Source organism: Haemaphysalis longicornis, unplaced genomic scaffold, assembly GCF_048455015.1.
Source record: "Haemaphysalis longicornis isolate Haplotype H1 unplaced genomic scaffold, Haemaphysalis longicornis Haplotype H1 scaffold_7, whole genome shotgun sequence".
Classification (NCBI taxonomy): domain Eukaryota; kingdom Metazoa; phylum Arthropoda; class Arachnida; order Ixodida; family Ixodidae; genus Haemaphysalis; species Haemaphysalis longicornis.
The window spans coordinates 147,282,634-147,354,722 of record NW_027526422.1 but is presented as its reverse complement, the minus strand read 5'-3'; the positions used below and the strand labels follow the sequence as shown (position 1 = coordinate 147,354,722).

The 72,089-nt window shown below is 46.7% G+C and overlaps 1 protein-coding gene across 1 annotated transcript; it reads left to right on the top strand.

Moving 5' to 3' along the window:
- Positions 1-14,201: 14,201 nt before the first annotated feature.
- LOC144147106 (uncharacterized) lies at positions 14,202-57,027 on the top strand. Its single transcript, XM_077679173.1, has 4 exons — positions 14,202-14,344; positions 14,792-15,009; positions 25,153-25,296; positions 56,328-57,027. Exons 1-4 carry the CDS (start codon positions 14,334-14,336, stop codon positions 56,486-56,488), a joined length of 534 nt encoding a protein of 177 aa, XP_077535299.1. The 5' UTR covers positions 14,202-14,333; the 3' UTR covers positions 56,489-57,027.
- Positions 57,028-72,089: the final 15,062 nt, after the last annotated feature.

Below are 72,089 nucleotides of genomic sequence, written 5' to 3'. Positions count from 1 at the left end.
CCGTTGGCTGGCAGAGGTAGAAAGCTTTGCTTTAAAAATAGAAGTTTTCATCCCAATGAACCTGCCCGTCGCCGTCTGCATTATTGGCTGGGTGCTGCAACAGAACGCAGCGAAGGGCGCACAGACACCGCCGCCACCACGTATACATTCAACGCGGATCAGAAAATCTAAGCATTGTTATTAGGCACGTTGAAAGTTTCAAAAAAAAATTTTGGAGACTATGTGTTTAGCGGACATCCGCTGAAAACCGTTAATCCACCCTATTGCGCAAAAGTACAGCTTCGGTCACATATTTCCAGAAATGAAAACCTAATTGCTCGATATTGCGATATTTTACCACTGTAAGTGCCATCCCCCCCCCCCCCAATACCACTCCATGACGTCATCGATTTGGAAAGAGATTTACACTGCAACACCGATTAATTGCATTAGCCAAACGACTCGTATTGTAAAAAGGAGGCTCACTGGACACCACGCAAGGGCTTTTGTTGAAGAGTGCATCTGCGTTTTTAGATGCATTGCTTCGCCTTCGCACCCCTTCACCATTCAGCACGGACAGGCACCTCGTGGAGTTGCCTGTACCTAGCATCCGATATCATTCGCCACATCTGGATATCCATCTATAGAAGGGTGGACACTTGGTATACGGCCCGGACGGCGCACGAACGCTACACTTTGACGTGCTTTTAACGCACGTAAAAGCCTGTGAGCGCATATCGAAATTTAACCCTAATCGCGGTACGATGTGCGTATTGTTTACATCCCAATGAGAGTTTCAGAGCCTAATGCAATTATGAACGACAAGAACTACTAGAGTTTGAGTTGTGAAGGTTCCAAGAGGCCTGGTTATCATGGTTGTTCTGTTGTCGAGAGAATTAAAAACAGAAGTAGGCAAGATAACAATCTCTTATTCTGGAATCAGTAAAAGAGATTGCGGTGGAATACGATTTTGAAACAAATAAAACACGGAATTTGGCGACTGGGGGACGGATGCAAGGGGCTTATGGTTTGCACAGAGAGATGGCTCAGGTGAATAGCTACCCGCTTCGGTGGCTAAGTGGCTAAGTGGTTGTGCTGCTGAGCCGAAGGACCAGAGTTCAAGTTGCTGATTGATTGATTGTGGGGTTTAACGCGCCGTCGCAACGCAGGCGATGAGGCGCGCCGTAGTGGAGGGCTCCGGATTAATTTTGACCACCTGGGGATCTTTAACGTGCGCCGAAATCTCGTACGCACGGGCGTTTTTGCTTTTCGCCTCCATCAGAAAAGCGGCCGCCGCGGCCGGGAATCGAACCCGCGACCTCGTGCTCAGCAGCGCAACGCCTTAGCCACTGAGCCACCGCGGTGGGTTTTTCAATTTGCTGCCGTGGCAAACGCTCAATTAAATTTTATTTGCACTGTGACGCGTTTACTTTCTTGTATAATTACAATAAATGTATCTTTGATTTCAACGTATAGGAAACAGGGCTAACTTAACAGATGATAAGAAGGAGCGGCTTGTCTACGAATCACGTACTAAGTCTGGCAGACCCTTACTACTCGTCGGCATACTTCGGATGCATTTCGTGTGTAGTGAGAAGTGCACGAAACGAATTGAAACCTTGCAAAGACATTACACGTTCAAAACCACTGCAACGTTTCCTACTGCACCGAGGAGTAATGAAGGAACTTAGGGCGTTTTCAATATATTCGCAAGCACAAAACGACTAACAACGTAACCAAAGCGTGTCACTTACAGCATCCATAAATGGTCGCTGCTTATCGTTGGCATCAACAAAACAAAAAAGACGATATACTCCTCTTCAGATACCGCGGAACAAAAGGCCCCGGGCACGGGAATCTTAGTCGAGACGCTGCAAAGGTGTTTGCTGCTATCTGTGCCATCACTTTTACCACGTGTCGGGAAATATGGTCGGGTCAACGGTACATAAAGTTAGAGGCATAAATGGGCCGTCGACGCCGACCTGCACTGGTCTGCGGTGTGCTCCTTTAGGTTGCCACCGACTCGACTATCTGAGACTGCTAAAACCACTGCTCTCGTCACTCGTGTTCCCATTTCATCGTGCATTTTCGCCTTTCTCAATAGGTAAGTGCGGTGCTTAGTAGAGAATGCTCGCGAGAGAAAGCCTTTCCAATAAGAAGGCTGGCATTATGCCTTTCGGCCAGAGCGAGCCGAAACATCCATCTCGCTACGCCCGAAGTATCGCCCGAGCAAGCAGTAATCAAACGCATCCTTGCTTACATCCGCACATTAAACCTTCCATCGTACTGGAAGGTTTATCCACACCGTTCTCTCCGTGCTCATCCGGTAACAATGTATTTACTGCGTACTCACAGATGAAATTTTTATTATGCGTGTGAGGTGTGCTCCGAAAGATGATCTTTGGGATGGATGGTGTAGGGAGTCTTTGCGGGGAGGGCAGCTACAAGTTTACGCTACTATCCACAGCACATTGTGTTTTTTTTTTCTGTAGTTGTTACACGCAACACACAGTGAATAATCCTAGTCATTTCTAGGCGTTTCACGGTAGGGTATGTTTTTCGCTGTATGAGACGTGTGGTACCTGTCATTTTCCCGCAAGGACTTTGCTTTCAAGCCAGGCGCAGATGTTGTCGCCGACTTAGCCATACCATACCGCATAGCAACGGCGTAATAATAGCCGAAGCGTGCTTGTACCACAAAGTAAGAACAGCCTGACTGAATCTGTTAAAAGTCAGGAATGTCAAATCTGCTTCCTGATTGTGACACCCTGGGCTTGATTCCAGCTGACAGAACCCTGATCCCATAAGTTTCTTCTAGATTACCTAAGGCTGAGTCCTACAGGCTACAGAGGGGCATCTTGAACTTACAGTTTCTGGGTCACTGGATTCGCAGTTTGTGAGTCACTGAAAGGAACACGTTTTTTCGCTATTTCTACCGAATACACAGCTGTGACAACTGGTAATGTCTGTTTCTAATGTTCGACTCCGCAGTGCTTTCCAACATATTCTGATTATTTTAGATACATAATGTGCGCAAATAGCAACGCAGTAGGGCCAGGAACGCATTATTTTATGTTGGATGCAACTTTGCTTTACATTTTGTGAATGTCTATGGTAGCGTTTAAGCCTATTTGAGTGCGTATAGTGCTCACATCTACAAATCTGTGCGTTTTAGTGTACTCACCGATATTTCGTTTATCTTAGGCGGTTTTTCGTACTTCCCTAGTATCATTCTCGAATTTTTGTAACATTCAGCTAGGCTTGCGGAAAACCAGCAGAACCGTTTTAAAAAGGCGACATTTATCACACTCCTGCTATCTTAGTACTATCTGTGCAACGGGATCTTGTGTTGGTTTCTTGCATAATTACTAGAGCAAAATGGTTTCCCATAGACTTACGCCTTACTTTCGACCCTCCTCTCAAACATGGTAGAAATGCGGGTAGAAATAGAAATAGAAAAGCACAAAACAACAACATTCTTGGGACCTTTAACGCCGCCCTAAGTTGAGGGGAGCTCATGCACTTGTAAATACGTGTAATCAGCGCAAACGAAGACTGCTTTCTGGCACTGCAAGGGGAAGAAAATTGCCCGCCCATGATCGAAATACAGGGAGCAATGAATCAGCCTATGTCTGCATCAGGGTCAGTCTTTGGGCGCCCTTAATTAGCCTAACTTCACCCGCAAGATTCGGTGTTTCCCACCGGGAACCTCGGGGAGGTTAAGAGGCCACCCGGGGAGCAGTTCTGCAGAACTCCCCATGACTCTACACCTTAGCCACCGGGTGATTCGGTTAACGGGGCTCATTACCTTACCCAGCCGCAAACCAGAATACACAATGGGCCCCTTCCCCGCTTCGGTTACAGGGGCTGGCGACGATCCCCGGCCCCGGTGTGCGCCTGTGCTGCGTGGGTGTAGTAGCCGGTTGGGGAGCCAGTTCTGCGGAACTCCCCGTAACTGTGCACCCTAGCCCTGAAGTAATTGGGTTACAAAGGCTCATCACTTCCCTCGGCTAGTCGATCAGCTCGCATTCTGGGCCTCTTCCTGGCTTCGGTTACAGGGGTTCGCCACTCCCAGGGCCCCATGATTCCATAAAACGAACTGTAAGACATGGGTGCAGTAGTTCCTGCGCAACATTCACACTCCGGCCTCTGGATTACAGGAGCGCGTTACTGCTCCCAGCCGTTGGTCGATTCCCATTTTCGATGCTCCCGCGTTGGAAACAAGAGAGTCATAGTTACTCTCGCATGAAAACATAGTTACTATGTCTGCATGAACGAACCCCTGTCCTTGACGTGGCTCCATGAGCATTGCAGTGTTTCAAGTTGGCTTATCGTGAAGAACGCATTTTTTGCCGACCCAACCGTGAAATCAGTGCGTAGATTTGGATACGCCGCTAATGAACGCCAAATCTTAGTGCACTAATCCTCGACGTCTTCGCGTCAGGCCCTAGCTTTTATCGTTGTTTCTAAATGTCACAGATGGTAATGGCTGTCGGATTAGTCAATAAAATTGCGTATCTCTCACGTGCGTAAACCAGGATGAGATGCGCAGATTTTGCCTTAATTTGCTGTCTGACACAAAATGTTGAAATGCAGAGAAAAGTGCGACGCAGTGGCCCGCGCATTGTTGTTTGGTATAATCCGCCGAACCATATGCATGTATCACCCTGCGCTGCGGCCTTGCCAGTCGGGATATAATTGTAAAATAATTATGCACTTTAAAGTAAAAATACGGGCGCCAATCCGCCTTGTGAAAGTGGTTGGAAAGCGAAGCTGTAAACGACCACCACAACAATTACCAATGCGGTGTCACTTCAACTCACACACGTGGATCTACAAAGAGTGAAACCAGAGACAAGTGGAAATCCTAACCACACTCTTTATTACTTCAAAGAAATATTCTTTGCTAAGGTTAAATTAATGCATAATCCATGAAGGGTGGTTGTTTGAGGTGTATTGGTGAAGCACATGAGTGGAGCCATTTTTTTAAAATAGAGGAATCTTAAACACGGTGTTATACGATTTCACTTCTCAGTCTCTGCCGCCTATCTCGTCGCCTCCGTCGGCAGCGGCAGATACAGAGGAAAAGTGATATGCCATGTGCTGGTGGAAGCTTCCTTTAATTTTAGTAACTCCCAGCGCATGCGCAAGGCGCGCGCTACCTGAACTACACGTGCCGTGGGCGGAGCTCTCAGCGGCGCGAGAGGTCGCTTGACGCCATCACGTGGAATTCAGCGAGATCGCACGGGGTAAACCCGCAGATGTGCTTGGTGACTGCACCATCTCAATCCCCCCTCTCCGCGTGGGCTCGTAGCTCAATCGTTAATACAACGGGCTCCCGCTCTGTTTCTTTATCCGTTGTAGGTTTGATTCCTGGTGGTGCCAGTAACTTTTTTTATTTCTTCGCGGGAGTTTTCTGTTAACACGAACGGTCGCGAAGTACCCTTGGGTGATAGTGGTAAAAAATTAAATCCGTTCCACTCAATGTGAATGCTGTCAGAAGTGCAGAGCAGCGATTCGCCGTAATGGGCCGTAGCGCTGTTATCCGCTGACTGCTACCACCCAACGCATTTCGAATTTCCCGCATTCGCAGTGCTCGCGCGCCCACGCCTGAGACTGCGCCAGCGGGAGTTCTGTTCTCTTTGTGCTATTCTCCCCGCACGTGTCGGCGTTGCACTGCCACATTTTGCGTTTAATATTGTAAAAACCAACCCAACGGGCGTTCTTAAATAAAAGAACGCGGGCGCTCCCGGTTAATTACGTATATTTGTCCTAAAATGTACCTATAGTTTCTTTGCGCTAAACAGAGGGAAGAAGTATGACAAGCGCCAGCGTTTCACGAGTTTCTAACGCTTATGACTATATAAACCACTTGGCTTCCGAAGCCTCTGGGGTACGCCGCGAACCACAGCATTACCCCTGGACGCCGTCTTTGCGCTCTATATACTTGGCTCGAGCGAGCGAGCTAGGACGACAAGGCGAGCGCCTAAAGTGCTCTGCACTTAGAAGCTTCGTTTTAAAAAAAGCCAGTGCCATACATCTGCGTCGGTCCTTACTCTTTAAGACGCGGGTGACGTGTCGTTGCCCCTTGATTAAACGGGTTGTTTTCCTCCTCTCAAGACGACAAGACGAATGAAGTTACTGAGAAGCGAAACGACTATCTAAGGGTGCTGGTCCAGACGATGTGCCTCAATGTTGCAGGTTAGAAAAGCAGTGCGCCCATTGGCGGTGGCGCGCTTCATTGCCGTAGATAATTTAGATCCGTTGTGGTGCGGGTAGAGGCTATGCAGCAGCGGAGCATTAATAACCCCCGCCCCCTCCTTTCTACGCTGTGGAGCATATATCTTCAGATGTGTATCTTGTTTGGAAAGCCTAAATCTCCAATTGAGCAAGGAAACCCGCGTGTGGATTCCGGTGTCTGCAGCATAAAAACTGTTAGTCGGGAACGGCATGACAGTCTTTGAGTGCAAGTCCAGACTTTCTGCACAAAATACGACAGATTGGGTTATGAATGTGCATAGTGGTGCAGGAACGTAGAGTGCCTGCGGGTAAAACGATTTCACTTTCGCAATCAGTTCACTGTGCTTTCCCGTGGCAGAGCACCTTGATGCGTTCAAATTAGGCAATTAGCCGGGTCCAGTTGGACATTATTGCTTTCCTTCCCATTCACACCTCATAAGAAACGCTTTTGGGTACTAGACATATTTCTACAGACTATGGACGTGTCAAACTGGCTGTTTTATCCATGCATCGTCCCTTTTATGAGCTTATTCACAGACGTTTTTAATAAGCATTTGCTATTTTTGAACTTGATCATGTGCTATACACCACTGGTATTGCGCAGCCAACGTATTGATCCGCATGCATCTTTGCGTCCTTCGCCAGCACGTGGAATATTCTTGTTGACTGCGGTGGAGCCTGCGTCGATGCAAAGCACAGTCGTAGGTGTGACACCCAAAGGTGTTCCACAAAGTGCTGTCGGAGTAGAGTTATGGAATATATTCATGGGGGAGAAAAGTTCAAAAGCAAACATTTGAACCTCGGTAAGCACTAAACCCGTGTGTCTGCTTCAGAACGCCCGCATGGAAAGACTGGTAACATGCAGCATCCCTTCTGTCATCGTCTTCTGACCACACAGCCGCGTAGGAGAGATCCTCGGTAGACCTCCACTTCTTTGTCAGATGGCCCGGTGGTCGTCTCAACATGGGGATGGTGACGACGACGACGACAAAGGCTAAAGCTCTTCATGTGGCACAAGCCCATGCGCAAACTGAGACGACGCCGGGCGGTCACCACGAGGCACGCGCTGACGTGCGTTCGGTATATCTTTGCTAAGACCACACCGCGAAGGTTCTGCCGGGCGCCTCGCGCCGGATACGCCGGGCGGTCGCCGCGAAGCACGCGCTCACGTGCCTTCAAGGTTTTTGTAGGTTTTCTGTCTAGGTTGGACGGATTTGTGTCAGACCAAATAGCTCTGCTGTTAAAAATCACTCGATAGTGGCGCTTTATGTAGTCTTCGGTTTCTTGTCTGGACCCCGCTGGGCGTTCGCGCTTTCCACAACCATTATAGGGACCGGGCAGCTAGACGAGTGGCGCCACCACTCGGCACTCCCATCGTTACTGGAATGGACAGACGCATCGTGCTACGCAGCATTCCGTTGGTTTTGTCGTGTTTGCTTCGTTCCTTTTAATGTTGTTTAAGTGCGGATATATGCGGTGAAACGAAGTCTAGGCAGATTTGTCGAGTTCTGAGATGCACTAAAGGCTACTTAAACTCGTCGGACGCTTCTAAAATTGGGTGGGGGCTTCGCTGGCATGAGCGCATGAAGCAGCGCTGTACGTGAAACTCCACCGGTTTTGAGCACGAAGAAAACTATTAATATCAGTATTCATGTCTACCAGTTCAAATTATTTTCACACGTTTCAATGACCACGGTTCCCACTTTAGGCTTAGTGGTGAGATACATCGGTACGTGTGCTTTGAAAAAAAAATCAATTACGTACGAGTTCGATAACCGTGTGGCCATAAAAACGTCGCGGCAGCTTACACTCTCTTTCTATAACCGTGAGCTTTGTACCTCCCGTTTCCATGAGTGACAGCCTGTGAGCCAGAGAGCTAAAGCTGAAATTCCGGGTATGTAGTGGCCATTTTATCGTGAGCCAAAGTAATTTTACCACCCAACAGACCACGCCACAAACTATGCCTTTTCCTGTCATCATTTTACCACCTGTGTGAAACAAAGGCTCGCACCTATAGACGGCCAACGCGCTGAAAAATGTGGCAGTGTGTTAGCGTCAATGCGTGAGCATTCCTTGCCGAGTAACTCAACCTCAACGGTGTAATGCATTGCAAAAAAAACCGAAAACGCGCGACTGGTTGCCTGAAATAGGGGTGCATCAGCTCGAGTCCTTCGGCACAGACGCATTTCTCAGAGGCTAAAAGCAGTTTGGATTTGGAAAGCTTTCCATCGGCGGGCAAAATTGAACAGAAAAATCATCCAGTTCTCCGTCTAACGACGACTGTGGTTGAATTTGAAACTTTATTCTTGCGAAATAAAATGGGGTAGGGTCAAAGTGAACGCCGCTACTATCAAACGACCAAACAGTGTGCGCGTCAAATTCAAAGCTCAACTAGTCAAAGTCTAGAAAAGTTAAAAAACCCATACGGCAACCAAGGAAACCCTCACAAAAAAGCTTCGCCTTAAACCATCGCGTCGTTAGACGAAAAAGGGCATGGTATTTCAAGCGTATGTGGTAGATCAGGGGTAAAACGCGACGCAGCATTCATTCGTGGAACTGAGGGCAGTATTTTGGCACCCTGCTGTCTCTCGTCCTTCAGCCACGCTGTAATTGTTTTTTGAAAAACCATTAACCAGGTAGCTGGAAACCATTGCAATTCTTATTACACGCATAAAGCAATGATTTTCCCCGACAAGCAATCCCATTGTACTGTCTGGTATTTACTCTGTATTTACAGGTATTTACTCTGGAAAGGGTTCCAGATGGCTGTTGTAAAAGTATTTATGTGAAATTAAACACGTTTCTACCGTAGGTAATGAAGTTACGTAGCGTCATCCCTGAGCCTCCTTGTCTTGGGGTAAATCTTAGCAGGTACCCGCAAACTTTGCCTGTTGCTAGTGCACGACACCGCTTCGCCCTCAACTGCCAAAGGCCGGTGCCGCAACATACTTGGATCAGCTGATCACGCCGGCTTTTCAGGAGCATTGAGCTGGAATGTACTCCTCGATACGCGAAGATGCACGCAGGCAACAATACTGCATGAAACATTTGCACGAAGGAACGGACTAGCACTTCCAGCTCGACTTCCAGCTTGGGGAATTGAGCGTCGTCTGCTATTTGCAATGACTGAGTATGGGCGTAAATCATTCACAAGGCATGCCTCGTAAATGTCGCCCCTACTTGCAAGATTTACTGATCTCAAAAAAACGTTATTGACGTTCTATCTCTTCGCTTTGCAAGCCGCACTGCAGCAGAACGACAAAGACCCATGTAAAAGTACGCCGCGCTAACCACCACCAGCATTTCACTGACGGGCGGTTCGCCTCGGGTGGAGCTGTTCGCTAAAGCGACGGTGGTGCCATACAACGGCCGCCCGGTCCCTATAGTACATTACCAACTGGCCGAAGCTTACGCTCTTGAAAGCCATACCATCATCATTAACGATCAGCGCACGAAAAGTATACGCTAAAGGAATTAACCAAGAGGACGCCAATGGACTCTCGAATATTCTTTCATAAAAAAACGCCGATGATATGCATATTTTAGTCCCTCAAGAGGAGCAAAACTGTAACAAGAATAAATTACTGGCACGTCTATGCAGTCGTAGTCTATATATCGGGTTGACTAAACAAGGTTGTCGATTAAATACACAATTTTTTGTTCGTGCAACTTTATGGAGGGAATGCTGATAGAGCAGTGCAGATCTCTATATGGTATGCATCGATTATGTCTATATGCTTCGGCCCCGTGTTTTTTAACCACTGTGTATACTTCTAATACCTTTCCTTATATATTCTTTTGAGTTTTGTATTCGCGGCAGGTCTCGTCACGGCTGGATCTCCGGGTCACAGACTGGACTTACGGGGAGGGGAGCATCAGCGTTTGTACACTTTTCCTGGGCACTCTTTTGCCTTTGACCTTTCTGTGTCGCCACCCCAGTCAAGCTCTGATAGACGTCGCCCCATACAGGCGTGGCAGCACACGTGGCAAGTCGAAAGTTCACTGACCAAACTGGTCCAGGCCTGGATATATCCAGCCTGGCATCACCGCCTCTTCCGCCACCAAAGGCCCCAAGCCTAGCTTGTTTATTCAAAGCTAACGAGCGCCTACGGCGGCTCACTCAGGGTCTGCCTACCCTTTAGCCGTCAGCGGCTCTGAGTTAGCCTAATTTATACCGTAGTCCTTTTGCAGCTATTGCGGGATCCTCGTTATCCAGAATCACTGCATGTAGTCATGCCTCCCGGACCCACCCCCTCCTTTCATTGAAGGCGAGAAATAGGTGAGGTCATTGTGCAGCTCGAATCGCGAGGTCCAGACTGCCATTCTCCAGTGAACTGCAGTGTTCATTGGCTGGCTAGGACCACTTGCCAGTCGCCACTCTAAATCATTGGCTGGCTGATTCATACAGGGAAAAAATAGTTTTTTCACTCTTTCCCTATCTCTCTCTTCGCAAGAGCACCTATGCATCAGACTTTGCTGCGCGTTAAATATCGCCTTATTTCTGAGTTGATGGCAGTCGTCATTGTTTGGCATGCCTCACAGATAAGGTGTAGGTTGCATATGTAAGTAGAGTTTCAAACTTTGATTCACAGGAGCAGCAAATCACAGTGAAGGCCTCAGTTTCCACTCATTCAAAGCACGTAAACAAAACAGATGGGTTTTTTTCTCTTCAAATTACGCGCGTTCTTTCCAACCCTCCACAGCTTGCATCTAATATTTCTTCTTTTTTGCCTTTCAAATGGTTTAACAAGCTGCTTTCTATTCGTTGTTGTACGTTCGTGCATGCGCAGTCTGTGACCTTCCCTACCGCTGAAACTACGAGGGCGAAAAGCTGGCATGTTGTACGCAAAGCACCTGCCGACCGTCGTTCCGGCAACATTGGAGAGATTTGCGACTCCCGCCTACGAATAAGGCCTTACGTCAGTGGCTGAACGTGTAAGCAGTTTTGTTTTGTACGCGCCTCGTATTTTAGTCACCTAAAACCCAGCAAAAGTTTGTAGCACAGTATAATATTTGGACATGTATTATAATTTTGAGAGCTGTCCCAGGGCGCACATCCTAGAAATCACGAACATACCCAGGCGCGAAGATATCAGTGACTTAGTCACTGGCGTGAAGTAATTCGTATCCGTATAAATGAATCAATCGTTCCCCATTGGAACAAGCACCTCTACTTTGTTCTAAATATAACCCACAAAAACGGTGCCAAAACTACGCAGTTTTCCTCAAATAGCAAATACCAGAGCCTACAATCCCCACACGTACCAAGTTTCGCAGCGATGGTGCAATATTTCTATGGCTGAATGTATAACCTTTTCCTCTGAGGATGGAAGCGGCTATAAAACCCTCTTCAATATAAATGGCCCACGAATCTTCTTCCTTGATTTGCAAATGTTGTGCAAAGACACTAGTCTTCTTCCGCCTCTACATATACCATCGCCTCTTTTCTCAAACTTCCCCCAATGAAGCTCCTTCCATGATGAATACATTCGAGGTTTGCTCTGTTCGGTTTACGTTCTCTGCGCTCGCACTGCTTCCCCGAAATCTGTCGGGACATTCTGTTTTTGCTGATCTTAAAACAGCTCCAGCAGCCGACTTTCTTTGTTTTAGTGTTTCCATTTGTCTCGTCTTTCCTCGACACTGTTTTTAGCGCTCAATTTTGTTTCATTAGACACCCGGAAAACAAAACGGACTAGATTTTTTTACTTAAATAACGGTGCTATTGTCGGTTATGCACCTGTATTTTGACCTAAATGCGCCTGAAGTACACCTCGCGATTAACATTGGGGACATGTATAAGCCATGGCTGCCTGTTCAAGTAGTTCGGAACGGTCTTGCCTATGCATACTTTCTTTGGAAGCATTCAATCCTTCACGTCTTTCTTGCTCGGTGGTTTGAGCAGAGCTCGGGGTTTTGGACAGACAGACAGACAGACAGACAGACAGACAGACAGACAGACAGACAGACAGACAGACAGACAGACAGACAGACAGACAGACAGACAGACAGACAGTGCAAATATTCCCAGCAGGCACGGGAATTGGCTAATAGCGGCATTAACGAAAGCATCAGTAAATTGTGTTCGTCAAAATTACGGCGTCCGTGGCATACAAAATAGCCTCACCTGTGTAAACAAATACCGAACGAGGGAAATATAAAAGAACCCACTGCTCAAAAGACAACAAAACAAATGAATGCTTGGAACGAAGAACAATTACGTAGGGAAGCCCGTCTTATAACACTAACGGGGATGATAATGACATTTGGAAAATTTTCCACCGGGTAGGATTCGAACCAGCCTTTTCCTAAATGTATGTCGAGCCTGGAACATCCGAAATACCAAAGCTCAAACAATCCAAAGGAGTAGAAATGAACCTATTAAACTTGTTCCGTCCTCGACTGAGAAACCTGTGTTAGAGACACGTGCACAGTACACCGAAAAAAAATTAGGCATTGTAATTACCCAAGTGGCAATTAAGTTAGTAGGAAATCACATTGCTGCTGGTATATTACAGGTACGGTAACAAGAACCATTGGCCAAGCCTCTGAATCAAAGTGACCGAAAGATAAAGAACATAGAAATGAGACAGTAATATCTGTACTCATCAGTAATACTGGACACGTGCCACTCTAGGCACCGCACCCTTATTGTGCATGTAATGAACACGCTGCCTTTCACGCGACAATCGTTCTGGCAGTTTCCTCGAAGCCGTATGTGCGGCGAATGTCTATTAACCGCTTAAATGAACTGCGCCCGTGAAACGTGACGGTTCGCATTATACCGCCGTGTCGATTTGCCAAATCAACACTAATGATTTCGCATGCACAACGTCATAAGGAGTACTTGGGTGTCACAAATTTTTTGTCTTGTCTCCACTATTCTGGGCATCCGCTGAAAATAATTATGATTAGTAGGTAGTTAATTACAACACATCTCAACGCATTGAAAAAGCATCTCATTCGGAAGGAGGTCCACAACGGACGAATTTCTAGTGCCTGGTTTTAAAAAACTAGAGGAGGATGCCTCCTTGTCGAACGAAATACTCTTAGTTAAGGCAGCAGGTGGTACAGGGCATATTGCAAAAGAATTGGATTAGAAATTATTTCCAGTGGGGTCGATTCTCTAGTATCAAACTTTAACAACTATGTGAGGAGCCGTGCCTAGAATGGCAAGATATTTTCAGTTAAAGCAGCCGGTTTCCGTAACCTTGCCATTTTGGTTGTTGTCTTCGTCGTCGTCGCTGAATATTAGGCAAAAAATGCCTGACAATTACGATACTCACTAATGGGAACTTTGAGTACACCGCGAACTGCATTCTTCTCGATCAAAGCGCATATCTGCTGCGCCTCTGGAAATGATCGCGTGATCAGCGAACACACGGTGGCGCATGCTGCCCTGCCGTTATCTCGCAGCGCATTGGCGCAACCGAGCATTTTGTTGTAAATCGTGTTTTAACCTCTCGCGCAAATATCCCGTGGTTCGGATGAGCCACCCAGCGACGACGCCGACGAAGGACCCGAAGGACCGATGAACGTACAGCACGCAGAACTTGAAAGAACAAGACGCCTGCTTTCACGGATGCCTAGTTTCCCGTTTCCGATTTCGGCTGCCACTAGAGGCCGAGGGTGGTTTTTGTAGCGTACGCTACACTGGCCGAGGTTGAGCAGTTTCGCTTGGGCCTTGAAGGGCCTTGCTGCGCAAGCGCGAGGAGCATTGGATTCGATTGTATTGGGAATGATTGCATTTCGATTGGATTGACTTGGATTGTATTGGATTAAATTGGATTGTACTGTATTGGATTGTAAATCCAATCCAGTTGGAGTACGGGTGTGTAGAGAATTGGGTCTGCACATTCGCCCGTCTGCGCTTTGCAGAGGAGTGACGTCATAGCCGCGGCAGACGCACTGGCGTCAGCGCGTGCACAGCTGTGCACCTCTGCTGCGCAGTAGCGAAGTCTGACGCTGCGCCGGAGCCGCTTGATAGCCGTTTCGCGTGGTTCCTGGAGAGCCATGCATCGTATGCGCGGGGAGCTGTGACTGGACTGGACTGGACTGGACTGGACCGGACTGGACTGGATTGGATTGGATTGGAAGTCGTTTTAGCAGCAGTAAGCATGATAATCAGGTAATCATAGACAACCAGGAAACCTAAGTATAACCAGATGAACCTTAGCTCCCGCTACGTATATCCTGGCATAGTCGAGCTAAGGGAATCCTAATTTTTCACACGTGTTCGGCGTGGCGTCGGCAAGTGCCCTCCGCCTCACACTTTCGGGGGAGCGTCTCGCGCCGCCTAGGCAAACGGGCACCTTCCTCAAAATTTCGGTACAGTATCTTCCTCCATTTTCACTCAGTCTTCGGTCTTCCCATCGTTCGCTAGGTTACAACGCCTAGGCCATCACCGCAGCCAAGCCACAGCAACAGCAGACTACTTGCTGCGCTCTAAAATTATTTTTCAAGAATCCTGCAATCGCCCCTTTGTATAGTTTCCGAAAATTGGCATACATAACATGACCTCTTTGTACTGTAAATAGTTGGTTTAGTGTTGTACTCATGCTCTTCCCTTTTATAGAGTCACCAACATGGAAAAAGAGCGTCCAAGACACCACCCCGTCATCGTAGATCGCTGCTGGAGCCTGCTTCCGCTGTCCCTCATCTCGGCACTGGTCGTGTGCATTTTCTTCAAGAGTGCCGCCCTCTTTTACGTTGCCTTCATGGAGGAGTTCGGCATCAGCCACCAGAGCGCCAGCTGGCCGCTTAACCTGACAGGAATGATGCAACATTTGGCCGGTACGTTCAAACGTTATTTGAGCATCCTTAAAAAATCCTTAAAAGGAGTGTTTACTGTAACAGTTCTTTGTGCTTTAAAATACTTGCCACAATTTTCTGATCTTTCCCGATCTCATTTTTCTGCTTATTATGCTCTAAGACCCTTTAACAACGGAATGTTTCTTTGTGATGGGTGGTGAGAAACTCCGACTTCCTCCTACCACGTCGTTAGCCCGGAATTCATAAACAGAATTCTCTTTGATATTTCATGTTGCTCTCAGAATGTCAGAAAGCGTATGATGATAAGGAAAGTCTAAGTGCTTCCAGGCAGAAAAAGTTTCGAAATATCCTTTTTTAAACATGTACAAAGAACAATGCATGGTTGCACAGCAATTGTATAATAGCTTGTAAGCGCTGATAAATCCATTTCAGAAAAATAATTGCAAGAAATCATGTGTAAGAGCTTTATTCTAATAATTCTTATAACTCTATAACATTGCGAAGACTCCAGCAGTTGAGGCCGGAGAATTAGGTTTACGTACACTGTTAAAATTTGCACTGCACAACACACAAAACCTATTCTTCAAACCTAAAAAAAGAGAAAGGGGACGTAAGTTTCAAGACAGAGAAATATTTTCGAGGTTTCAATGTTCACCCAAGAGCAGCATAGCCTTTTTGTACGTATTGGAGTCGGAATAAGTCTGGAGCACATTTGCCTCATTTTTAGGGAGGAAATCGAGTTATGACGACGGTGGCAACTGCTCTTCTGGACAACGAGGTATACCCGAAATTCAACTGTGGTCGGCGACGTAGGCTGGGAGTAATGGTAATTTCGGGCCCCTTGGATGAAGGAAGCTCCTTGTGTCTAGAAAACTACATTGCCCCTTGTGTCATAGTCTTGCGAGTGGGCAAGCCATAGCACATTAACGAGGCCCCCTTTGGGTTGGAGAGCGAGAAGTGAATACGAGAGATGGCGGTATACAACCTTTTAAAGGGACACTGAAGTGAATTTGTCAAGCTCCCGTATTTGCTTGCACTGTGTAGACTGGCTCTAATTAACACACTTTTCATCGTTTACACGGTTCACAAGTCGGTAATTATTTTATAAAGCTCGAAAGAATAAAAAGTACCATGCGCGGTCTGCGGCGGCCGCACCAACTAAACGCTGTGACGACGGGAGGAGGTGCACCGTGATTGGACGATGCCCACGATTAGCATTCACAGAAGTTTCGGTTTAGGTTCTGTAAAACAACATGATTGACATCCGACGTTACCTCATGGGCATTCTCGATATCGATATCTCAGTAATAGTCATACCGCGCTTCTGCCATGTGGCCGGCTGTAAAATGCCTAAGATAAGCCTCCCAGGATGGCTTGGAAAATCACTAGCCGAGGCCTACGCAGTGGATGAACGCCCCGCATCACCACAAATGGTCAAATGCATTGCGCTTTTCCGCCATATTTGGATCTTGCCTCATGCCTGTATCGTAAAAAGCGTGTTCGCACCAGGCCAAGCGTCTGTTGATTCTGGTCTATGCCCGCTGCCCGCAAGTAATCGGTGCTTATGGCAACAGCACGCCAACGAGAACTCGCTAACGCGTCAGTGTCAGCCTGCGCGCGTTCTGTGAAATATTTCGTGGAGCAGTGAACGCTACGGCCCAAAAATGGTGAACTCAGTATAGAAAACATCTGCCGAAAACGAAAAGGTCAACTTATAAAAAAAAATTACACCAACTTCCCGAGGGGAACCCTGAGGTGATGCGAAGCATCGCAGTGTTCCCCTTATTTTCACTTGCGTTGGTTACCCACCTCGCGTGAACGTTGTTGGAAACTCTGCGATGCTTCGCATCATCTCCGGGTTCCCCTCTGACAAACGGCTCTGTTAACTGGTTGGCTTATGCTGGCTGAACTTGTGTCAGCCAATCCGCTAGCAGGACTGTCAGTACTCATCAAACGCCAGAGCGAGATTCATCCGATGAAGCAACTGAGGCAGCGGCGCGTGCACGCGGTTATATATAGCGCTGGCGTGGAGAGGAGGACAGAGGGAGAAGCGCATTATCGCACAGCTGGCGTGGAAAGGGGGATTAGCAGGAGAGGTGCGGACGCCAACGGACTACGGACATAGCCCCGAGCAAAAGATGCTTTGCATCTAAAAAGAATGTACCCTCGGGGATTTGAACTGGTGAATTCCAAAATAGCATACCCAGCGCTCAGACCACTCGGCAACGGGCTTTTTTTTAGCCTTTCCAGCGTTGGAAATATAAGTTATATAATGTATAAACAGTTTAAACTTTCTTTTAGTTTTAGCATTTCAAGCAGCTTAAGTGTATATTTGTTGTATAGCGCCTATGCAGTAAGCGTCCCCCAAATTTGCGCAATATCTCACGTCTAGCAATTGCATTTCTTAGATGGAAGAGCGTTCGCGGAGGTGTGGTCATGCTGCTGACCGCTGTGCTTGTTCACCTAGCGCAAAAAAAGTTCTTCCTGCACACGATTTTTACGCTGTACGGTAAAAGTTTCGGTTGATTTTATTTCCTTAGTGCCTATATTGACTTCGCTGACTCTTCCCCTGCCTTCAAGTGGCCTTAGATTTTCTACTAGCGTACCAGTAAGCGAAGCGTCGCATGTGCGCTTGTGCAGCGCTTGTTTGGAGCGACCTGGAATTGAAGCTTGATAGAGTGCACAAACTAACAAAGTAAAGAAAGCCACATTCTTCCAGTTACAAACGTGTCATGGCTTAGTTTCAACTGAGTGAACGAATTGCGACGACCTGTCGGCGGCCGGCAGATAAACGCTGGGCCGACTGACTGTCGGAAGTTCGGCGAGCCATGCAGTAGGGCAGTCAAGCCAAGTCATCTACTCCTGACGTCACTGACGTCACACGAAAACACCACAGAAAATGGGCGAGGATGCAGAGAGGAGTAGACCATTTTCGAATTGATTTTTCCACTACATAAATTCGCGTAAACGCACTCAGAGGGGTCGAAACATGCCCTGTGGACTCCGGACTACAATTTGCGCTAGTAATCCCGCAATGTTTACAAATCACTTCAGTGTCCCTTTAATAGGGATAGAGTACCCCTGCTCACCCCCGCGCACTGCAGCTCCCGTCGGTGACGCAGGCACCTCACGCAGGATGAGTTTCTGAGTGGACGTAGCTTTCGTTGTCCCGAAAGGAAACATGCGTCGCTCTTGCCTCGTCCGGTGTCGACGCCTGAGCTCTTCACATTCGCTCACATTTTTTTTTTCGAAAATGGTACCTTTTCGTAGAACGCTGGGAGTATGCGTTACTTCTCTTTTTCTTCTTTCGTCGTCGTTTTCCCACACTTTGGGCTACACAACACAACACCGCGCAACACAGCACCGCGAAAGTTCTGTTCGTGTTAAGCGTTCTTAATATGCGGGCAACATTGGCGGAGAAATATCTTTTTCGGTGTCCCGCATTCAGGACAATAACCATAATCTTAATCTTTGACGGAAAGAAGACTATGTTGTTTTATCTCAAACAAAACGCTAAAAGAAATGCGTTGCATTTCAAAAAACATAGCGTCTTTTTTCAACATAAATTCTATATACTACGCCGCCCCGCACCGCCCCCCACCACCCCCTTTCCGAACTCCTCCACCACCCCCCCCCCCCCCCCCAAAAAAAACGGACACTTTTTTTGCTGGGAAATGCGGCAACCCTAATTAGACTGTTTGCGTATAAAGGAAGTCAGAAAGCACAATAGTAACGAAGCTGGTCACAACAATTATTTATTTGCCACGGATTGACAATAAATTTGTTACTTTACACAAAGTATTCATTCAGTATGAATGATAATACAAATTTCGTTCGTTGCAGACTGTTTTCACCTCTTTCACTGCCTCCCGTGCTTATTACAAATCGTCTTCAAGCTCACCCCTCTCCCCACACGGCATCTGAAGCGCTCGTGAACTGCCTAAACATCACACTTCAAACTGACGGCATTGCTTGAAGTCTTTGACGCGGTTCTTAAGGCAGGTGATTGCTATTAAAGGAAAAACAACAGAATGTGTTTCGCATAGCGCCGGTAAGTAGCAGTGCACGTTGGTATGTTTTCGGTGAAACCAACTACTTCGGCCCGATTCTCCACTTTGCCATATCGTTGCCATTTTATTTTTCCGAACGGCTTTTAGTTTCATCTTGATTACTGAAAAGCACTGAACGACCAACAAAGGTCTTTTTTCTCGAACGTAAGGTGTCAGAAGAGCATAAAAATACATAATCATCTGCGCTCACAGGAGACAGAAAGTATCTAAGTTTCCACACTAAAATTTCTGTCGCCACGAGCGTCTAAAAGTCGCCAGGTTGGCGCGAAACCGCCAAACCTGGCAACCCGGGCCTCCATTCGTCTTCTGCACATCGCTTGGCGCTCGGGAATAAACGGAGGCGCGACGTCTTCTGACGCCCTCTTCAAGATAATAGTTCTGACCTAAAGGTTTAGAATCGTCGCGTGTACCGCATCCAGGCCAGGTTCCCCGGTGCTGCATCTACAAGATGAACGAGAACTAACCATTCCAACTATACAGTCTGTTGCAAGTATCATTACAAGTATTCTCCCATGCTTTCCACGCGTGATATCCAACACTGGGATTTTAGTGCTCCTAGTGCAGCATGATTGATTCCTGTTGCTTGTTTTGCTCTGTCAAGTTGCTCGTTTTGCCCTGTTGCGGGAGTGCACAAAAGGTCATGTAGCGCAATTACAATCGCAAGCTGAAATTGCCCTTGGAGGGCGCAGAAGTATGCAGCCATTTTGTTTACGTGGCCGTAAACTTGAACATGCATCAGCCGGGCAATTTTTGGCCATTCTTTTGACGCAAGCAAGCAGTCCCTGACACCCCCTAGAATCGGCCTGCACAGGTTTCGTGCATTCTCTGTATATATTGTTTCCCTGGCTAGCATTGCGTCGCTGGGATGGCCGAGAAACCAGCGCTGAATAGCGGGGTCTAGACGATTCCCTCCATTCGTAGATTCCTGTGAGGTTTGTCCTGTGTACAGATACAGACGAAACGGCAGTCCCGGCGATTTAGTTTCGGACTGCCTGTGACTGTATGCGACAACTCATCAGTTTCCCTTTTCTCCGTATTCAATGCTTTGATTTATTTTAGCACTAGCTTATCTGTTTTGCTTGGCCTTATGGCCTGAGTAACCAACTTTCCGAACTGTCATTACTTGCTGTAATGAAAGCCATAGACAGTCTGTTATCGGGACATTTTGCTGTTGTAAAAGGTATAAGTACGGCTTTTTAAATGAGCTTACTTTTCACATCTTTGGTGTAGTCCTTGCTTTATATTTTATTTGTCCGGCTGATTATTATGTTACCTTCTGCAAGCTGGCTTTTTAAAATATCTGTTGTTATTGAATACTGTATGTCACCCTTCTTATATGGTGGCGTTCGGCCAGTTAAAATAAATAAATAAATAAATAAATAAATAAATAAATAAATAAATAAATAATACCCTCATTGAAAGATTCCTACATTTGAGCTTGGTTTTAGTGAAACGGACTGTCACATCTCACGCGAGCATTTTGCATCAGGAAAGAAGCGGCGCACCATAACTCAATGTGTTATGTTATCCACGGGCCACTGATTTAATACCTAGGAGCGGCTGCATAGTGTATAACAGTTGTGTAAGGTTAAAAGTCCTACAATACCCAGGCAGAAGAGCCAACTATAAAAACAGTATCTTCCAAGAACTAAACTAGAGGTGGCTACATACATACGTCGAGGATGGACAGACCCACGCCTTAAGAAGCTTCGCCCCTAAAAGGGTTGTCTTAACTTTTCCTCCTGATGGATCCACTAAGAGGGTGGGAAAGGGTGGTGGGAAAGCACACTGCGGCGCTTGCTTGCTCGTTGTTCGCCTGCTACTGTTAACGGCTTGATATACTAGGGGTAACAAAGGAAGAGGTGAGAGCCGGGGGGAAAAGGGGGCGGGGGCTGTCCCTTCTGCTGTTTCAAATGAATTAGCTGAACTGACTGGGCAACGCCCCTTTATACAGACTAATGACCAAACCAATGACCAATGACCAATGAAATGTCAATGAAAAAATAATGACAAATGAAATGTCAAACTGATGACGCTAAGGCGTGTAAGGTATCAAATGAAAGGTCCCGATAAAGGGAATCACGCGGGGTAAATAAAAAAATGCTTCCTGATTGTAGTCATGGGGCAGTCATAATGAGTGATAGATTTAGTTAAAATTCAAAATGACGCTGCGAGGGCATATGGGGAATCAAATTCAAGGTCTCGATGTGGGGAATCATTTGGGACAAAATGAGTTATGGTTATATCATGACGTAGTATTGGTTAGTCATAGATTCGGTTAAAATTAACTTCATTGCGCTAGGGCGTGAGGCGTATCAAATTAAAGGTCCTGATGAGGGTTCTCACGTGCTTCTTGATTATTATCATGACATACTCAAGGTGGGTCATAAATTAGGTTAAAATTCACAATGACACCACTGGGTGTGCAGGGCATCAAATTGAAGTTTCCGATGAGGAAATCACGTGGGACAAAAATGCGGTATGGCTATATCATGAGATAGTCATGGTTAACACAATTGGAAGTTGGGCGAGTTGGTGATACATATTGAGAAAAAACCGCGAAACACGACTACCGTCCTGTGTTCTTTTCTACGTGTAGTCGTTTTTCGCGCTTTTTCTCAAGTCATGGTTAGTCATTGATTGGTTTAACATTCAAATTGATTCCGATAGGATGTGATGGGTATAAAATTAATGGTCTTGATGAGCGGAATCACGTGGGAGAAATACAAAAATGCTTCCTGGTTATAACCATGGTTATAACCATGGTTATAACCATGGCGAGTCTTATATTGGGTAAAATCCGAACTGACCCGGCTAGGGCGTATAGGGTATCAAATTTACGGTTTTGACGAGGGGAATCACGTGGTACAAATAAAAAAAGGCTTCGTGGTTCTAATTATGAGATAGTCATTATGAGTCATAGATTGGGTTAAATTCAAGGTGAGGCCGCTAAAGCATGTGGGGTGTCAAATTGGTTTCTGTTAGGGAAATCACGTCGGACATTTAAATAATGCGTCCTGGTTACAGTCATGAGAGTCATGGTTAGTTTGACTGGTATGAATTCCATCTGATCCTGCTAGGGTGTGTGGGGTATCAAATTAAAGGTCTCGTCAAGGGTGATCACGTGGGACAAGTATAAAAATGCTTTCTGATTATAGTTATGAGGATATAGCAAATGGTATTTTTCTTTAATTGCTGGGTCGGGTTTAACCGAAATTCCCTGCCAACCCGTAAGGCAGTCGTGCTATATACATGCGAAGGCTTGTCCAGAGATGTCCATCAATGCAGTATATAGTAATAAAAATATTGGCGTCTAATTGCTGAATCATCGAGGCAGGATGGCATGGGGTAAGAACAAAATGGGGTAAGAACAAATGGGGTAAGCTCTCGAACTTAAATCACCAGACTCAAAAACTATCTGCTAATAGCTGCCACTCAAACGTTACTTCCTTCATTTACCCGTGTCCCAACAAACAAGCAAATCCTTCGACACATATGGTGTCGTAAAAATTGTGGACAATCATAGGTAACAGGGGGCATCAGACCTTATCAGAAAGGCGAATTTCACATTTGTTTATGAATAAGCCTTGCGGCCGCGTTTCTTGTCCGTAATTTCCTTCCCACAGTGTACCAACGTGCACTCAAATCCAGAATTGGCCAATTCCATGTGAGACATTAACTCGTTGTTAGAGTGTAGGAGATATAGAGGCAACAGAGCGACCGAGACATAAACACACATTTCGACAGAAGGAAAACATTTCACAACAATAAGCAAGCGCAGTTTGTGTGTGCGTTCGAACTGATTTTATTACAATGAGAAATCAGCGCAAGATATCAAAACTAGCACATGATGACAATGTAAAGGAAAAGAATGAACTCGGGCACTGTATTTCTCCAACGACTACATGTTAAACACAATAAAAGAACAGATGACTGACGCAACACACACACACACACACACATACACACACACACACACACACGCACACACACAGACACACACACACACACACACACACACACACACACACACACACACACACACACACACACACACACACACACACGCAAACGCACGCGCACACGCACTCGCACTCGATTTCGCACACGCACACGCGTGCATGCTGGAAGTTAACAGCTGGGTACGGTGGCGGTAATTGCTTACAACGATAGCGTGGTGCTTGTCGGAGCCGCGCTACGAGAGCTCATCCCACCTAGCAAATGCTAATAAAAACTAATACAAGTGCCTCAGCAAACAAAGAGGCACTTTTCTGTTTGTCCCAGGTGATTTCCCTCCTCGAGACCCTCAATTTGATACCCCACATTCTTTAGCGCCGCACTCTCTGTATTTTAACCCAATCTGAGACTATCCATGACTCCCGTGTTACACGGTTAGCCATTTTCGATATTTTTTCTTCCTAATATTTTTTAGTTTTTTAACATTTAGTTTGAACAATTGTCTACATTTGCGCTTTTATAATTATTACAGGTTTAACTTCCGTGATATCTGCATTTTTCTGTAAATGCAGGGCGTTACCCGATCCTGGTGGGGGTAGGGAGAGGGGGGTACTCGGCAAAGAATGCAACGCATTAAAAAGCAAAGGCATATCCATGAACGCCTCGCGCTTCAGAGATTCGCGGGGATAGTTCGCTTTGACGCAAGGCGTTTTTTTTCAGGATGCAGAGCAAGAATGCACGGAACCGTAACCCTAAACAGCTTCGACGTAAATGAACGGAGCAGTGAGCGCACATCCCCTCGCCCAATCTTGCTTGTTTCGACCCAGGGACCCAGCACACCATCGAGTCTGGACCGCCTCTGTCATAAACACGAACACGGAGCCTACATCAAGAGTTTGGTATCCAATATATACGTACAATTGCTTGCAACCAGCGCTAGTCATCATGGGCAGCAGGTGTAGCTGTATTAAATCTGCAACGAAAATTGTTTCCGACCTCACAGGAGCTACGGTGTCATGTTGTGCTGAATGCAACAGTTTGAGCTCACGGATTTGCACCCGTAATATTTTTACCACGCGTGAATTTGAAAACACTGAATGCTAATGAAATCAGAGTGCATCTGAGCCCCAGTAAATTCCTAGCACGAGAGAGTTGTAAGGCCATTTGAGTTCGGAATTCATTTTCAGTTTTGAGTACATTTTGAGTTTGAGTAAATTTTTAGTTTGAGTCCATTTTAAGTTCTGAGTGCATTTTGAGTTTGAGTCCATTTTGAGTTCTGAGTACATGTTGAGTTTGAGTCCATTTGGAGTTCTGAGTAGATTTTGTGTTTGAGTCCATTTTGAGTTCTGAGTACATTTTGAGTTTGAGTCCATTTTGAGTTCTGAGTACATGTTGAGTTTGAGTCCATTTGGAGTTCTAAGTAGATTTTGTGTTTGAGTCCATTTTGAGTTCTGAGTACATTTTGAGTTTGAGTCCATTTTGAGTTCTGAGTACATTTTGAGTTTGAGTCCATTTGGAGTTCTGAGTAGATTTTGTGTTTGAGTCCATTTTGAGTTCTGAGTACATTTTGAGTTTCGAGTACATTTTGAGTTTGAGTACATTATGAGTTCTGAGCACATTTTGAGTTTTGAGTCCGAGTGAGTTCTGAGTTTTGCGCTCAATGTGAGTTTGAGTTTGAGTGAGCGCAGATGTGCTGCTCAGCATTGAGACTGAGTTGAGTGAGTGGTGATTCGAAAAGAAAAATTGTGAGTGAGTTTGAGTGAGCCGCTCGAACTTTGCCGAGGTGTGGTCGTATTTGAGGAATCCTACACAAGATTCCCAAATCCCAGTGAGAACATACACCGACAACAAGTATAGTTTAGAAGTTCTCGGGTGCACAGAAAAACAGTAAGCTGAGTGAACACACGTGGTGTGCAATAACGTTATGTTGAGCAGACGAAGCAGTTTTTTTGCATTTTTGTTTCTTTTGAACGGCGCGTGTAACATACCTCGTAGCGGTTACCGCTGCAGAGCTGCAGACAAATTATCTTCGATAAGGCTCCGTTTTTGGGAAGCTTGTACGTACGCGAAAAGGTCTTAAAAGGGATGCGGTGTTAAAAAAACTTCTTCCTAATGTCTCATCTATTCCCACATGCAGGTCTGCTCGTGTGGTTTCTGCAAGACAAAATGTCGCTCTACCACATCACTCTCTTGGGGTGTGTACTCAACTCCGCCTCTCTTATTGCCTCCGCTGTGGTACCTGACATCGTATGGATGAGCATTACAGCAGGCATTCTCAACGGTCAGTACCCCTTGCTTACACTTTATATAACGAATAACCAGCTTTCACAACGCTGAACATGGATTTCAACGTCGATTCGAGTGTTGTTTTATGCAGGCACCATGTATTGCGTTGCCGCCCCCTCTAGACGATGGCACTTACATGAAGAAAACGCGCTGTGAATCTTGTAATGACGAAAATGCGACAATATTTCTCTGCATGGGTCCAAACCTCCGTATTTTGTTTGTATATTCCTGCCCACACGGCTTATTTCTTTTTTCTCTTGTGTGTGTGGCAGGCGCTACGGATGCAAAAAAAGTACGGTTGGTAAGCTCGCCTGACTGGACGAAAAATTTAAACGATGTTGTAAAATTTCATCAAATATCAATTAGAAGCTATCCGCCCGAACGACAGCCCCAGAGCGCCAAAACGCTTTGGGGAAACGTCTTTTTTTTTTTACGGTGGCCGTTTCAAGCGACAGTTACATGGAGCCCTGCGTGATGTTGGCGTGACGCTCAAAAAGCAATCACAACTCTTCAAGCATTGTTCTGCAAGGAACGACAGGACAGCAGTAACGGAGCAAACTTCGCAAATCTTGATTGTGCATGCTGCCTTCCTGTGGTTTTGAAACTTATCGTCTCTGTAAGCGTCTGCAACACCCGTATAAACTAGTGCGTTCTGAAAAAATATGTTACCCTTGCCTTAATTTTTGTTCTAATGTAATTTTCCTACTTATGCTCCTTCTTTAAAGGGACACTGAAGTGATGTGTAAACATTGCGTGATTACTAGCGCAAATTGTAGTCCGGAGTCCCCAGGCCATGTTTCGACCACTCTAGGCGCGTTTACGCGATTTTATTTAGTAGAAAAACTAATTCGAAAACGCTGTCCTCCTCTCTTTACGCTCGCCCATTTTCTGTGGCGTTTTCGTGTGACGTCAGGAGGGGATGAGCTGGCAATTGGCTGCGCCACGGCTGCGCTACTGCACGGCTCCCCGGCCGACAGAGTCAGTCGGCCCAGCGTTTCGTCCGCCGGCCGCCGGCGGGTCGTCGCAATCAAGGAGGTTAAAAAAAAATTGCTTGGTCGCAATTCGTTCGCTTAGTTGAAACGAAGCCAGGACACGTTTGTGAATGGAAGAATGTGCCTTTCTTTACTTGGTTTGTTTGTACACTGTATCTAGCTCCAAGTCAAGGTCGCTTCACACAAGCGCTGCACATGCGACGCTTCGCTGACTGGTACGCCAGTAGGAAAATAAAAGGCCTCTTGAAGGCGGGAGAAGAGTCAGCAAAGTCAATATAGGTACTAAGCAAATAAAATCAACTGATATTTTTACCGTACAGCGTAAAACTAGGGCGCGGGAAGCACTTTTTTGCGCTGGGCGAACAAGCACAGCGGTCAGCAGCACGACTACGCATCTGCGAACGCTTTTCCGTCTACGAAATGCAATTGCTAGACGTGAGCTACTGTGGAAACTCGGGCGACGCTTACTGCACGATCGCAGTACAACAAATAGTCACCTAAGCGGCTTGAAATGCCAAAACTAAATAAAAGTGTAAACCGGTTGTACAATATATACCCTATATTAGAAGGCGTTCGCGTCCCGCTCCGTGGCCTAGCAGTCTGGGGCGCTAGGACTTCACCGTAAATGTTTTGCGAGTCACGAGTTCGAATCCCCGCGGGTACGTGCTTTTTTTTTGTAAGTTAACTTTTTTGTTTTCCGCCGATGTTTTCTATATTGAGTTCACCTTTTTTGGGGCCGCAACGTTCATGGCTACATGAACTAGTTCACAAAACGCGCGCAGGCTGGCACTGGCGCGCTAGCGAGTTCTCGTTGGCGTGCTGTTGCCATAAGCACCGACTGCTTGCAGGCAGTGGGCACAGGCCAGAATGAACAGACCCTTGGCCTGGTGCGAGCACGCTTTTTACGATACAGTCATGAGGGAGGCAAGCTCCAAATATGGGGGAAAAGCGCATGACATTTGGGCGTCTGCGGGTACGCGGAGGGCGTTCATGCACTGCGTAGGTCTCGGCTAGTGAATGCTACGACTACAAGCCGTCCTGGGAGGCTTATCTTGTGCATTTTACAGCCGACAACATGGCAGAAGCGCGGTACGATGATTACTGAGATATTGAGAATGCCCATCCAACAAAGCCATTGGTTATGTTTTACAGAACCGAAACCGAAACCGAAACTTGTGTGATTGCTAACCTTGGGCATCGTCCAATCACGGCGCCCCTCCTCTCAACGTCACAGCCTTAGTTGGTGCGGCCGCCGCAAACCGCGCATGGTAGTTTTTCTTCTTTCGCGCTTTGTAAAATAATTACCGATTTGTCAACCGGATAAACGATGAAAAGTGTGCTAATTTGAGCCAGTCTACGCAGTGCAAGCAAAAACGGGAGCTTGACAAATTCACTTCAGTGTCCCTTTAAGCCTGCGTAAGCGGTTAACCCACGACTCGCAGAAAATCGGCTGAACTGAAACTGTGAATCTGTGAACAGTTTATTTTCCACAAATGGGTTTCAGTTCTTCATCCGACCTTACACATTCACGTTCTGCCCTTCAGGTGAAGTGTGAATTCAAATTGTTTTTAGAATTGATACTATGAGATGTCGTAGCTCTATTTTTTATTAATACGCATTGTTTGAGGAATGTACTCGTACTTGTATTAATAACAAGGATAAAAGCAATAAAGGAAGATTGATTTGCAAGCAACAAAATTGCTGTCTTCTATATACGCAGCTTTTCTATGGTCACTGGTTTCCTCAGATGCGCTGCGTATAGTTTCATGCGAATGTTATGTGCACTTATGTACCTTTTTTCGAATACTCTGACGATGTCATTTACTTGAATTGGCCTAACTTTTTTCTGTCTACATCAGGTCGCTCTTCCATGTCTTCGAACTTTCATTTTTTACTTTGTAGCGGCTCCTTACAATTATAGTTATGCATACGGACCCCTGTGACAGGCTTTGCGCACACTCTCCAATTACACCTTGAATAAACCCATTCTTAAATGTGTAATGGTGTTCATAAATAAAAGAGTCCTAACATTGTGTCAAACGGGTATTGTGGCTGTTCCCACGAAATTCCTAGAACTGGAACTAACCCTCCAGAAACTGTCCTATAGGTTCTAAAATGAGTTCCTTTACCCAGCAGCTCTTAAAATATTTGTAAAAATATTACTGGAGAGTTAAACAAGAAACGTATACCGCATGGCCGTACCTAGTAACAAATGATTCCCGTAAACGTGAAAATTATGTGTTTTTTGTCGGTTTTCTATGAAAAATACCTCCTTTTTCACGGCCGTACAGTTAAGCTTTCCAACCCATAACTTTAGCCCCAAAATCTACCGAGTGGCTGGAACTGGGATGGCAGTACTCAGCGGCCTGAAAAAACATACATTGGAAACAACAAAATGCTTCCGAGTTCTTGCTGGTTGCCACCAAAGAAACGGTATAGCACAAATGTACGAGCCATTTATACTTTGTGCACTGTGATTCCACCGAGAAGCAGACGGGAGCCTTTAAGTAAAAAGAGAAAAAACTATTCTGTTTTATATTCGGGCCTATTGAAGTGTTTAACATCTTTGGGAATAATACACTTCGCGGTTGCAGTTTGATGTGGTGCACAGAAAAGTCCGGTGATGAGGTATTCCCTTGAAGGGGGCTATATTTGGGCGCCTTGGCAGGGTGCACGTAGCTCTTACTTCTCGAGGGCAACATTAATTGTTCTTCACGAGTTACTCGATTTAAGGGACTTACATTACGTCTTGGTGTGGGTCTACATCTCGAAATTTGGCTTTTTTGGTGGAAACAAGTTCCTGCATGGCGGGACCCATGTGGCCTCAAAATCACAGGCCAGGCACCATGACCGAAGCAATCCTTAATTCATCAAGTAACATTATTACGAATTCGGAATTTACTCTAGCATTGTGATTCCCTAACGATTATTCCTTCGAAATATGACTCTCGAATTTGTGAACGGCTTCGCAATGTTCGAGTTGTCAATGGCAGTTTTCCTGTTTCTACACTGCGTATTGATTAAACGACCCAGTTTCATAAATCGGGAACCCAGTTCTCGTCCGCATTTACAGTTCGGCCTACCTCACACCCGTTTCGGTATTGCTAGCCTCATTTTGTGGATGTGGACAGCTTTGCCAAAAAAAAAGAATAGCAGCTGTGAGTCAGTCAAGTGTAGCCCGGACCTCTCTTTAAATGGAAGATTTTTACAACTGGTTGTCCAACGGGCTACTCAAACGCAGCAACTATAGTAGATTCTTCCCGTGCGTACTACTACTGCCCTGGTAAAAGCTTTCTGGCTGTGGTCGTATGAGCGTCATTTGTGTGAAAGCACTTCTACTTTATAGCGCGTGTAGATATATGATATATTTCTACTCTAGCTTTGACGGGTGTAGAACTAAATACCGACAAGGCATCACCTTTTTCAAGTAGCGAACAAAACACTTGGTGACACAGCGGAGTGGGAGGCACGGCAAGGCACCGCCCGAAAGTTAGGCCTAACCTTAAGCTTTGAACTCTAATGCCGTTGAACATTACCTTCAGATTGACGTAATGAGTTAGCTTTACTTGGCAGTTCATTCAGCATTAGGTTTAGACTGCCAAAAACTGGTCCAGAACAGAAGCCTGCTCGCTATTTCGCGGGTAAGTTTCTTTACGTCACTAAACAGAGTTTTTCAACCCCGTGTGAAAAAATGATACAGCCGCGTTGATATCATTTGCGCCCGCTACGCACGGAAATCCAATATTTGATGAAATCTTGTCTGGTCGGGTAAGGCGTTCATAGATAAAAACTTGTGGTCACCGACCAACGGCTCATTAAAAAGGCAAGAAAGACATTTCGCCTTCGTACGGAAGCCTTGTTCACTGTTCCAAGAAATTAAAGAAGGAAAAAAAGAACGAAAAGGAAGAACGAAAGGCAAAAAAGACGTTTGAACAAGTGAGAACAGTGAACAAGGCTCCGTACGGGAGCCAAAACGTTTTTCTTGCCCTTTTAAAAAACCTTTGGTTGCTGACCACAAGTTTTTTAACCATGGGCGACGCTCACACTTCTCTTCCGCAACAATATTTTTCTAGAGCCGTTCTCCGGCTCTTTTAAATGCGGCTGCACCTGTTGTCGCCTGGATGTTATTTCCTCCTTTTTTCTAGTATGTAGTTGAACAGCTGGTAACAGAAGCCCCGGACAAAGCCTGCAAAAGCTTCTCTTCAAGCGGGAACAAAACAAAAATGTAGCCTCCTGTTTAATGTGTTCCTGAAAAGGTTTATATTCACCTCCAGCAAAATTTCAAAAGTAGAGTGCGGGTTTATGCCACAGGGAACGAAAAAAAAGCATATTTAGCCGGCACTGCAGTGACGAATACCTATTAAAAAGGGCTGTTCAAAAAATCTACAAGTAAATATAGCCTAAATATTGCACGGTTGGGTGCAGGAAGACACCGAAGTGCACCCGGTTGTGAACTTTCCCATAATTACCCCGATAGTGCGTCATCCCGAAGTGAGGCTAAGTCGCTGCCCTAAGGGACATTGAAGTGAATAGTAAATATTGCCTGATTACTTCTGCAGACTAAATTGCGGAGTTCCTAGGAGATTCCTCGAACACTGTGGATGCATTAATGCGAATTGATTTAGTAGAAAAAAATCCTCTAAAAGTCAGTTTCCCCTTCTTCGTCGTCCTTGGCTATTCGGTAACGTTTCATGTGACCCCCAAAGCTCTTACGGGTTAGCTGGACTGCAGCAGCTGCGCGGCTCACCCAATCATCCCCGCTGAAATCAGTTGGCTGAATTGTCCCTAGCTGTTGGTCCGATATATGAGGCGTAGTCAAAGCTAAGGCCCGAAAATATTTGCGCCCTGAAGAATCTGGCTGCATTTTGTTCAGAAGAACTGCGAGTTGGGCTTGTTGGTAAAGGTTCATGATGGGAAACAGCGCAAAACAAGACTTGGACAAGAAAGACTATGGGACGAAGCGCTACTAGCAAGTGAAACGTTCAATTGTCAAATCACACAAATATATACACACAATCTAAGCCGCCGCCATCAACAAAATGTACAATACAATCTACAATCTTGCACAGTCGCGGGAAAATAACCACCGAAACACTGCATACAACCAAACCGCACTCGTGCAACCCCCGAAATTTTGTTTTTTACACTCTATTTCGAGGGCATTTTTGTATACTATATAAGGCTTATTAAATAAAGCCCGCGTAGTCAATAAAACTATACACTAGCACACATGCGGTCCGTAAGTTGGCTCACAACGCTTGGCTGGATCCGCTTGTCTGGAGTTCGAAGCTACATATGCGTGTCCGATTGGTGCACTTGCAAACTTAAGGTCCCTGAAGGACAGCAGAAGAGTTACCAAAGCTAATCGAATTAATAAAAAAATAAAATGAGACAAGTCTTTTATTATGAAGTGTAAAACCAAGGAACGTGAAGCCCTTTTTACTTAGAGTAAACTGGCAGCCTATAGGACGACCGCATAATAGCGTTCGCTTTTCGTGTCCTAAGCAAATAGTCACTGGTGTGAGCTATTTCTGGGAGCTAGGGTAAAGTTGTCTGTAAAAGCGTAATTGAAAAAACGCCTAGCTAAGGATCAAAATGCTGCAACCCGATATGTAAACCGCCACGCTAGACCTGAACGCTAGCATGGTATGCGTAATTTTTCTGCGCCGACCTGTTCATTTTTGTGACCTAGTGATAAAAGCAACGCGAAGGCCACATCTCAATATGCCGGTTCGAATACTAGGAGTGTTGATTTTTTCGTGGTTGATTTTTGGCTTAAGCATTGCAACATTCACGATTTTCGCGTCGTAACCTTCGCAACCATCATGAAAAGAGGAAAAGCCGCAGGTGACGACGGCATAACCGTAGATCTTTTGAAGGAGGGAGGATATATTGTTCTGGAAAAACTCGTTGTACTATTTTCGGAATGCTTTAAGACTCAAACAGGGCCCATTGCCTGGGAAAACGTCAACGGTATTCTGATTCATAAGAAGGGAGATCCCACGGACCTCAAGAATTACAGACTTATCAGCCTACTCTCCGTTGTTTACAAGCTGTTTACCAAAGTTATAGTTAGGCGCATAGGTGACACCCTGGATTACCATCAACCCAGAGAGCAGGCTGGGTTTAGGAAATGGTACTAAACCATGGATCATATCCATGTCGTCAACCAAGTGATAACAAATTCCGCCGAGTACACTAAACCCTTTTACGTGGCATTCATAGATTAATAAAAAGCGTTGGACTCCATACTTGCCGCAGCCGTTTTATAAGCTCGAAAAGGTGAGTAAATACAGGAAACCTACATAAGACTTCTATAAGACATATATAAGGGATGCACGGGCAGGATAACTCTCCACAAGCAAAGCGATACATTTTCGATCCGTAAGGGAGTAAGACAGGGAAATACCACCTAGCCAAAACTATTCACAGCATGTCTTGAGGGGGTGTTTAGAAAGCTTGACTGGGAAAACATAGGATTAAGGATAAACGGGGAACACTTGAGCCATTGGAGGTTTGCGGACGTCAAAGACTTGCTGGGTGAGACTGCAGAACACATGGAAACAATGCTTGAGGAACTACAATCAAAAATCACGGGCGTGGGGCTCAAAATAAATATGAATAAATCTAACGTAATGAGGAATAAGCATGCCGAGAACGTCTTTTTGAGCTTAGGAAACGAAATGCTAGATCAAGTAACAGAACACAACTACCTCGGACAGATGGCTAGTGCTAACCCCAGTCATGAGAGAGAAATCCGGCGCAGAATGGCTATGCGCGGGGGATCTCTCGGCAAGCGCTCCGGAATCATGAAAAGTAAGCTATCTGTGTTACTCAAAAGGAAAATCTACAACCAGTGCATACTGCCGGTAATGACATGCGGAGCTGAAACTTCGCGCCTTACTAAACAATTAGAAAGCAAACATAGGTCGGCCCAACGGGCGCTGGAGTGAATAATGTTAGGAATAACACTCAGGGATAAGAAACGAAATACCTGGATCAGAGAACAAACTAGAGATGACGATATCATAATTCAAATAAAGAAAAAGAAATGGACTTGGGCTGGCCATGGAGTGAGATGAACCAACAACAGGTGGAAAATTAGGGTAACAGAGTGAATACCAAAAGATGGGTCTAGAAGAAGGGGAAGGTGACAGCACGAAGGAGGGATGATATACGAAATGTCGTGGGTAAACAGTGAACTCGATTAGCAGGGGACAGGAGCGGTTAGAGGTCAATGGGAGAGGCCTTCGTCCTGCAGTGTACCTGAACAGGCTGATGATGATGATGATGAGCCTTTATTTCTGTACGGGAGAGTCGGCAGCCTGCTTTCAGACGCCAAAGGGCCGGCGGTATTTTCTGTCGCCGAAAGTTGGCCAACGGCAGGCGTTGTGTAACATGGACAGTGACAGCTTGTAGACAATGTGCAGAATCGGCCGACTGCCGTCATGGCGTGAATGCACCTTTACAACACAAAGACGAGCCAGTCGAACTCGGAAGTTGCAGGGACAAAACGCCTTGCAGGTGATCGTCCGCAATGGCCCAAAAGCAGCACAGCCACTGCGGCATACGCCTTCGTGCATCATTCGTCACTAAATGGTACAATATTCGTTCGCCTTTAACAACGCCCGAAGGCTTCAGTAAAACGTAAAAGTCAAAATATTTATTTGACCCGACCTCTGGAATACGTACACATAGCAGAACTTCGGGGAATTCGTTACGAAGTCTTTCAAAGGGAACAGCAGAAGGCATAAAGAGCACTTCATTAATTCCTTTCAACATCGGTTTATTCATTTAAACATCGTCCTTCCTGGTCGAATTCTCGAGCCCATTGGTGCCATTTCGTTGCAGATGTGTTTTGAAATTTTAGCACATACATGACGACTGGGCCATAAACGAAACCAGCGACAGATACTGAATCAGATCTAACTAAAAGGATTGGCGATTTACCAGCTCAAGCAGCCGCACTTTGCTGAGAGTGTGTCACCGTACTCTGCTCTGCAATTTACTCTGATTGGGTGCTCTAAATGACCTCCATAAAACATTTGGTACCCCATTCACAAATATGACAAGCATACAAGACGTACAATTTTTTCTCGCCATTTCCAATGCGAAGTATTGCCGGAGTCGAAATTTTCCTTTCAAGTCCATTGAATTTTTTGCTGATTATTTGTGTTAACGGTAGTCATCTTTCAAAATGGATTAGAAAGGAAAGAAACAGTCTTAAACAAAGTATTCTTTGATGCACTCCTTTCCAGTCACAATAAGTTCACTAGGTGCAACTCACTTAAGGTTGCTCAACTGCTCCTTTGCTTCACTAAAAATGCAGCAGTTTGCCCAACCCGGACGCAGTAAATTAATTTTTAAGTAAATTCAAATCGCTACCCATGTATTTCTGCACCTTGAACGTCGTTGCTTGTCCAAAGTTCAAGAGAAATACCTACAAACTGGTGGTTTTTTATAATGCGACCAAGAGAAATAACCGCAAACGAAAGACGTTGCCCGGTTCTAACCAACAATTTGCAAAGGATGCATACCACCGTACCACAATTGGAGCAACTTTTCACGTCTGAAGACCTGTAAAATTTTAAAAATACAAACAATATCAATCACCTGCTCTTATCAAAAACGTAAAAAGGGAGTGCTAAATAAAAGGCGTTTTATGCCCGGGCCATTTACAACCAAAAGCAATAACTGATCATGTGATTATCTTGACGCGGTACTCTTATTCACCGCTTACTTGTCTTTTAAAGTCTGCCGTGTGTGGCATCTCTTTCACAACCTATCTTAAATCATTGCCTGACTGCAATAAAGAGGTACGAAGACTATCAGCCACAGTGTAATTTTTTTCCTTGGTGCAAGCTTCAATGGTCTCACTGCAGAGCAGCATGAATTTATTTCCGGTTCATTCCCATTTAAAGTCAACTGCTCTGACGACGATGGTAGCCCGGCTTAACATTGTCGTAGTGGACATCTCACATAAAACCGCCAACACTGTAAATGTTATAGGCCCCACGTTTTCAAAAACAGGGTTACGCCCAGATAGTGTGGCTAGAAATACACCGCGAGTACTTCAAAGGAAAGAAAAATCATAGGATCTCTGTAAATGACAAGCAACCGTTCTAAGGCTGCATTGGACCGAAACATCACAAGACTACCTTTAAAGCAACGGTTGGTGTTCTTTTCTCTTTGGAAGCGGTGGAGGTACAAACATGTGCGCGGTTTCGCCGACGTCAACTGCTGTGAAAGACCATGACGTACATGGTCTCTGAACGCTATATTGCCAAGCCCCTGTGCACAGCTGTCGACAGAAGACTTGAGGTTATTGTGAAAGCGTGCTGTTTTTATCACCCCCATCCCGGAAATTCCGTCCGGTTTACCGCAAAAATGCACTGCGCTGTTTCCAGTTTCCGTTAAATGCAACACTTTTTTGTTGTTCTGCAATAACTTCACATGTGGAGTGCTGCGTATTAAGGGAATACAAGAAAACTGTGTTCGAATACATGCGTTCCACTGCCTATATAGCGTGTTAAGCTAAAACCGAACTTCTTTTATTTTAGTAATTACAGTCACGCTTTTTACTAACATAAGGAAGTTAGGGTGGTCTGCGTTGTCTTGGCAAACAAGTTTTCTTTTTACATCGTAAGCCACCACACAACTATTGTCGCCGACTTCGCCGAGTTTGTCAGAATAAAACAGATCTTCACTCGGCGATTTTATCTGGTGCATAAAAATTATACATTTAGTAGGTAAAACATAGTGCCCTAGGGCAAAATACCACATGGTGTTGAGAGAGAACAAAAAAATTACCATCCCTTCATAAGAAAGTCGAAAGAAGCGCGGAAACTTTATGACATCAAAAGTGCATCTAAAGGGCCTCAAAACCTTCACTAAAAGTGCGTACAATTTTTCTTGAAAGTTTGTCGAATCGTTCGTAAATCCTTCAAAGACCGAACTCACAAAAAAAGAATGAACTAATGTGACGATCTTTCGTGCACTGAGTAAATGCATCTACGATCAATGAGGTACGGGAATACTATTTGTCACCTTCATCATGACCGATGCGTGTGTTGTTCATCTTGACGAGTACTTTTTCTTGAATATTAAGTAACTGTTTTGACACAATGAAAGCTCGGTTCCACGCATGTGCCATGTGTCCACAGATCTTATCAGAGCTTTTCCATCCACCAATGGGTCTGTGGGGAAATGCAGTAGTTTTTTGGCAGGGAACCATCGGTCCCACTGATAACACTTTCGTTTTAACAAACGTTTATTGGAGCAAACAATGGTCATTAAGCTGCAGCCAAGGCTTAAGGGTACCTTCCTTGTGGTGATCTCAGCCCACCGGAGATAATTTCTGGCTTTGAACTATGAAGAAACCACCGCAACACGAAACACCCGCACGCGAGACCAACCCTCGCACACACCAACATTACACCTACCGTCGCGCACCAAAATTCTCCGCCACACAACTTCACTAAATCACATGACTTCTGCTAGCAGCGCAGAAGCAGCACATGTTTGCGAGGCACGAACGAAAATAGCAGGGATGTCACAACCGTGCAGAATCAACATGCAAGGGGAAGCCGCACAGGCGGAGGCGAACACAAAACAGAACACGGAGCAAGAATATATAGGAGAGGAAACGCCCATCGCGGCCGGTGCGATCGAGCGACCAGATAGTGAACTACGGAGCTCCGCAGCTGCGGCGGCGAACAAATTGACAGCGGCACCTGATTGATTGTATTAAAAGCAATACTGTTGTTTGCAGCATTCGCCACAAGGCGTGAATCGCTATGCGCTCGAGCTGCTGTGCGACGCGGGTACGGAACGCGCGGTTATCCCGGACGTAGCGCGCGCGCGTCATAAATTGGCCGCTGCAATCAACTCGCTTCGAGCGCATCGCACGCGAGATAAGGCCGCGCGTTTACAGGATTTACTTTTTTTGCGTTTACAGGTTTGTAGTCTGGGCCTGGTGCTCGCGCAAGATTGCCTACGCATTAAAAGAAAATGCCCCTTTTATTCGCTCGGACCGGCCGGCATAAATTTGACAGAAAGTTAAGCGCGAAGGCGGGCTGGGCTCTTCAGCCAACGGAAGCGCAGAAGAGCGCACACACTCTCGCTTCGGCCAGGGAATGTTTCGGCGGCCCGGAGAAATGCCGACGCGATGCCGCGGCCGGGTTGGACTAGGCGAGCGCGAACAGAACGCGCCCCGGCCATGGCGATGACCGCGCACTTCCTTCGCTTGCCGCCAGATGCAGGAAACTTGACGTTCGCCATGTGCTTGTGACGTTATGAGGCTGCCCCAGGAAGCTCAGTTTCCCCTCCCATTTTATTCTTGCTCCGTGACCCAGAGGCAGGAAAACAAAGTGAGGAACAAAACATGTGTGGACCATGGCCAGAGAGGACGCTCCTGAGAAAAAATCAAAACAAAACGCACAGCAACGTGCAATCTTTCCGCTCCCCCGGGTGAAGACCACGTGAAAATTGTAAATACAAAGGCTTCAAAGGGACCCTCCAAAACTTTTAAGTTCAAGTCTAAAGGCTTTCACACAGTACTGAACAAGCACATCCAATACTAAGAAAAGTGCGTCACTGGTACCTCAGGCATAAACTACTGATCAATGCCCATCATGTACCTTGGAAACCTGCTCAAAAGGTTTTCCTCTCTTTTCCGGTATTGGTGTTTCGAGCGTTTTAATTGCGTCATTAGAGCGATTTCGCCGCTATTGGCCGGCTTAACTTTTTGTGGCAGCAATGAACACATTCGGTAGCTGCTCTTAAAAAAAATCGCCACAGAATAAAAGCGGAAACGGAAGGCAGATCTGCTACGCCGAAGAAATCACACAGTTTGGCTCCATGCTGACGATAAGTGCATCTTTCACAGTGCTTTCGGACCCGAAGCAACGAGTGAAAGCGTTAATCGGAAGTGTTACAGAGTCTTTTAAAGTAGCCATGAAGACAAAGTACACGTTAGTGTTATTCGAAAGATTTCGTGTTTTATAGTGCCCCCGGCGCTTTTCCGAATGCAAACGATGCTTTATTCACTGAAACATTAATCATTTGAAGCAAAAATTTTGATTTTCCCGCTAAATCGTGTGTTGTCGTTGTCTGCAATGACATCACAGTAACCGACCGCTCTGCAGCCTAGGGTCCCTTCATTCACGCATCCGCCGTACAGGGTGGAGACACGTATGCGCTGGCGCCGCCATATTGGTTCACTCGCTCGCTGCCGAAGCAAGTCATTGTATCGAAACCGCGCTAAAATGAACGCCGCAGCGGTGTTAACTGGCGTAGTTTGAATCATCTTATCTGTTTCGCGTTGCTGGGTCTAGTGGGCAACGAAAGGAACAACGCGTTGAGCACGTTGACCCAATTTCAGCGTCACGGCACCGTTCAAAGGGCGTCTCCACGCTGTACGGTGGCGCTGGCATTGATGTACTCGCGCGTTTATTTACGTTACTGAACCTAGATGGCGCCACCATACCGTGGCGTGCCGTTTTCTGCCTTTTTTTTGTTCTGGGAGAAAATCGTTTCGTGAAACATAGTGCTCGCTCGACAAGTATGTTCACGTAAGACACCATCGCGTCAATCAATCGGCCAGTGTGGTCTGAGACAACCCCAAAGCCCCGCGGTTCTGTGCAGCTAAACAAGCATAGTGCGCGCAGTACCAACAGCAGTACGCATCGGTACTTCTGTGTTTACATGTGCTTTCGTAACTTACACTGATTGTCCCGCAATTCTTACGGCTTTAAAAAGAATGTGCCCTCAATTTAAGCGCAAATAGCTCGTTCAGCAAGCTTGTAAGCTCTTTCTAATTTGCCTCTGCTTTCGCCGGCGTCCGCCAATCACAGAGCTGGCTCGAATGACACCATAGGTTCGGTTGCGGGAAATGAGCTAGTGGATCGCATGGTCATTCCCTATCATATACTGTCCCTTGTTTCTTTTTTCTATGCCCAAATGTGTGCACCTCATTACTATACTGCTGCTGCACAAATCTGTATCGGGGGGCGCGGGCTTTGTCAAGCTGCTAGTGCGCAGCTTATTTCCGCAGTCCTCCCTTTCTTCCTCTCGAAGAACAAAATAAAGATTGATTGATTGATTGATTGATTGATTGATTGATTGATTGATTGATTGATTGATTGATTGATTGATTGATTGAATTATGCAGCTTATTTGAGCGAAGTTTACGTTAAAAGTGGTGTCAGTATGATTCTAACGAGGCAATCTTTTAAATGAACCAAACTTGTGTTTTCTCTTCATGGCACCTTTAAGGTCATGTCAATAATACGAGGGCAGCTGGCCGCCAATCACTTGCGTACCGTCGTTCGGGGGTAAGACTCCGTACATGCAGAACTAATAACGAGCAGGTGACAAGCGCTATATTGTCACGCAGTAAAGAAGAGAGCGAGATTCGTGCAGATGTGAACGTTTATTCGAGAGAAGAATGTGTTAATCAATCTCATTTTATTTCTCTCTGCAAATACCAGCAGTGTATCACCTCGATAGTTGTGATTGTCTATTCCAATGTTTCCCACTGACCATTCTCTCATTTGCTTCTTACTGACCTTGGCGACAACAAATGAGGAAGTGCAGGGAGACACGGGATGACCTTCTTTGAAGTTACCGAAGCACACAGGAATTATGTTTTGAAGAACTGCATGGAAATATTGATGACCAGAGATGAACAGCCAGAGTGTTACGGTATGTTTACATGAAAAGCGTGGACAGAGTGGACGAAAAGAACCATAAGGCTCAGGACAGAGTACATGGAACCTGGAAGCGCAGGGAAAACGACAAAGGCAATAAAAAATATAGAAAAAGAATCAGACACAACGACCTGGAAAAAGAAGATGGATGCAAAGAAATCCTTAGATATCTACAGAATCCAGAAGCGGGAGATCACGAGGGAAAAGTTCTTCGATAATACTAAAGGGAGTGCAGTGCTTTTCGAAGCCTGGGCGGGTTGCTTGCGGGCAAAAACGCTTATCCGTGAGCCGGTACAGGAAGAAGTGTGCGCAGGTTGCGGCAGGTAGCCGGAAACCATGCTACGTATTGTAACAGAGTGCAAAGGTATCCGTCCAGTCCTCAGTGAGGAAGACATCTAATTTCCGGAAGCCGTTCGCTTTAAGGTTAACGGAAAAGTGAATTGGACAGGCGCAAAGGTTAGTAAAACATGGTCAGAATGTTGGTGGGAAAGAGCAGGGAATAAGCTGATAAGACATGCAAACAAAGAAGTCGAACTATCACAAAAATTGCGTGCAGTTTTCTATTTTTATTTTTTGTCGAGGTGATTATACAGTGCCGTTACGTCTTAGGTCGCTGGGAAACACCACCCCGTCATAAAGGGAAAACCGCTTAGCATTATCATCATCATCGATTAGATCGATGATCTGATTTCCACGAGCCGCCCGTGAGCAGTTTCCATCGTTACAGGAAGTCCCGCTTTCAGTGCTCGCATCGACCTCGTTCTCCACTTGTGCGCAGTCCATTTGCTGCGGCATCGGCTTCGCAGCGGCTTGCGCTTCCGGCAGCGCACGCGCGCGCCGACTTTCCTTCAATGCTGTAGCGGCTCCTACATGCCTGACGGGTGGCTTTCCCGCACGACTTCTGAACTCAAGATGGCGGATGAACCTGCGAATCTGTGTCCCTTGGGGAGCTATAGAGCGTTTACAGCATGAAGTTGGGCTGACCTTCAACAAATGACTCTAGCACCGCACTCTCCATGACTGGCCTTTAGCGCTGGAGTGGTTTCCGCGGCAGGCTGCCATAGTGCTCAGTGAAGTGCGCAGTTGGAAAATGTGCTAGCCACGGGGGAAATTTTGCGCCGTAGTCGGATTTACCAGCTGCTATTCGGACCTCAAGGCGTGAAAGGAATCGCAATGCGAGTCTCACTGGCGGCAACTTCACAAAGAGCGTCCGTGTGGGTGGATATTTGCGCAATGCACCACTTTCCGCACTGTGAGCGCGACACGAAGACCAGGCTGCGTTGGATCGCCATTGTCTAACGGAAGAATTTGTTGCAAAAACATCGGCACGGGTGAATTTTTCACAGCCTAACAGAAGACTGCCCGCAAGCGTAGTGTAGGGCACACTAATATGCCTCGGCACGCTTGTTCTAATGCATGCCTCCTTTTTTGTTTAAGCGTTGTGTGCGTGTCGTCACGAAGACACGAGTCAGCTAGGCTGCTCAAGCCTATCGGAGCGGGGACTCCAAGGTTCTCTTCTAGTTTTCGCTAGCATGTATTAGCTTTTTCACGGAGTAGAATTTATAACATCGGGTTATTTAAAGTGCACCATACACCTTTCATCCCACCGCCGGCATCCCGGGAGCACCGCAGTTCATCATTGCCGCTAACCGAACCTTCCTACTCGTGACGAGTACAGAAACCTGGTTTCGGTAGCATTCCATGGGTTTTATCGCACTTGAGGCCTGTATTATGCACATTGTCGCCACCAGAGCCAAGCCGCCGCAGTAGTTGCCTTGCGCCGGAGGCTGCAGCTTCAACGTTATTTCCAACTGCGCCACTAATCCATGCGCGAACGAATCATTACATGCTCACGTGATACAAAACCCAACCAGCGGCTCAAGACCTTTTTATTTACAAGTTATACATGGTTGTTGTGTAGGCATAAATAGAAACAAAATCCCGCCAAACAGCTGTGAAGCGCGTGCACATGAAATAGGTGATGGGTGCGAGACTGGACAGCACGTTAAGAATCTTTACGGGCCATTTTTCGGGAGTAGGTAGTGCTACAAAGTGTGGCACACAATATCTAGTCGTCCGATAAGTGCCCACGCACTGCGAGACTCGAAACTAATTGCATAATTCACAAATAAACCCGCTCCGGCGCTTACCGATGCGCCGCGTCTGCATAATACGCCACGGTGAGAAACGCTTTCTTGAAGGCCAGCAATGGCGACTGACGTCACACCGTCCACCACGGCTGCGCCCAGGCCGCCACTCTGTAAACGGTCTATAGACAGGAAGTGTAACCGGGAAGTTAAGGGATCGATCAGAGGGCGCGCCCATGGGAGCAGGGTATTATCGCTAGTGCGCTTCCTTTCCTACCATGAACTCCTCACGACGCCGGCGGCAACAGGAGCTCACCGCGAACGGCAAGGTCGACGAGGCACAAGTCAGCCATTTAAAAGCGGAAAGCCGAGGCCAAGCGCCAAAACTGAGTCGCATCGACAAAATTTAATCTTGGGGCAAAGACAGCTTTCTGGTAAATGCCCAGTGCATCTCAATGTAATGCCTGTATTTTGAAAAACATACTGAAATTACCCGCTAGGACGGCTCTATCATCGCACCGAGTTTCTACTATGTGTTTGTTTTGTGAACTTCTTTGTCTGCGCACAGCTCCTGGTTCGGTCGTCCTTCTTTACACAATGCAAGTTGCAGAAGGATGGCAAGTTGGGCTAGTTGGTTCATAGTTACCATAATGAAATGCAGCGCGAAAAAGGACGGGACAAACGAACGGAACAAAAGACGGGACAAAACAGCGCCGTGTCGTCGTTAATTCTTCTTTTGTCCCGTCCTTTTTCGCGCTGCATTTCATTATGGTAACAATGCAAGTTCACTGAATTATTTAGCTCCCGCTCTCTTGCCACAGCCTTTACGAACTTCGATATGTAATATAGACAAGGCATCCGGCTAGTTTTCAGAAATATTATTTGCATGTTATTTATTCGCTGTTTGGTTGAAAATATCATCGATGATGAATGCTTCACACCGGTTCACAATAAAGCATTCACCATTTTTGTTGTGATTACTTGTACTGTAATGTGCACGTCGCAAAGACACCTTATTGCGGACAACTCTTGTCACTTCGGTCACGATTTCCTTCCCGCACAGGGACGATCAAACGTATTACCGCTTTTTGATTCCGCTTCCTGGAGGCATTCACGAAATGCGTATGGCGCGTTCGGGAAGGAAAACTAGCTTTTTACTTGGTCGAATTGGCCAGCCCGGTTGACTTCACAAACGTGGATCATATTTAGTCACTGCCAACGCTAGCCATGAAACCGACTAGAATCGTTCGTCACCCCTACCCTGCGAAAGTGCATGTCCAACGAAGTTGCTGCAAAACCAATAGGCTTTGTGCCAGAAGTATGGGATGCATTATTAAGAAGAAAGCTGTAAATTTCCCATTGACAAAAAATTATCCCGGCTTTACTGATTTAATGTAGCAAACGCTCAGCAACGCTGCCTGGCGTTCCCTCTTCGCACTAAGCTTCATATAACTTCTCAAAGCCAGCAGATCGCGTCCCGTTCACGCGTATTAGATTTTGCCGTGTGTCGCAGCTGCGCCATCTAGCGGGACCTTTTGTTACTTTTGAACTTCAAGCATGGTCAAAAGGGGGAACCGCGAGCGCTTCTTTTCAATGTGTTTCTTAGTGCCCATTATTTAGGCGCCCGTTCCTGCGGTTCCGCGGCGTCTTCGTCCGGCGTTGTATCCGAGCGAACGAAGGGGACACCGAAGACATGCGAGATACAACTAGGAAAAAAATGACCCGCCGTGGTTGTTCAGTGAATAAGAAGACGTTGTGCTGCTGAGCACGGGGACGCGGGCTCAATTCCCGACTGCGGCGGCCGCTTTTCTCATGGAACAGCACCAGCCGCTCAGCTGATAAGCAGCCGACTCTCCTTCGCCAGTTTTTGTCCGCGCCGCTCCCTCCTCGCCACTCCTGCTCGCCGCTACCGCTGGCACAGCGGTAACGGCGAGAAGTGGAACTTGGAACTTAAGATGGCAGATGGACGCGCAACTCCTCTCCCCTAGGGGAGCTATATACAGGAACTCTAGTTGAGATCGGTCTTGGCGCGCCGTCTGCTGCACCTTCCTTGCTACTCTAGTCGCTTTCTACACCACCCATACCATAGGTCACGCCAGTTTTTCCACAGCTTGAAGTGTCTAGGGACTTGCCAGACACTACAAGCTTTGGAGAAGCCGTCGCCGCGATGGACCTCCTTCGCAGATACGTCGCACCTCAAAGTGACGCTGAAAACAATGCGGCCTTTCAGATTATGGAGAAGCGAGTGGTGCTTACGAGCGGGCAAAAGAAACGGCAAGCTTCTATTCTCGATTTTTAAAGCCTTAGGCTCACATTACAGAAATCAATCATTTTAAAGCAAAGCTTTTTACCTCTACCCCCCAAGGGTTCTTTCGCGACCGTTTGTGTCAACAGAAAACTTCCGCGAACAAATAAAAGAATATACTGGAACCGCCAGGAATCGAACCAGGAACTAATAGAGTAACAAAGCTAGAGCTCATTGTCGTACCACCGATTTAGCTACGAGCGCACGTGGAGACGGGGAAGACAGGTGGTGGACTCACCAAGCCCATCTACGAATTTAACCCCTGCATCTCGCTGAATGCCATGTGATAGCGATTAAAGGACGCTCACACCAATCCATGGTATCTCACTTCTAGTACGCCAATATGCTAAAGCCTGTGGCTTCCAGTATTCATGTAAAAAAAATCTCAGCTCCTTGTCGTCCACCAGACGCCATACGACACCTCAAGGAACAAATTCAAATACTCCTTGATGGCCAAGCAATCACTCCAAGCCCCAGCATCATGACCCTGGGCGTGCATATTCAGGCCAACACCAAGCGTGACGTATCCTTGCAGCGCCTCAAACACAGCATGAATAAAATCATACACGTGATCAGGCGTGTTGCCACCAAGAAGAGAGGCCTCAAGGGATCCGATACCATTCCATTAATTGAATATTTTGTCCGCTCGAGAATCTCTTATGTCAACCTCCGGCAAGGCGGACATAAAGATGCTTTGTATAATGCTTAAAAAGGCAGTTGAATAGGCCATCGGTCTTCCCATGAGTGTGTCCACAGAGAGGCTGCTGATCACAGGGTCTTACAACAAGGTCGAAGAGCTGATAGCGGGCCATCTTTATAACCAGAAGCGCCGAATGAGCAGAAGAACTGAGGTGGGTCGCCGCATCCTTCACCAGATTGGCTGGACAGCGCAGAATGTCACTCCGCTTGATGTACTCCCGCACTCTTGGAGACAAGAACTAAAGATGCTCCCTCTGCTTAGAAGTATGAACCCCTCACACGACGAGGGTGGCCGACAAGCACGGGCTCAAGCGCTCAACACCACCCTCTGTGGAGATTATGCTGTTATCTACACTGACGCCTTCCAAGATCGAGGGCATCAGTACGCCATCAACGTGGTTACCTCCAGAACCAACCTCCTTGCTTGTGCCTCACTCAAGACCGAAGACATGAGGGCGGCAGAACAGGCAGCCATCGCCTTGACTCTCACTCAACCAGGGGTTCGTAAAGTTGTCAGCGATCCCCAACAAGTCTACCGGAATTACCAGTCGGGTTTGGTATCCCTAACTGCACTGCGTGGGCTAAAAAACCACTCCCCAAATGGTTCCATTCAGCTCATCTGGATACCCGCTCATGCTTCAATGGAGGGCAACGAATATATACGCTCACCAATCCTGCACTTTTAACTCCCGTGCTATGGAGCTGCACGAGGACAGTCACCCGCTTGTCTCGTTCAGGGACATAACCCAGCATTATTGCCTTCTGAGACAGACCCTACCTTCGGCTTACCCTGACCTTTCCAGAGAACAACAAACTACCCTATGGCTCATACAATCCGGCTGCTTCCCACACCCGACGCGTCTTCACTTAATACACCCGAATCGCCACGACGCTCAATGTAAATTTTGCTCAGAAGCAGGAACACTCTGCAACATAATCGGGGTTTGCGACTTTAGCCCTGAGCACCCTCCTCTCTTTCCGTCAACTACCCAAAAATAGAAATGGGAGATGATGCTGCCCAGCCCCTTCTCTGCCTACCCAGCTTCAGCTGGTGGAAAAAGCACAGGTGGCGCGGACTGCATATGGGCTACTGTGAAGAAGGACCCACTCCCCTGGGCCACTCTGGGCCGTTCAGAAATCTGAATAGAAGTATTTCCTCCTCCTCCTTCTCCGTCTCTGCCGCAGATCTCATCGCCTCCGTCCACGACGGCAGAGACGGAGCTAACACCGGGTCTGAGCTTTAGTTTTATAAAAAACGGTTTCCACTCATGTGCTACACCAATACAACTCAACCAACCACGGTTCATGCATCCTGCATTAATTTAACCTTACCAAGCATATCTCTTTGAAGTAATAGAGGGTGTGGTTAAGTGCAGTTCACTGCTCTCCGGTTTCACTATTTGTAGAGTGACGTGAGTGAATTTAAGTGACGTCGCATGGGTAATCGTTGTGGGTGCCGCTTACAGCTTTGCTTTCCAACCATACTAACAGGGTGGATTGGCGCTAATTGTTTTGTCAGAGGGGCGCTGTTTTCGTTCATTTTGCGTATCACGACGACCGTTATCGCGCCGCCAGGCGGTCGGAACGGCGAGCGAGTGGTACGGTTATTTCACGACGCCCGATTTTGCTGTCGACCTTCACGAGTGGGGTGACGGTGAGCAAGTAGTTCAGTGATTTTACGATGACTAACACGACTTGACGCCAGTCATAATTGCTCTTGGCAGCACTAAATGCGCCCATAAAAATGTAAAAAAGACCGCTACATTTGGAGGAACGGGCAGAAAACAAGTTTGCAACAAGGAAGCCCTAGACAGGGGGCGATTTAACGACGCCAGTTAGACGCGCGCCAGTTTTCGTGCCTTTCCTCACTCTTACGTTTTCCCGGCTGTTACGTTTCTTTTCCGCGGTCCGGTGAAAAACGTAATAACGGGGTTCCACTGTAATAAATTTACCCACCCTATCCACTGCTGCGCTCGTTATTGTATCAGCCATGTAAAGTGCCCTTATAATAATGAACCGATATATCTTTTGGACTTTCCAGCGGGTGATGTGGAGTATGAAGGTTACCATTTCGTCACTGGCGTTTACACCACAGAAATACGCGCAGTCGGTGGCATTCATCTCTGGCTGCATCATCAGCGAGTATAGGCGCTTGTTTTCTCGCCTAATTATTGTTTTGGGACTCGCACAAAACAGATGATTCCGGGGAAAGCGTTGGATAATAGGTCAACGCACATGTGCGGTGCTCTATGTGTACGTAACACTGTGAGTATCAGCGCTGACAGGAAGCTGAGGTTATCGGGGATGAGCGTATACCAATACAAGTCCTCATTTATGAACGTTTGTGCGAAACGGTAGTTGTCCAAGCGACGTCAAACTAGTTTTACGTCAACTGCAGTTACCTGTTACATCGTTTGACCTCAATGTACAGCATGAGACCGGCCGTCAGGAATATCCAGGGAAGGACGCACGATCGCCCTCTTCCTGGGGCGGCGTAACAGTATAAAGAAGCAGAACAGTAGGTCCGGCGAGTGAAGGCGGGACTGTCCGCTGTTCGGCCACCTTTGAAGAAGATAAAACAGCAAATGAAACGTGCTTTTTCTTAGTTTTTTTTTTTTTTGCTTGGGACGCTATCAGGCCGTCAAGAGGTAGCGGTAAACACGGTCGTTCGAATTCCTAGTAGCGCGATAGTCATTCCCTGCTGCTATACAATAATTACGACCTCTGAATACGAGCAAAGCAGGTTGACAGTATTAAAAATAGTCACGTGTCCCACTTAGTCGTAGCCAGCCGCTGGTAAAGCGTTATAACGTGTACATAAACAATGGCGGTCATTTATAGGTGATACCCTCTGTGGTTATGACATTTATTCTTACGTGCTTGCGTTGAAAGGCTTCACACGCCAAGACACGTAGCGCTCGCGTACAAATCAGGAGTACTGAAAACAACCGATAGAACTTCAGTAGACATTTGTCATCAAAGATCATAACTGGTAAACGTCTGCTGGTTGTTTCACTACATTTTATGGACTAGAGGAGGGATTCATCTCAATGAATCAATGAATAATATTTTTTTTTACTTTGTCAGTATTTCTAAATTGTGAGTTCGAACTAAGAAGTGAAAACGGCGTCTAAACAAACTATATAAGAATAGATGACCCAGTTCATAACTGACTCGTCTAATCGACAATTATCGCAAGTACATCACTGTTCATTGCGTGATATAGAATACATAGTGAGGAACACCTGCAGTATACGTTGTATCTCACTCTTTTTCAGGGCTTGGAGTAGGAATGGGTGTCCTCTCTCTGTCCCTCTACGCCGTGACGTACTTTGACAAGTACCGAGCCACTGCAAGCGGATTTAAGTACGCCGGCACAGTGTTGGTTCCACTAGTCTTTCCTTTGGCGATCTCGGCTGCACTCCGAGAGTACGGACTTCGAGGCACGCTGCTCTTGCTGGCGGCCGTAATCCTAAACCTGATTCCCATCGCCATGCTCATGAAGACGCCCAAGCCCGTATCCCTTAGCTGTAAAAGGAAGGAGACTAAGTCTCCGAAGAAAAGCGATGGCCTAAATTACGGTACAGAAAGAGACCTGGCTAGAGAAAATACCAGCCCCCAAGCACCCTGCTTTCTTCCCAGCCGCGACAATAGTGACGCAGTTGACCTAGTTGATAGTGCCCGACCAATTAAAAATGCCGACAAAAAGTGCACTGTGTCAGGAAAGCAAACGGAGAACACTGCGCCATCGGGAAAACGTTTGTCTTCGCGCGGTTCAAGGGCGGATGTTCAGGAGGAAATAATTCGTGAAGAGCCTGCAAGCTTCAGGTCAGCAGTAAATGAACAAGGTTATCCTCGTTACACTGAGCACACCGCAAAAGACACTGGTAATATAGAAATGTCTTCATTCGATCCAGCTGGCCAAACTGAATCCGGAAGAAGCATTAGTTCTGAAGGCTACCCGGATGTAAGCATCCAAAAACGAGAACAAAGTTCGGCCAATAACAGACCGCTCTGCAGCGTTGACAGCAGCATCCTAAACCTTTTCAAGAGTAATAGTTTCTACATACTGGTGATCACATTTACAGTAGCGGAGTACGCACTGCAGACGTTTGAAACGACAGTTTTTGACTACACAATGGACAAAGGCATTGAAAGGAGTCAAGCTGAACCATTCATAACGTACGTTGCGGTGGGTCAAATGATTGGGCAACTGACAGTGCCATTCCTTTGGGACCGCTCGGGCTTTCGCCGTAGTATTTTGGGGGTGCTATGTCTTTTAGCAGAAGCAGTCTGCTTTATGGCAATGCCACACGCGAATAAATTCTGGCATACCTTCGCCACTACTATGGGAATAAGCTTTCCGATGGGGTGCCTCCTCCTGTTGAAGCCCGTCATGCTGGCCGACCATGTCGGTGTCCAAAGACTCGCCGCCTGCTGGGGCATCGCTGGCATCGCCATGTTGCCATTCGCCTTCGGGATGCCGCTCCTCATAGGTAAGGCTTCCAGAACTGGTAAAAATGAGCGATCATGAAGAAACCGAAATTGCAGGCCGTGGCACAGCCAAGTCGTTCTGGCTGCATAATTGTCCTAATACGTGTTTGCGGTAGCGTTTTGGAGATTACCTTTTGGTCTACTTATGCAAACGTGGTTTGAAAATTGTGTAGATAAGTGTTTTTTTTTTGGGTGCAGTGCAACAAGGCCATTATTACACAGCTCCTTATTTTCTGTGCGCGGCTTAACTCATGCAGACGCCTCCCGTCTGTAATTATTCATGGTCGAAATAAATCCTGACATCATTTTGAAAAACTGATTAACGGACAACTGCATAACCACTAATGAGGCATAACTCTTTGGGTACATGTGTGTGCAGGGTCAAGTGTATGTTTTCTTTTTTGTTCGGATTCTTTATCGAACTGTTATTATCAAGTTTAAGTCCCTGATGCCTCTAAGAATCAATGCGTTTAAACGTCTGGCTTTTTAAGTGTGATTTCCTTTATACAGTTTGAGGTTTACAATTACAGCAGCACTCGTGCGCGCTTTTTCAAAATTTGTCAACCTCACAATTTTTCGGGCCATCGGTAAAGATTTGTTTTTATAATGCTTTAAAAAACACGTAACAGTTTAAATGTTACCATGCTCCTTTTTGTACGATTACAACTTTGCGTTTTCCAAACGCTCGACATGTTAACAAAGAGAAGTGATATTTTGTAGGTTTTTTGGTGACCTCATTCAAATGATCAAAATGTGAGACACCAAAAGTTTTTGACATTGCCATCACTGTCTTCCCTGATTAACAATAATTTTCTCGCGACTACTACAAATCCAATTCGGGGTGCCAGTCACATTGTTTCGGCAAAAACAAATTCACTGCTGACGTTTTACCGTTAATTTAAATAAATTACCACCGAATGACTATCTCTTGTATCTTTTTCTGGAAACTTTGGTTCTCCTCTAAGTCAAGGTTGTAAGTGTACCTAAGAAACTAGATATAACCTATAACAACATGGATAGAACGTATCACACATCTTCCTATTGTGTAGGTATGTTAATCTCTTTAAAGGGGTACTGAAGTGATTTGTAAATATTGCGGGATTACTAGCGCAAATTCTAGTCCGGGGTCACTAGGCCATGTTTCGACCACTCTAGGCGCGTTTACGCGAATTTATTTAGTAGAACAATTAATTCGAAAAGGCCGTCCTCCTCTCTGCATCCTCGCCCATTCTCTGTGGAGTTTTCGTGTGTCGTCAGGAAAAAAACAACTTGGCTTCACAGCGATATATCTGCACGGCTCGCCAACCTTTCGACAGAGTCAGTCGGCCCAGCGTTTGGTCTGCCGTCCGCTCACGGGTCGGCGCAGTTTGTTCGCACAGTTGAAACTAAGCCACGACACGTTTGTGAATGGAAGAATGCGCCTTTCATTAGTTTGTTAGGTTGTACACTGTATCAAGCTCCAAGTCCAGGTCGCTCCACTCAAACGCTGCACAAGCGCACATGGGACGCTTCGCTGACTTTACGCTAGTAGGAAAATCTAAGGCCACTTGAAGGCGGGAGAAGAGTCAGCGACGTCAACATAGGTACTAAGGAAATAAAATCAACTGAAATGTTTAACGTACTGCGTAGAACTATGGTGCAGGAAGCACTTTTTTGCGCTTGGTGACCAAGCACAGCGGTCATCAGCGCGACCAAACATCTGCGAACGCTTTTTCGTCAAAGAAATGCAATTGCTAGACACAAGATATTGTGGAAATTTGGGGGACGCTTACTCAACGAGCGTTATAAAACAGCTAGTCACCTAAGCTGCTCGAAATGCTAAAACTAAATAAAAATGTAAACTGGTTATACATTACATACCTTGTATTTCCGACAGCTCGTGGCTGAGTAGTCGAACCAGCCGAACCAACTTGTTCCGCTCTGTGCGGTGTGGAGGGCTTGGCCTTGCCCACCTCTTTGTTCGGCAACTTGTTTCATGCTTCATTTTCGTACGATACCAGAGTGATCCTTTCTCGCGTACTGTAATTAATGTTTGTCTTCAAAGGGACCTACCGGACTTTATTGTGTCGTCTACGCAGTGCATGGGAAGGTCTGTAAGCGGGTATTTGCGTGAAGTTATCTTGTCGTTCCGGTTTTTAAGAGTTCGGTTCCCAAAAGAGTATCTAAGTACAGTTACGAGAAAAAAGTTGTACGACGGTTTAGTGGAAACAATGATGTCTGTTCCGCTGTATCGGGCAAATTATATTGGCACAGCGGGTCAAGACGTGTTGAGTAGGATGAAAAAAATGACAGTAAAACCATCAGTTAAGTCATTTTTTTAAGCTACACACGAACACACTAGCAGTAAAAACGTGGCTGCATGAAAAAGATCTGTTTGTAACATGCGACACTGATTGTCGTCTTTGCAAAACTCGAGAAACTTTAGAAGATGTGTTTAAAAATTGTTGGGACGATGTGTTTCACTGCGATGTGCTGAAACGAACCCTCAAAAAAGAACTTCCCATCAGCCCACACGGTATTCACCACTTGCCTATTGTTAATGATGGAGGAATTCCGTACGACAAGATAATGTTGTTGAGCCTGCACGCGCTGGGGAAAACTAGAAAATCTGTCGACAATGCAGATTCACATGCCTGCCCGGTAAGGGAAAATTTCATTGAAAGTGTGTGCTACGTACGCGATGTGTATCAAGCCCAGCATGACCCGCTGGAGTGAAAAAGCGTGCTTGATATTTTGGCCTGTTTAAAAAATTATAGGCATAGTAAACAACAAATGATTTGGTGAGGTGTCTTGTGTGTTTGTGTGTGTATGTTTTGTTCTGTATAGTAACAGGCAATAACGAAAAAGAAGCTCGTGGCTTAGTGGTCTAGAGCGCTAGGTCTCTCATTTTTTAAGTCGCAAGTTCAAATCGCCGAGGGTACATCCTTTTTTTTGGAACTTGATTTCTGCGTTTTCGGCCGATGTATTTTATGCTGAATTCACCACTTTTGGGCCATAACATTCACGAGCGAGTTCGCAGAACGCGCGTAGACTGACACTGACCCGCTAGCGAGTTCTCGTTGGCGTGCTGTTGCCATAAGTACCGACTGCTTGCGGGCAGTGGGCACAGGACAGAATCAGCAGACCCGTGTCCTGCTGCGAACACGCTTTTTACAATACAGGCATGAGTGAAGCAAGCTCCAAAAGATGTGGGAAAAGCGCATGGCACTTTGAGCGTCTGTGGTGACGCGGAGGGTGTTCATCCACAGGGTAGGCCTCGGCTTGTGATTGCTACGATTCCAAGCCCCCTGCTAGGCTTAACTGAAGCATTTTACTGCCGAGAACATGACCGAAGCGCGGTATGGCGATTATGGATGGCCATCCAATGATAAAGCCGGATGTCAAGCATGTTGTTTCACAGAACTGAAACCGAAACTTGTTTGTACGCTAGTTTGGTCATCGTCCAATCCCGTAGCACCTTTATCTGCCATCACTACGGTTAGTTGGTGCAGCCGCCGGAGACCGCGCATGGTAGCTTTTCTTCTTTCAGGGTTGGTAAAATGAATACCGCCTTATCACCCGGATAAACGATGAAAAGTGCGTTCATTTGAGCCACTCGATGCAGTGCAAGCAAAAGCGAGAGCCTGATAAATTCACTTCAGTGAACATTTAAGGTAATTTTTATCTCATGCGTGCGCGCGACACTGAAACCAATCTCCAATAGCACTAGTATTGTTCTTCGAGCAACAACTCCCATCTTGCGATGACGAATGCACACGAGTATAAAGGTGGTTTAAATAAAACTAGTGATTGTGGCGATGTTCAGAATCCGTCGCTTGCATCGCTAGTACGCCAGCGATGCTCATCAAGGTGAAAACACCTGGGAAGCATGACGAGGTTCCTACCACATTTCCGGAAATTCCAATGCTCAGGGAAACTAGCCAGCCAAAATAAGCCGCGACGAACATACTCTGAAAACATATTCTTGTACATTTTCCAGTGCACATGTTCTGAAGTTTTAAGCACGTAGTAACATCCGTGCATAATGGTCAGATGCCTATTCAAGCACCACATTCTAGTGCTCCGCGTGAGTATAATAACGTGAGCGTAGTTATATAGTAGTTACCCTAGGTGAAACTCGTAACGCTCCATGAAACATGGGATGCACAACTTTTCATATCTCGCGCAATAAATCAGAAAGGTATTTTAGCTGTACGTTGGTAGCGCGGGACAGTTGCTGCAATGCTCGCATTCTCACTAGCAATGACACAGGCATCGACACTGAGTAGGCAGCCATTAAATCTTTGTTCGACGGTCCATGAGTGTATCTTACGGGTTCAAAATATTGGTTTAAAAAACAATTTTATTCTCTGCGAACGGCCGTTGAAGTACTGCGATTTCACAATTATTTAGCCATTCGAAAACACAAGTATACTTATGTTATTATTCTCAGCACATGCAGTTAAAAGGTCAGTGCTCTGCGCACCCTTATCCCATTCTGTCTCTTGTACCTAGGCCGAACGATATCTAAGCTGGCGATGAACGTTCTTTTTATCCTTGCGAAATGCAAAAATGGTTGGTCAAAGCAATTATCATGCAATGATGTTAGTTGTACAGTCACCCTTTTCCTAGTTAACCTAGTTACTTTTTTGTCCACTAATACTGAAAGGCCTCAGGTACAACTTACACAGGGTAGCTTCAATACTAGTGCTACCTAGATGCATTTTAGTGCGGATTAAAAACAATTAGGAACCTAACGTTGCCCTGTAGGCTCTTCCAGGTTGAAGCTGCAAACTTGAGATGAGCTCTCACTCGGCGCTAACCAGTGGGGTTGCCCATTCATTTGATGCTAGAGTACCATAATTTTACAGACAGATTCCGGCGATAGATCGGGTGACACAGGTGTTGGAAGCAAACAGAGTGGCCATACTTGTTTTTAACCATGCAAAGTAGCCCGCAGCGTGGCCTTATTTCGGACCGAAATACGCAAGAGGTTCTGTACGTGCCGTCTGTGCATGCCGTAGTGAGAAAAGTTGCGCCATGGCAAATATTGGACACATCTCTTTCGGCGAAACATTTTTTCAAGGAGTATTTACAAGAACTGCCCGAAGAGTTTTGCTTCAAGAGGTTCACCTCAACGGCGGGAAGTGCAAAAAGCTTATTAAAAGCCGATAGCGGAAATAAGCTTACGCTAAAACAGTACCGTAATGTCAACTGGGAAAGTGTGCTGATGTGATACTGTTCGAATGAACTGAATCACCCAAGCACATGGTTGAAGTGTTCAGTGGTGAATGTTCCTTTTTATGGTTTAGAAGTCTGGAATTCAAACTAATCACAAATGCTCAAACAAACATGCATGAACGAGTTAAACAGGAGCAGTAGCCTGCATGGTTAATCACGATTAATTTTGTCAAACCGAAATGCCAAATCAGAACTTTGCATTTATAAAATAGGGGTTTCTGTTGTGCAGTAAGACACCCAAATTTAAACCTGCAACGTTACAAGTTATCATTAGCTGGTTGATGCTATCATTAATACATGATTTTTGTTAAAATATCGGTTTATTTTCATTGCTTCGCCTAATTACGTGTTGACGACATCGTATTTATGCAACTAACCCCAAAGCACCAGAGGTCGCTACTATAAAAATGTATCTCTCGTATGACTTAAAGTCAGTCGATAATCGTTCAAAGCAATCAAATATTGGTCCCGTATTGGCTCTGTGAGAACAATAGTGGCCTACACGAGACAATACCTCTGCAAAATCCAGCAGGCATCATCGCCTTTTTGTTCCACATGTGGCTTACGAGAAGACATTCGTCATGTTACATGCATGTGCACAAAGTACACCGTGCACCGACAGAAAATAATATTAACTTTGTGCAGGCAGCTTGGTGCGGCACTTGAGCTGAGGGCTCTTTTGGGACCTTGGTTGTGTCTCAGTAAGGCTGCATGTGCAATCAAAGCTCTCTTAGAGTTTCTTCGGAGCACAAAACTCGACAGAGTTTTGTGATTGAAAACTTTGGGCGCATCAAATAACATCTTTTAGTTTTTATAGTTTTCATGTTTTTTTTTTACTTTCTTTTTTGTTTTTTTTGTTTTTTGCTGTCTTTCTCTTTTTCTTCTTTCACCTGGCGTAGCAAGCCAGCGCAACGGCTCGGCTAACCTCGCTGGTCTTCAATAAAGCTTCTCTATCTGTTGCTCACTCTCTCTCTAATGCATTACATGCAACAATTATGGTGTGGTGGAGTTAAGATTGTGGTGCACATGCGGCTGGACTGCTGCTGCGCATGCGCGACGTGCTACGTTATCATGTAGTCAAGCAGTCTCCTCCTTATGTTTGGCGCATTTGATTCAGAGGGTGAAAGAATTTCAGATATCGAATAAGCTAATTCTTCGGGTGGATTTGCAGGGTACATGTCTTTCTTTTCTGTTTTTTGCGTTATTGGTCTGGTTTACCAAAATGAACCTGACCTTGTATTGAGAGACCCATCATTCCATTTCCAAGTTTAATACTACTCTGACAATGAAGACAGTCGCGAGCACAATTACGCGCTGGTTCATTTTGTGACATGGTGGTAGCGGTGAAGTCTGATTATCAATCGCTGTTGACCAAATTTTCGCACTCAGTATTCTAGACTGACACTCTGCTGATTGTTATTCTACATTGTACAGCCTCGTACATTTGTTCTTACCACACGCTGAATCGCGTTCGTTAGCATACAGTTTCGTAATAATACTTTCTGTTTTTTTCTTTCTAGGCGTATTTCGAGACACGATGGGATCGTACGACAATCTCTACCGCCTGCTGTCTGCTTTCTGTGCCATACTTGCTGTCGTCATGCTCTGCTTTTCCTCTTACGAGATTCGGGCTCGAAAGCAGCTGTCCGAAAGCAGTAGGCCATTTAGCGTAAAACTTTAAAAGCCACCTCTTTCGCGACAAATCCTGTCGTAATTTCTCCTGGCCTATAAAAAGCTTGTGAAATGATGAAACAGTGCATGTTTCTCATTCCTTGACCAGGCCAAACTGGTTAAGCGCAATGATCTGTGGTATGGTGGCTGCTGTAGTAGATGACTTTCATCAGATTTGATTCATACCCGCTTAGTCAACAGAAGAATGCCACAAAGCTCAAGCAAAATGCAACATTGATTGTTCTGTGACCGTGCCTCTCGCACCATACACCTCCAAGTATAAAGCAGCAAGTGTGCATAGTTAAAAGTAGCAGGTGCACTTACGCCTGCGTCGTAGTGCCTGTACCGTGAAAATACACCAGGAAAAACAACAATATTGATTCATCAAGATGAATTGGAGCTGTCCAAATAGTAAAAAAACTGCGAGATTCAATCCAGAACGCTTTCCAGTTTTGTCTCCGACGCACTCTTTAATGAGTGCATGATGTACCACAGAGGAGGAGGAGGAATAAACTTTTATTGAAGCCCAATCCGGCTCCTTGTGTGGAGGCAGACCAGTGGCGAGACTACTTAGTCCAGGAGACCCTGGCTTGGCTGGCAGCCCGGCCCCGTCTAACCAGGTCAAGCTGGGACCGGGTTGCTAGAGTTTAGAAAAAAATACGCAATGAATAAAATTCCAGTACTCAGTGCTCTACGTCGAGGCTACAGAGCCAGAACGGGGGTCCGTTTTAGCAGGCGCTGAAAAAAAGAATAGTGCGCGCAGTGACATCACACATGTCACGTGGGTTCTATGTGCAGTGAAGCGTTTGGAAACACGCAGCCGGGTTCAGAGCGGGATAGCTGCGCCACCCACTGTGCCGCCCAAGGGTGGGCATTGGGAGGTAAGTCAGGTGTATGGGAGCATTCCCATACGATGTGGTAAAGGGTACCTCTTTTTCAGCGCAAAACTTGCACAGTGGTGAGTGAGAGGCGGGGAAAATAAAATGCCATAGTATATTGTGATGGAAGGTCTGGGTTTGAAGTTGGCAGAGAGTGATTTCGTCAGCCTTTGTTAGAGAGGGTTGAGGTGTCTGGAAGGTGCGAAGAGACAGGTTATAATGTGTGAGAATGTCGTTGTAGGTTAGTAGGGGTGGGCATCCAGGGTGGGAGGAGGAGGAGGAATCAACTTTTACTGAGCCCAAAAAGAAATCGGTGGTGCACGCTGGCACCAGACGGGGTGGTTCCCTAGTTACGGGACACATATGGTTCCAGCAGCTCCTGGCCCCTGTCTGTCAGTGCGAGCTGAGTCAGCAGGGCGGGGCTGGTCAACAAGGTCTCCCATCACTCAAGGGGTTGGGATTGGGGGTGTTGTGGGGAAGCGAAAGAGGGGGGGGGGGTCTTGAGTTCTGTACACTCTGCCAAGATGGGCGGCAGGGTGCCCCTCTATCTTCTGCAAAGCGGACAGAGCGTATCGTCTTCCGCACGGTACATACCTTTCATCAATACGGAAAGCGCAAGCGATCCCGCCTGCACTCAACGCAGGATCCGTCTGTTGTTGCCTGGTCAGTTTGGGGTGCGGTTCCAGCAGTCTGCACCTCTCCTCTAGGTACATCCGGGTAATGTCCCAAAATCTGGTAACAGGGTGCGGTAGCTCTTCCGGCTCGTGCTCGACCTGGATTGACATTTCTCGGGCATGGTGGTCGGCGATGGCGTTGCCTGCTACCCGCGAGTGAGCCGGGACCCACACGAGCTCTATGGCTCCACCCGGTGCCTTGCACTTGGATAGAATGGCTCGGGCCGCGGAGGAGATTGCCCCCGTGCAGAAGCTTCCGTACGCTGTCTTTAAATCGGTGACCACGGTGTCAACGCACGGCTGTGCGAGTGCCAGGGCCAGGGCCACTTCCTCGGCAAATGCGGGGTCTGTTGTCTTCAGGGACGCGCTGACAATCAGCGCGTCTCTGGATGTAACTGCCGCCGCTGCACGGTCGCTGTGTTTTCGGAGCGAGGCGTCCGCGTAAAGGACCCTGGGGTTCTCTTCCAGCTCCCGGGGCATTGATTTCGCCCGCGCGGTGCGGCTCTCGTCGTCCTTGCCCGGTGTCATGTTCCGGGGAAGGGGTTTGGTCTGAATTCTCATCTTCCAGTCTTCCGGAAGGGCTGCCTTGATGGGTACTGGCTCGATCTGCCAACATATCTTGCGTAGGACGGCTCGTCCGTGCTCCGTGTGACTGAGCCGGATTCTCTGATTCGAAAGGTGGGCTTCGATGAGCTCCTCCACCGTGTTGTGGGCGCCCGTGTCTACCAGTCTTTGCGTGGACGATTATATGGGAATGCCGAGTGCTTGCTTCGTTGCCTTGCGAGGCATCGTGTTTAGGGTGTCCCTATTCGCCTTCGTCAGCTGAAGATACGGGGCGGAGTAGGTAACCCGCGACACGACGAACGCGCGTTCCAGGCGCATGCCATCGTCCTTTTTCAGGCCTCGGCTTCTGTTAGATACCCTCCGAATCATACTGAGTATCTGTTTGGATGTAGTCTTGATCTTTGTGACGGCGGCGTGTGCCTTCCCGTCGCTCTGAAGTAGTAGGCCGAGAATACGAATCTGCTGAGTTGGCTTGATGGCCGTTCCGTGGATGGTGATGGTCACGTTCGGCAGCGCTTCCTTCTTAGGTTTCCCCGGTTGGATCATGAGCAGCTCCAACTTCTGGGGAGCGCAGCTCAGTCCGCACGACTTGGCGTACTCGCGCACAGTCGTTGCCGCCTGCTGCAAGGCTTCCTCCACCCAGGCATCGAGCCCGGCTCGGGCCGTCCACGCCGTAATGTCGTCGGCGTAGAGCGCGTGGTCCACGCCTTCGATTTGCTTGAGTAGATCGGGCAGGGGCAGGAGGGCCAGATTGAAGAGCAGGGGCGACAAGACCGACCCCTGAGGGGTGCCCCTATCGCCGAGCTCGGCAGGGTCCGACTTCTCGGCAGGGTCCGACTTCTCGTCCCCTATCCTCATGGCCGCCGCTCGGTTTGACAGAAAATCTTTTATGTAGCCGAATGTCTTGCGACCACACCTGGTCGTGTTCAGATTCTACAACACGCTTGCGTGGGACGTGTTGTCAAGCGCTCCTTTCAGGTCGAGGGCGAGTATCCCACGCGGTGCGTGCCTCGTTGCCTGCTTGACGACCAGCTCGTGGAGTTGGACCATCCCGTCTTGGGTACTGAGATGGTGTCTGAGGCCGTACATTGTCTCCGGCATCTGATTTGTTTCTTCGAGGTGCTTCTGCAGCCGGCGAAGAGCCATGCGCACCATCACCTTCCTCGCGCAGGGCGTGAGGGAGATGAGCCGCATGTTGTCTATCGTGAGGGCTTTATCAGGGTTTGGAATGAGGCGGACCTCGGCTTCCTTCCATTCCTTCGGCAGCCGCGAGCTCTCCCAGGTTTCGTTGATGTGCTCTAGGAGGCCGCGGTCCGCTGCACCGCTCATGTTACCGAGCAGTTTTAAATGCAGAGCATTTCAGTAACTCACGATGTCACCCGCGTTGTCCCGTCGTAGTCCGCGCCGTCGTTGTCGCACCCCTCCCCCTGCACTATATAAAGGAAAATACTATCCAGCGCCAGGTTTTGATCCCTCGACCCTGCGGGCGGAACGCAATGTACATGGTGCTCTACCCACTGCGCCACAAAGCCGACATATAATGGGACGCTACGAACGCGCCTTATATCGCTGACTCATTCAAATTACTGCTGACGAGCGCTTTCTCGTCTGCAGTTGCCACAAGTGCAACAACATTAACGTAACGCAAACTACTTAACGTCGTGCGCCCCCGGAAATGCTCTGCATTTGATTGTGCCCCTCGCGAGGGGGATGTTTCTTAAGGTCTGCGATCCACACATCATCTCCATAGAAAAGGTCGGGGAGGTCTCGTGTACCGTGGCGTCGATCGTACGCTTTACGCTGGCGTTCCTTTTTTTGCCTCAAATGTACTTGCAGTTTTCTGTGCGCTAAACAACGGGAAGATGTGACAAGCGCCAGCGTTTCACGAGTTTCGAACGCTTATGACTATATAAACCGTTTGGCTTTCGAAGCCTCTGTGCCCCGAACAACAGCGTTACCCCGGGACGCCGCCTTGGTGCTCTATATACTTGGGTTGAGCGAGCGAGCTAGGACGACAAGGCGAGCGCCTAAAGTGCTCTGCACTTAATAAATAAAAGCAAGAAATATTGGAAAACTTCCCAACTTTATGCCACCCTAACGTAGTATGGGCAGGAATGACGTATATGGGCCAGCACGCAAACACAGTTATCAATGGGCGAACTGCACGCTGGCATTCAACTGATACGATCAAACGGTACCAGAGAACCCACTACAATCCCCAGGAATGTTTCTCGGTGATGTTCTAGGTCGGCGGCCGCCAATCACACAAACACGATTCTGTGACGTCATAGAGAAATTACGTCATAGAGTGACGTCAATCGCCAGAACTCGGCTGGGGAGTCATTACCCAGGCGGCACAGAAAGTTTGCCCCAAGACCGGCCCGTCTATGGCCGCTTTCTGGCATGTCCGGCCAGCATCCAGGTTCTGGCAGCCACTGATCATGCGTTGAACGGCCAACATTCGGCAACCAGCGCTTCGGTATTTTTCCGTCCGCCCGTGTCCGGACGCACAACGGCAGCTAACCGGCTGCCAGATATTCAGTTCTCTTACGGCTGCCGATGTTGAGAAAGAGAACGGCCGAAGTACGGCCTTAGGGCATCCGTTTTTTCTTCGGGAAGCGGTAATCGGCCGAAGCACGGCAAGAAACCGGCCACAGAATATGCGTATTCTTGCGGCAGTTGGTATTCGAAATGAGACCGGCCGGAGCGCGGCTGCCATGCATTCGTTGTTTCAACGGTAAACCGCGCGTCCGGCGGTAGAATATTCGTTTTCTTCTGGCAACCAGTGTTATGAAGGATACCGGCCGACGTACGGCCCCAGAATATACGTTTTTCATTCGGTTAGCTGTCCTCGGCCGAATTACGGCAAGCGAATGGCCACAGAATATTTGGCAACCGGTGTTCAAGAGGAGACCGGCCTACATAAGGTATCTGGTTATACGTCATTTTTTCGGCAAACGGCATACAGCCGAACAACGACACGCGCCTGGGCGCCGAGAATTCATGCAGAGACGTGTTTGGAAGGAGACCGATCGGTTTTTTCCTGGTGGGAGAAAAAGCCGTTAGGGAGCCGAACGACGGGGACGTGTTTTTCATCCGCTCCGTGTTTCTACGTTTTAAATGAACGAACATCGTTTGTCAAACAGTAATGAGTGTTCTCGGATAACGGGCAAGGTGCAAGGACTCACTGGACATTAGCAGGGAACCTTTTAGGCCATCGAAATGTCATTTATTGCCACAAGAAGATTGTGCCACACCGACGGGTGAGCTAAGCCTCGCCAGTCATCGCCGCGACCACGCCTCTGCCGCCAGCTTCGTCGACGCATCAGCTCGAGGCTATTCGCCCCCTCAAGAAATGGAGAGCATTGGAGACATCGACCCGGCAGAGATGTCCGATCCGAGATAGATGGAGATGGTTCACTTTACCAGAATAACTGGCCTTCAAGGGCGTCGAGCAAGCGGCCACCACGCAGGAGCTAAACTGCCACCATGTCAAGGACTCCCCACCAAAGAAAGGCAAGTGCGAGCGAAAGCGCAAGTTATTCTGTTTATAATTAAATTGCTACAAGCAATGTTGCACTATGTTGTTGGTGATAAACGTAGAAGAGACTCGCTCGTGCATTGGTAGGATCAACTTCATGCCCTGCACTATGTTACTTCATGGGATTTTACGACTGCCTATTTAGAAAAAAAATTGTTTTAAATTTGCGATAACAACAGAGCCTTGTCACTGACGAAGCCTAGCTGTTAATTTACTTCCGATGTTTGAAGGTGAGCTTAGCTACTCTTGGGATATGACTCATTTGGTTAAACACAATCGCCAGCATCCTAGCAAACACGGATTTTGTCAGGATTTTCTTCCTCAACGCAGATTGTTGAGTTCACGCACGATTTGGCTCTTGCAATAGATAAGCTTAAAGTGGTTGACTGTATATTCTTGGACTGCAAAAAAGCAAATGATGGTGTTCCATATCACCTTCTGCGTAGTACATTTCATCCTATAAACTGATGAATCGGTTTTTGCATTGTTATTACTATTGGCCCTATAGCTTTGTTCAAAAGTACTGTGTAGTTTACCGGACTATAGCGAATGAACGTGATTCCGTATACCCGCAGCTTTATTCGAATTTAATAACATCCTGGTGTGCTTATTCAGAAAAGTTTTTGGATGTTAAACAGTGTGTTAACGGCACCTTTACCAGAAAACCTTCATTCCAATTGAATACGTACACCGTAAATTATGCTGCTGTGACAACGGCCGAGGAATAAATACCTAGGAGTTTATTTAGGGAGTGGTTAGAGGTTAAATAGGCAGGTTCACACCATAAAAGTTACGGCTGCATTTGTTTTTGGCTTTCTGAGACGAAATTTCAGTGCACCTCCATCTAACTGAAAAGAACAACCGCATTTCACTCATGTGCGCTCAATCTTGGAGTACGCATTTGTTTTCGTGGATCCCTACACCAAAGAGCTGGTTGATACGCTCGAAAACATACAGAATATGTCAGTGCGATTCGTATTAGGTAATTGGCACGCTCAACTTAGCATGAGAGAAAGTAAAAGTAAACTGAAATGGCAGGACGTGAAAGATCACAGACGAAACCAAAGGTTGAAGTTTTTTTCGTAAGATCTATCAATCTAAAACTGGAGAAGAAGGGGAGAAGTATGTCCAAGCGCCATTCTACATATCGCAAAGTGGGACCGCTAGCTTAAAGCAAATTATTAACTTTCCTTTAAAGGCGACGCCTTGCGCGATTCATTTTATTTTACATCAATACTGCAGTGTAATTATCTTCCACGTATGATTGCATTAACTGTTTATATTGACGATTTTCAGCGCGCTTTGTAGAATTTTGTTATTTTGTCTCATATTTAATGCTTAGTGTTATGTATCTCCCTTCTGTAATGCATGCAAAAGCAAGCAGGCATCAAATAAATAAATAAATAAATAAATAAATAAATAAAACAATGTATATATAAATGAATAAAAATAAACAAACAAACAAACAAATAAATAAATAAATAGTAAATAAGTAAATAAATAAACTTCCAGAGGCGCAAGTTTGCCTCAGACGGGTTGAGAACCCTACGCATTCAACCTTGACCAATAAAATATTTATTGCCTTATTCGTTGCAGTATGCAAGGTTTCCTGTATGCATGCTACCATTGCTATGTTATTGGTTTAAAACAAATTATGTAACTCTAATTTTACGCCTTTCCTTGCGTGAACACAGAGGGATACAACTGCAGCCACCTGAAGCAGGGCGTCATTCGCAACGCGTCTAGAATTTTTTGAACGTAGTATGACATTAGAAGAAAATTAAGTGCTTTTGGACTGTTAAGTGGTGTGGACGTATGCTCATGAAAACAACATTAAAATAGATTGAAAATGAAGGTACCTGTTCGCTCCTTCTTAGGATCAGCCCTGCGCAAGATCATCAGAAAAGTTGATCGAGTAGAAAATGTCTTTGCAAGAAAAATGGGCAAAAACTGGACATACTATTTTGTGAAGGAGTTATATTAAATGCTCTTGAGTGTTTTGTTGAGAACCAAAACGCTCCGTAAAGGCATTCACGCCGGTTTTATATACATCAAAATTGGTCAAGCAACTGTTATAAAAATAGTTTATGTAGTCATAGCATGAAAGTGTTCCGGAATATTGCCCTAAAAGAAATTGGCGAAAAGTGGCGCAATTTATCTCTCTTAAATTCAACCCACTAAAGTATGCGGCCTACGCCCCCCCCCCCCCCCTCCTCTTTCCTCGTTTATTACAGGTAAGCTGCCCCACAGAGGATATCAGGACCTGGACAAGACATCTATTCAAGCTCTACAAAGAACTGAATATTTCCTGTGTTCGGCAGTAAAAGAGGCACAGCAATTAAAGGAACGACAATTTATGAGCACTGTTTAATAAATGAATTTTGCTGTCAACTGAGGCTGGTAATTAAGCAAGGCTGCGTTGAAAGCTTGACGGCTGGCGGTTGCGCGTGAGCTCACTTTGATGTGGCTGCATTGGACGCAAAATGCTGGGTTTGTGCTGCTGCTGCACTGCGCGAATGAGTCCATCTGCTTGCGCGACATGCAGTGACCGGCCTCAGTACAGTTAACGTACTCTGGCTGAACTCCAATGCCCGTAGCACGGCCGTATTTCCGGCAGCTTTAGTCCGGCCGGAGTCCGACGACCGCATCTCGGCTGTCCTCCGGCGGCCGTACTTCGGCCGTACACGGGTGGCTTTGGAATGGCCGGAGTGCTACGGCTGGAATATGGCCGTATGACCGTAAGCCGGTCGACTGGACGAGGGACACTGGCCGTTGGACAGCCATGGGAGTACGGCCGTATACGGCCAAAAGGCCCACATTTGGACATGGGCCGAACATGGCTGCCGGAAAACGGCCGGGCAGAAAATCACCGGCCAAAGTACACCGGCCTGTTTTAGGCCGAACAGTCCTGTGCTGCCTGGGTACTGCTTCATACCTTTCCTTTAATATCTGAAATATTTGTTGCAAGTCCGCGATATATCTGGAATCGTTGTTCTTGGAGCAAAACGGTCTTTCTAATTAGCCAAACTTGTATTTAAGTTCTGGCGTCCCTGCCGGGGGCACTTCTCTTATTGCTTTCGTCCATCGCAGTCCGAAATTCCGTCATGGTAAACGGCCTGTCCAGCTCATCGTTGTCAGGTCCTTCGTACCTCTCGGGCACCGGGTACTGGCCCTTCTCTTCATTTAGGTACCTCGCCTTGAGGTCTTCCAGGAGCCTGCAGCCGGCTCCCTTGTACGTGTTCAATACTTTGGTGAGGTTGCGATTGGTAGCAGTTTTGGTACTCAGCGGGTCGATCAAATGCCTCAACATTCACCACGTCTTCCGCGCCGAGAGCTAACCCTGCAGGCCGTCGCAAGTCTTCAGCCAATTTTCCCTGCATAGCTTCACCGCGTGCTCGGCGATCTGTTTGTTCAAGCCCGCAATGCGTTTGCCCAGCTTTCTGGTATGTGTCTGATGCTTCCACCGCCGCGTTAACGAGTGTCCAAGTAAGGTACCTGCACCGTCGTTGCGATTTGCTGGGTTAATTTTTGGAGGACCTCCTTCTGGTCCCTCGCCCAATCGGTGTAGGTTTGTTTTCTTTGGGCTTGTACCGACTCTTCCTTTGACGCCGCGTCTTGTTCTTGGGTCTACTTCCTCATCTTGTCCCAATCCGTGATCCTCACCGTCCCCAGCACAGCCCGATATCGGGAGCCTCGTATCGTGATGCGGATCACGCTGTGGTCAGACCACAGGTCCGCTTTCTCGCTCCTCCAGATGACGTCTAGCGTGCCCGATAACCACGACAGGCCTGGCGTAGTGTCCCTCGTGGCCTCTTCTGGTGGGTACATCCGGCTCGTTCAGGAGGGCCATCTCGTGATCCTCCATTGCCTTGGCCAACGATTTTCCTCGCTTGGAGAGACAATAGCCCGGTGTACAATTTCTCGGGCCGCGTCGTGCGCCGCATCATTGCCGGCCTACCGAAAATGGCAAGGAGTCTATAGAATGTGGCACTCCTCGGGGAGGTAAGTGGAGCGTTCGATCATGTGCAGGGCAGTGTGAGAATGTAGACCTTTTTAAAGAAGCCGGCAGGCTTCCTGCGAGTCTGTGATTACTGTCACTATGGTCCCTACAAATATTTCTAGGGACCATTCTGTCACGTCGTCGCGAAGAGTGGAGGTAAGGGAGAGCGCAATGGCTATCTCTTCCGCTTCCGTTTGTGGTGAGGCCCGTGTGGAGGCAGTCGCGATAATGCGTTTTTGGCTGTCGACAGTGGCGACGGCATAACTTGATCGGTTTGGATATGGGGATGCATCCACGTACAGGGTGTCCAGAAGATGCTGAGAGTGGGTGCGAATGTAGTTGGTGCGGGCGGTGCGGCGACCATCGTGGATACCTGAGTGCATGTTCCGGATCTGCCGGGCGATTTTATGCGAGTTCGTAGTAGGAGGGGAAGGAGTGCAAGGCGGTGAGGCGGAGTCGGGGTCGGTTAGCTCAGGCGAGATAAGGTACTGCAGCCAGTGGGAGTAAGCATAAGGCCTTGAAATTGCAAAGAAATAAAGAAAGAATTGTTGAATGTTTAGTGAAAACCAATAAAAAACAACAATGCTGCATCACATCTTTCAAGGCACTGAATATCTGACAAGGATTGGTATCAGACGTGCCATACTATTCAAAGTGGTATAGTACTTAGACTATTCCGTTCACTTTGACAAAATCGACATTGCTCAATTGGCCCAGGGCTACACCACCGCTACTCCGATGTGTGCAAGAAAACAAGTTATTTTGCAATCGAGAGATGTAGAATTTATTAGAAATTGAGAGCTTTATTTCTTGCTCATATTTTGGAGGACAGTGACAGAAATTTGGCGTTTTAAATACTCTATATATACTGGATATTAAAAACGTCTATACACCCTCCCCGTATAACTCTTATGTAGCCAAAGACACATCTACCTTGTAGGATGCCTCTTGATCTGCAAAACTCTCTGCCTTGTGAAAAACGCGCCGGTAACAAAGGGCAAAACTGTATTGCGTGAATTTCATAATAATCGAATAGGCCAAAAGGGGACGCTTCATGCGCAAGGATCCAAATTCTTCTAGTGTAAGTAGCTTGAGAATGTCGTTGTTGGCGCACTTTTCTTGTTGGGTTAGCACCGAATGAAGGCACGAGCACACCTTTTGTCCACTTTCTCAAAACGCAAATATGACAAAGCACTCAACGAATATCAGATTTCTCCATGTGAGATAATAAGCACCTCATACGGGGTTATAGCGCATGATCCTCTTGGAACTTGTTTTATGCAAAGGCAACTGCATACAGAGTGAGAAGAGGTAATCGTGCCATGTAGTCAACATAAGTTGTGAACCAAACTTCATGGTGTGTTGAGCGCGCTCTTTTAATTAACTGTCTATCAAAGTAGTATGCAAAAGGTGAAGAAGAATTTTTTCGAGTGTATCAAATTGCAAGTCTTCAAAGGGTTCAGGTACTGACATTTGCTTATTTACCACAGTAGAATCCCACGCACATGACCTTGTAGCTGAGTGCAACCTTCGTGCGATGGCCCTGCACTATAGTGCTTCAACTCAGCAAACGGCAGGAAAGGTGAACGTCATACACTGGTGATGTCTGTAACAAATATTCAAAGAGCAGAGGGCCCACAATAGAGCCCTAGGGAACACTGAAGGACACAGTGAAGCCACAAGTCTTGGTGTCAGCGTACTGAACATAGTTTGCGCCACAGGAAGATAACATACTACTCACAAATATAGGAGACACACCAAATGCAGACAGAATAACAAGCATCTTGTTACGCAATACGCATTCGAACGCCTTACTGCCGTAGAAGTAGACCACGTCCACTTGTTGGTGTAAGAGAAGGTATCCACTGGCGTCATTCAGAAAGCAGGCAGCGTTAGACTCAGCAGACCTGGCAGACACTAGGAAAAGGAGAGAAATTCGTCTATAATTTTGGGCATTCACGGGTTCAAGACGTAACAAAAAACACCCGCTTTCAAGTGTACCTGAAAGTGCTCTTGTGTTACCGAAATACTAAAAACGTGGCAACGAAACATCGAGAGAATGTTGGCATGATATCTTGAGCAGTTTCACTTCTTGGAACCAAAATTACGGATAGCAGCAATGACCTCCCCACACATATTAACAGCGGAGCTGTTCTACGGCTGGCCTGGAGGACAGTGTCTGCTGGTACCGTGTCACGCTCTCTCTGGAGTAGGTTTCTCCGCAGTCCAAAAACTGGTTCCAAGACCCAACTTAGCCAACAAATTTGGTCTGATTTCTGCACGAAGCTGCAAAGCACACTCGGCGCCGGATGCACGTGGCATCTCCTTTAATCCCTCCTAATTAATAAATACAGCAAATCAGCAACAGCCCATAAACCCGAAGACCTTATCCACAAGTACGATGGCACGGAAGAAGACCTCCGCGAGGAAAACAAGAAACCGTGGCAGGATGGAACAAACACGACCCTGCCCCTTCTCCAGTCATACACCGGTGCTCCCAACCCTAAAATGGGCACACCATTCACGATGATGGAAATATAAGCAGCGGCACGAGGTTTAACAAGAAACGCTGCGCGTGGGAAAGACAGGATTCCAAGCACGTTACTTCGCAACCTGGACTCCGCAGTGTTAGAGACCCTTCTGGACTTAATCACTGAACATTGTATAAACGGCAATATCCCTCCTCAGTGGAAGCACGCAAATATCACCTTGAACCCGTGCTAACCCGCTACCCATTTCCTTCACTTCTTGTGTTGAAAGGGTACTAGAACATATGGTTAAAAATCGACTGCGCCTTAACATAGAAGATATTGGCCATTTCCCCATTACCATGTTCTCGTTCTGTCCCCACATGTCCACACAAGACATTCTTTTGCAGCTGAAGGAAGAGATCATTACCGTCTTTCTAATATACACAAGCGGTGCATCCTGACCGTGGACATTAAGGGCGCCTTCAATAATATCAGCCATCAAGCCATCCTTCAAGGACCAATTTTTATCAACTGTGAGCAGCGGGTGCCCACCGGGTGCCCACCAACCGGGTGCCCACCAACTATACGAATCTGTCACCTTCGCTCGACCACATTCAGTACACTACCCGGGGGCAACCCCCAAGGATCTGTAATATCGCCGCTTCTCTTCAACGTAGCGATGAAGGACCTTCCCCCTCTTCTGGCAGACATCCCGCATATTCGGCACGCACTATACGTCGATGACCTCGTCCTCTCGACCTCCACATGATTCATAGGTGAGCAGCAAGATGCTATTCAAACAGCCATAGAAGAGGCGCAAATGTATCTGCGGGCTAGAGGTCTCGAATGCGCACCGGAAACATCAGTGCTCCTTGCTCTCAGTAGTGGGACGGCTCAACGAAGGAAGCTGTGCATTCCGGATCCGAAACTAAACATAGCCGGAAAACCAGTTACAGGCGTATGCAATTTGCAGATTCTGGGACTCACAATCGTCCAAAATGAATCAGGCTTTCACACCGAAGCCCCACTACAAAGGAAGCTTAGCCAATTGGTTCACTTAATTCACAGGGTATCAATTCGACGTTTTCGATTGGAAGAGTAGGACACCGTGGGCATCGGACAGCCGGATCGCCTACGGTGCACCGTACTTGGCTCTTAAAAAGAATGAGAAGTCACGATTAAATATCTTTATCCGCCAAACCTTTAAGCCTGCCGTAGAAGTGCCCTCCATAACTTCTACAAAGAAATTACTTCAACTTGCGTTGCACGGTACCTGGGAAGAGATAAAGCCCATCATACTTCTGAAATGAAACGCCTCAAGCTAATGCCAACATAACGAGCCACCCTAAACAACGCCGCCAACACAAGACCACAGGGTTAGGATGTTCCTACTACTTAGACAGAAGATCAGGGTAACGCCACTACCACGCCACATGCACCCAACTTACAATTCGCCGAATCACACGAGCCAGGGTCAAGACCAAAGTACGGCCGAAACCCGACTACGAGACACACTAACTTGTCGGCTTATCTTCCGCGGCGAGCCCAAGTGGTATGCGTGACAAATTCAACAGGTGAAGAAATGACCTGCCTCACCGTCCATACAACAGAGACCGAAACCGGAGAGGATGTGGCTATTGCCCTAGCAGCAACGACTAGTGGGGACGCCATTTCAGTGCTTACGGATTCGGAAACAGCGTGCCACAGTTATCTACCGGGGCGCATCCCCAAAACAGCCCTCCGCATCCTGAAACCAAAGGACAGGCACCCGAGATAGAAATCGTCTGGGTAGCCCGGACACACATCCCTCGTCGGTAATGAGGCTGCCCATGCCGCTACCTCCACGCATGCACACCGAGCCATTATCTACGAGAGACAAACATCACCTGCTGCTCCCAAAACACAGAACAGAACCTCTCGTACAATATGAAGACATTCTGGCCCTTTATCACCAAAGCAGAAGTGCATTCCCGGCCCCACATCGCGAGTTATCCAGACAAAAAATGACCACCCTCCGAAGAATACAAACTCCTGTATGTCCTCATCGGATTCTTCGTGTCATATATCCCACCATATACCCGGCCACCGGTAAGTTCTGTCCCTTACCCAGCACCCTATACCATCAAGTATAGGAGTGTGAACAAATCCCATCCCACCCCCAACCCTTCCCCCTTTTACGAGCAGTGGGCAGCCTCCCTGAAAATTCTGGACCCTGGGACCAAGCGCATAATGGTGAGGAAGGGCTGGATTGCTAGCCAAAGCCAGGGCATCCCGCAATGCAGACGTCTCCTACCGGGTGGGTGCTCTAACAGCAGCACCAGCGCTCGTGAAATGAACATTTCTTCCTCTTCCTCCCATAGATGGCGCAACTGCCTTGCAGGGCGAATGGGGGGGGGGGGGTGCCACACCTCTTTTCAAGCTATAGACCTCATTTAGTGCCCAAGCGACGCCACAGAGGCTGAATTCTCGGGCAGTACGTACCTCGGCGTTTCAAGGACATTTGTATTGCTGAGCAACGCTGATGAGCACACCACCTTTGATTTTCTTGCGCCACAAGGTCCAGCCCCCACCAGGCTAAAATATCATCTTTGTTGCTCCATTACACAAAAAAATGATTTTGCGCACAGATTGGTTTTCATCGTCGAAGAAACGGCATGTGAGTGACTGAGCTTTCCCCATACAAGTCTGACGATGTTCATACGATAGAAGTACAGTTTGACCCGAGTGCTTTTCCCTTAATCCAATAACCTTTATGGCAAAGTTTTCAACTACCGCCTGTCATTGCAAACAAAACAGAGTTCACTGAACTATAACTGCACAATTACTACGTTGAGGACTCCCCGCAGCGCAGATCGATGTATGCTGCATAAGCTGGCCGCGCCGTCTGCGCGCTTTGTGATTTCGCTCGTTTTCAATGCTCAGCATCAATTTAAAAGTGCAATGTGACTAAGCGGTAACCTGTTTTTGCTTTTTGTATTAATCAGTAGTATGCAATGGCGAGCGAGGGTCAACTAGAACAATAAACACAGGACGAATAGGGAGGACGCGGCAGATGACGTCAAGTCAGCGCCGGTTTTCTATCCTTGTTTTGCTTCCACGTCATCAATTAACCCGCTTTACGTCGCCTATTTCTGTTCACACAAAATAGGTCACCCTGCTTGAACGAAACAACCACGTGTTTTAAGAAAATCTATACTCTCGAGAGTTTGGTCTCGCACCTTAACGTGTATGTTTTGGCATGAATTTGCAATAGCTTTATCCCTTTTGTAAGAAGCTCGTCGTTTTCAGTGGCAGTAATATTCTGCCGTGCATCGTGCGTTGCATAGCGTTATATTTCTAATTGTGCTTGCGTGCACCTCAAGGTGGCGTAACATATCCAGAGCTTCAAGTCATGACAGGGGTAAGCACTGCGCAGATATGCTTTTGTGGACCACTGAGCAACAGTAGAGACCGTTCCCAAAGTTTGTGCTCCTTAAAACACAA

What these genes read in the sequence shown, in the direction of transcription:
- LOC144147106 (XM_077679173.1), top strand. An exon ending in AATGATGCAACATTTGGCCG is followed by an intron (nt 15,010 to 25,152) that starts GTACGTTCAAAC and finishes TCCCACATGCAG; the next exon opens with GTCTGCTCGTGTGGTTTCTG. An exon ending in TACAGCAGGCATTCTCAACG is followed by an intron (nt 25,297 to 56,327) that starts GTCAGTACCCCT and finishes TTTTCTTTCTAG; the next exon opens with GCGTATTTCGAGACACGATG.